Below are 69,415 nucleotides of genomic sequence, written 5' to 3' on the forward strand. Positions count from 1 at the left end.
TGCTGTGGGTCCTTGAGTGCACCCCTGGGCACACCCACGGAGCCTGCACATGCCCCAGGCCTGGGCACGCACACTTGCTTGGAGGCTGATGCACAGACGGACTCCAGGACACTGACCCATATGCCAATCCACACCTCTTCCATTTTTGTGCCCATTCTCTTTCATGCACATCCAATAGCTTCCATGCCCTCTGGGCACCAATACACAGGTGGTGCACACGCACACACACACGTTCAACTCTCTGGGGCACAGGGGTCAGAGCTAATGCTTACTGAGCACTTAGGTTTTATACATTTATCCCAGTTGCCAAGAACCCTACAAGGCAGGTGCTAGCATGACCCGGTTTCACAGGCGAGGAAACGGATGTGCTGAGGGGTGGCCTCCCTGCCCAAGGTCCGGGAAGGATGTGTGGCAGAGCTGGGATTTGAAGCCAGGTTGCCTGGCTCTGGGGTCTGGTGTTTGTGGTGCCCCACAAAACCACCAGGTATTGGGGACACCTGTTTCCAGGGTGTCCTGCCCACCTCTAAGTTTACAGAGCTCTCTCCCACCCTGCGACGGGAGTAGGGCAGGTGGATTACGCTCATTTCACAGGTGAGGACACCAAAGGAGAACAGTTGGTCATGGGTCTTGTTCAAGATCCCACAGGCTGGAGGGCGGAACCCGGACTAGACCCACGCCCCCAACTCCTGGTCATTGGCTCTTGCCCCTCTGGGAGCACAGACCACCCACCACGTGGTCCCCTGGGTGCATGGTCCAGAGCCTGCTGCATGGACTCAGGAATCTTCTGGAGAACAAGGGGAGGCGTGGGTAGGTGCTGGTGCCTCAAGGGTGCTGGGTGGGACGGTAGTTGTCTGAAGAGGCAGCGTGTCCAGCCTGGTCCTGGTAGGGGCTGTGGGAGGTGGTGGTCTGAGCCCAGCCCCTCTCATGGGGCCACATGACCCTGGGCCCAGCACCACTCTTGGGGCAGGCCCCCCTGGGGACCCAAGGACACAGGTGTCTACCCATGCCTGTCTGATGGGGGCAGCCTGTCCCATGCCCAACTGACAGGGGCGGCCCGTCCCATGCCTGTCTGACGGGGGTGGCCTGTCCCAGCTGGAGGCAGGGACCCCTGAGGGAGAGAAGGGCTGAGACTGGGGCGGGAGGAACCTGAGAAGGCCCTGTGCCCCGTCAGAGAGTGGTGAAGGATGCTGGCTCAGGAAGTGGGGCTCCCAACACACCCCCCTCTGTCCTCTGCGGAGAGGCTGTGCTGGGCCAGGCATTGTTCGAAGGTTTAAAAATAAAGGCATCTTGGACTGGGCCCTGCTGGCAGAGGTGGGGAGGGAGCGCCCTGCCCCGGGCCCCAAGGGCAGCTGACTGGAAAGGGAGGCCTCCTGGGTCCACCGCCAACACGGCTGGAAGCGTGGTGGGTCCCAAGAGTCGCCTGCACCCCGAGCTTCTCCCGCTGTGAGGGGCTTGGGTGGCTGGGCATCCAGGATGCCGTGGCCTTCTCCTCACTCAAGCTGCTCAAGGCTGATCCGCACCCTCACCAGAAGCTTCCAGTAACCTGGGGTCACTGGGGGGCACAAGCTCCCCCAACACCCACTTTTACCCACCAGCTGAGAGGTGGGTGAAAGCTACCTCCCAACTACCCCGATGGGGCATACACTGTTGTTATTATCATGAGAGAGATGAGGAAACCAAGTCTCAGAGAGGTTTTGTAACCAGCCTAAGGCCACACAGCTGGTCAGGAGAGGAGCCACGGTGCAAACCGAGGTCTGATAGCCCCTTAAGTCAGGCTGCTAACTGTGCCCATGCCCATACCCCTTGACAGCCAAACGCCCCATCACCCCCCCCCCAACCCCAGGCCCCCTTTCCAGGGCTCCCTCTGAGCAGCAGAGTGAAGAAGTTCTGTTCCCCCTGAGGCCAGGGATTCCTGGAGGCTAGTGGGGCAGGGGAGGAAACCAGCAGACAAGGAACGCTGGTGCATGCCAGGGCCTGGGGTGGGGGGTGGAGAGGTGTTGACAACACTGCCTTATTAAATTCTCACACCCTGCCTTTGTAGCAGGGGTATGCCCTCATTTTGCAGATGAGGAAACTGAGGCCCAGAGAGGCAGTCACTTGCCAAGATGAGATTTGAATGCAGATCAACCTTGGTCCAAAGCCCTTTTCCTCATCCCCAGTGTCTGAAGGGTCAATAGGAATCCCCAGTACAGAGCACCAGCCCATCTCAAATAGAGGTCAAGTGTAAAGCAAAAGATACTGAAGGGCCCAGTGCAGCTGGGAGTGTGGATGTGGGGGGCACCGTGGGTAGGGAACCAGCTCCCCCACCCCTAGAGGGATGGTAAGCAGGCAGAGCAGGCCAGTAGGTCAGGGGGCAAGGGTCAGCATCAATTTGGGGATGCAATTCAGCATCAGTTCAGGGTGTAAGGTGTGGCGGGCAGGGCGTTGCCCCTCCCCCGGTGGCACACGGCTGCCAGGCTCCCCAGTCCAGACAAGATCCGGTGATCCCCCTTCCGCCCCCAAGGCCTCTGCTGAGGATGGCACGCTGGTGCTGGCACCAGAAGGCGACATTCCAGACAACCCCCCTCCCTGACCCCCTTGCCAACTGAATTCTTGCCAGGGCGGGAGAGTGGGGGCTTTGGGAGATACAGGGCAGGAACGGTGGGGGGAGGGGTTGCGGTTGGGGAGGATTGTGGGAGGGGCCAAGCCGGAACCCCTGGGTGCAGGATGCAGGAGAGCCAGGTGGGAGTCAGCACAGACCCTCTTATCACCCTCACCTGGATCCCAACACTAGCCCGGGTTTGGGCGATGGAGCAGGATTGTGGGGTCCCTACGACAGGCTGAGGCCAGTATCTCATATATGGTGTCTCTAAGAGGTGACAAGGAACCTCGGACTCCCACTTAGAAAAGGGCATCCAGGGCAGGCTGGACGCCAGGCTCTGACTTAGCTGTGTGACCTTGGGCAAGACTTGTCCCCTCTCTGAGCTGCTTTCTCATTAGGTAATCCTGAAGGTGTCTTCTAGCAAACCGGGTAGGGTGTTCAGCTTTTATTATTCAAGATGCTGTGACAAACTTCATCCCCAGTCTCCCTGTGTCCTGTCTCTCCAGCAGCCAGCCAGAGGCTTTTAAAGTTGTGTCAGGCTCATGGCTCCCCTGCCCAGCACGCTTGGGGCTGCCTCTTACTCCAGGGATGCTACCCGGCTCTTCTCACCTGCCCTCTCCCTCCCCGACTCCCCCCCCACCTGCCCTCTCCCTCCCCGACTCCCCCCCACCTGCCCTCTCCCTCCCCGACTCCCCCCACCTGCCCTCTCCCTCCCCGACTCCCCCCCACCTGCCCTCTCCCTCCCCGACTCCCCCCACCTGCCCTCCCCCTCCCCGACTCCCCCCTACCTGCCCTCTCCCTCCCCCACTCCCCCCACCTGCCCTCTCCCTCCCCGACTCCCCCCACCTGCCCTCCCCCTCCCCGACTCCCCCCTACCTGCCCTCTCCCTCCCCCACTCCCCCCCACCTGCCCTCTCCCTCCCTGACTCCCCCCCACCTGCCTTCTCCCTCCCCCACTCCCCCCCACCTGCCCTCTCCCTCCCCGACTCCCCCCCACCTGCCCTCTCCCTCCCCGACTCCCCCCCACCTGCCCTCTCCCTCCCTGACTCCCCCCCACCTGCCTTCTTCCTCCCCCACTCCCCCCCACCTGCCCTCTCCCTCCCCGACTCTGCCACCCCCATCTGCCTCTCCCTCTTGATATCCCGCCCTATTCCCTCCCTGACACCCCCTCCTCTGCTGACCTTCTGACTGTTCCTCAAACCAGACAAGTGTCTTCTCTCCATGGGGTGTCCTTTGGCCCGGAGGGCTCAACCCCACCCAGGCCTTCTAATAGTTCTCTCTGGTTGTCCAAGACTCAGCTCAAATGTCACCTCGCGGAGAGGCCTTCCCTAACCCCATTTCTACAGGGATGCCGTCCCCCTGCCCGGGATTCTTGAACACATTTCTCTGACTTATCTCCTTCACAACATTTGTTAAGAAGAAATTATCTCGTTCATTTGCTATTGACTGGTGTATTGTCCTTCCCTCCGGAGGGCAGGGACACTCCCCAGTGGTGTCCCGGGTTCGTGCCCCCTTCCCCGCGCTGGCACGCAACACGGCCCTTTTGAACGAATGACTGTGAGGCTTTGTGCTCTGTCTCTAAGGCCTGCAGGAACCCCAGCCCCCGGCTCTTCCCTGGGGGATCCCCCAACCCCAGCCCAGCTGACAAGTTCCTGGGGCCTCAGCTCGGGGCCAGGGGAGCAGAGGAGCACTGGCTGTCGGGCCCACAGGGATGGCGGGAAGGAGGGGAGACCCGAGGCCCCATCCCCATCCCAGACCCCGCAGCCCCGCTGCCTAAGAGCAGGGGAGCAGCTCGGGGCCTGGAAAGCCCCTGGGCCTGGCTGCTGGGGTGGGCGGTTCTGGGGTGACCTCATCCCCTTGAAAGGAGGGCAGCAGGGACAGGAAACGGAGGACAGGAGATGCATCAGAAGGGCTAAATTTAGAGCGTTTGATTCAGCAGCGGAACAATATTCCTGGAGTCCCCATTGTTTGCGAGGGGCCAGAGGGCAGGCTGCCCGCTGAATGGCTGGGCCTGCGCCATGCCAAGCAGTCTGGGCGCGTGGGGAGGGGACAGCGGGTGGGGTGGCCCCCTCCCTGTGGAGGAAGGAGCTGGGCCAAGGTCAGGGCAGAGCTGGGGGAGTGGGGGTGGGCTCTGGGGGGGCTGCCTCGCAGGTGAGGTGAGGGGCTCCGGGGGGTCCTGCTCACGGTAGCAGGCACAGCCACAAGTCCTCCACCCCACCCGCCATCTTACAGGCCGGGAGCCTGAGGCCGAGACCTGGAAGGAGTTGCCGGGGGCCACATGGATGGACGCCCAGGCGTCCTGGCTCCCAGCCTGACGCCCTCCTGCCAGGAAGGGCACCGTGGGCTCCCACCCCAGACATAGCCCCGCTTCCCCCCACCAGGCCAGGCAGCCGCAGGCGGACAGGAGAGGGTGGCTTGGCCTGCGGGGCTCCAAGACCCGCTGCCATGGCAACCTGGGGTCTAGGCCACTGGCAAGGCTCTGGAGACAGCCTGGACCTCACCCCTGGCTGAGGAGGCAGGGGCTGGGGCTGGCCCCTGACCCCTGGCCTGCAGGGCAGCGACCGGGCCAGCAGCCAGGCCTAGCACCCTGGACTGTCCATGCCAGCTAGGCCGGCCTCGAGGGCATCCTGATCCTCTACCCACACTGCAGAAAGAACCCCATTCAGGCCCACCCCGGCAGGTCATGGCTCAGAAGGACAGGCAGCCCAGAAACACCTCCCACCGGGCAAGTCCCACGGAGGCCCCGGGACCTCATTGGGCCACCAGCCCTGGGAATGGGGTCGAGGCCCAGGAGTTCCTTAGCTCTTGGCACTGACATGAATGGGGCCCAGGGAGAGGGCTCCACGGTGCTCAGAGTGTGGCCCCTGCCCTCATTCCTCCTTCCCAGCTCAGGGGCCGCCTGGGAAAAAAACCCCGGCCCCCTCACCATTCAGATGAGTAAACTGAGTCTGAGCGAGGAGGAGGCTTGTCTGAGACCAGGGATGGAGGTGGCCACTTTGCCTGTGTCCCGGGCCCTGCCCACTGAGGATCTCTGGGCGCTGGGTCCCCTCTCCCCGTAGCCTCGCTGCCCTGCCCAGGTGGTGGCCCAAGGCTGTTCCCTGCTCCTCTTGATTTCACATCATGACTCATGTTATCATGTTCTCAGGAGCTGAGTAACCACCTGAGTTATTTATACCCTGCTCAGCAGGCTTCCTTCCCTCCTCCCAGCGCTCGGGGAGGACGGGGTGGGGGTGGGGAGGGACTGGGGAGTGGGGGATGCGGACTGGAAGAAGGCAGCCGAGGCCCCCCCCATCCCCTGGGGCACCACCCCCGTAAAGCACCCAAAAATAACCCACACAACAGGATGGGGCCCCGGTACTGCATCAATGTATAGGTGTTGTGATGAGGTGGGGAGGGGGGAATTCCTTTCCCGAGCGAGTCACCCGTCTGGAAAAATAAAGAAGGAAAAAGCCGAAAATTTTTCCTTCCATCAAAACAGGAAGGAGCTGGGGGCGGTGGGATGGACGGGGAGATGAGAGGTGGAGTCACCCGCCACCCCGCGGGGGTCTTCAGGGAGGGGGGTCCCGGGCGCCCGCCTGCAGGGGCCGCCGCCCCAGGTGTCACCCAGGCCAGTGGACACTCCTGTGCACACACCGATGCCCACATGTACACAAATCTGTTTGCCCCACGGTCCCCACTCATACACAATGACAAGCTCACTCATCCCCCCACACCCCCACCAGTCCCACATGAGAAAATATCTCACTGCACCGGGCCGGGCTGGGGCTGTCTGCTGGCCTGACTTAGCCCCCCGCCCCCTGAGCACTGGCCTGGGGGTCTTGTGGCTTAAGTTCAAATCCAGCTCCACCTCTAACCAGCAGAGTGAGCTCAGACCAGCCCCTCTCCCTCTCTGGGCCTCTGTCTCCTCATCCGTACCAGGGTTTGGACAGCCCGAGCCTGCTTGCCTCTCAGGGAACGTTTTGGCAGCTATGGACCAGCTCTGTAAGCTGCCAGCCCCCCCCCCCCAGGACAGCAGGATGATCACCACTGCCACCGGATGCTGAACACATTTGCCCATTCGCTGGCTGGACCCATCACCAGGTGTGGCAGGTTCCAGGATCATCCCTACCTGCAGCCCGGAAGGCAGGGACTCACCCAGGGTCACCTGGACGTGGTGGCTGCAGGCTGTCCTCATCCGAGGAAGGATGAAGTGGGTGCCCATCAGAGTCTCCAGAGAAGAAGGGGATGAGGGAGAGGGGCAGAAGGAGGAGGATGGGGGAGAGGGAGGTCCAGCTCCCTTTGGCCTCTGGGTCCCACCTGGGACCATGGATGGCAGTGTGGTGGCCTCGGCAGGGATGTGCCCAATGGCCCGGGGCGCCGTCTGCACCCAGCAAGCTTCATGCCCGTGCCCATGGCGGCTGCTGGTGCAGTGATTAGTCACCCCATCAGGGTGCCCTGTTTGCTTACATGATCGCCGCCCTTGTTGGGTATTTGTACAGTTGTCTGTCTGTCTGTCTGTCTGTCTACCGCCTGCCTGCCTCGGCCTGTAAGTCCTCCAGGGGCAGGGGACTACGAGAGAAGAGCTGGCAATGTAATGTCTGAATGTTTGTGAGGACAACACCTGGGGACCCGGGCAGGGCACACACGCCCCACAATCAAATCGTGTAGGGACCCCCATTCTACAGATGAGGACGCTGAAGCCTTGGGCTTCGAGACCAGGGCTAACCCATAGCACCTCACATCTAGCCCTGGGCCTGCCTGGGGCGGCCATGCAAGGAGGCGTGACTCTGAAGTCCAGGGCACTGGTTCAAATCTCAGCTCAGCAACTTCCAGACCATGTGACCTTGGGGAAGTCACGTGGCCTCCCCAAGCCTCAGTTTTCCGGTTTGTCCATTTTCAACCTGCCCTTTAAGCCAGTGTGTCTCAAACTGTACTGTGGACACAGGTCACCTGGGCATCATTTTCTCTTTTACTTTTACAATCCAGAAATCTTTCATTATTATTTTTTTAACACCAATTAGGCCAGGAATTCATAGGGAATAGGTTCTGACAGCTCAGGCCCCTTTCCTGTTCTCACACGGTGCTCCAGGTGAACCCAGGTGTCTTTCTCTTTGGCTTCCTTCTCTTTCTGATCATTTTCCTTCACACGTTGCGGGATGTGATCTTGGCTCTGAGAGTGCTTGCTACGCTCAACACCTACAGTAAATCTCTTGGCAAGAGCCTTGCCCTCTGCTTTTCTGTTTACAACACCAACAGCTTGTTGGGAAGCACTGCAGACTGTTCTGGCTTTGCTGTGGTCATGCTGGCGGGCGTGGTTCTTCAAACAGGGCCCATTCCCTTGCCATCCACAGAGTCACCTTTCTTGCAGATTCGCATGTATGTGGCCAAAGGAACAACTCCAGGATTCCTAAAAGGCCTAGAAAAGATACAGTGGACGCCGCTCCTCTTTCCCTTTGCATCTGTCACTTTGGCGAATCACTGCAAGATGGTGGTTCCAGCTAAAACATGACGCTCTCCCTAGACACAGCTTCTGATTCAGCGGGCTGAGGCAGGCCTGGGATCGTGCATCTCTGACAAGCCCCCACGTGAAGGGATGGCTGCTGGGCCGCGGACCGTACTCTGGGAGGTGACGCAGAGATCACAGATAATGATAAAAAGGTACCAGCTGCTGCCGTGTGCCGAGCAGCTGGGCTGGACCAGGCATTGGGCTGGTGCCTGCTACATCCTCCCTCACATCCGCTCCTCTAAGCAACCCTGCAAGGCTTATCCCGTTTACAGAGGAGGAGACCGAGGCTCAGAGAGGACACACGGCCAGTAACAGGCATGGCTGGGTCTTAAAGCCAGGCCAGAGGGACTCACTGCCAGGGTCTTTGGCCATTGATCCAAAGCCCAGCTCAGGTTTGGGGTCTCTGCCGTCGAGAAGCTCACAACTCTAGAGGGGAGCTAAGACACATGGCGGGAGAGGGCAGCCGGCAGGGAGCGGGGGGAGGCGACAGCTGGCTACTTCTGGGAACTGAGCCCAGCTCCCCACTGGGCAGGTGGGACAGCAAGGAAGTGGGTCAGACCTGGGCTGGTGGGGGCAGGGGCGGGGGCAGCACAAACACAGGTGTGAGTAGGGGTAAAAATAAGCCGTCGCTTCTGGCAACAGAGAAGTCACTTGGAGTTCCATATTCAAGACAGGAAGAGGGAGTTCAAGTCTAGTGGACAAACATTGGAGATGTTGCAGGTTTAGTTCCAGAACATCGCGATGAAGGAAGTCACATGAATTTTTCGGTATCCCAATGCGTATAAATGTTACGTTAACGCTAAAAAAAAAAAAAGCCACCACTCCCCCTCGTGAGCCCCTCCCTTCTCCCCCACTCCGCTGGTCGCTTCTCAATCCCACTAAACACACTTCCTCACTGCCTTGGGGGCCTGCCCCAGCAGAGGGCAGGGGTGCCCTGAAGCTGGCAGGACTGCGTCACCCCGTTTCTGTCCGTGACTCACTGTGGGATCTTGAGCAAGTCACCTGCCATCTCTGACCTTCAGGTGTCCTATGAATGAAAAGGCCAGTAACACACCCTCTGCCGGGGCTGAGGGGACAGGGCCTTGGGCCCCAAGGCAGGGGCAGAACTTCGACCAAAGGGGAGCCTTCCAAAGGTGGAAGGGGGTAGATGGGGACTCGGGGGCGGAGAGACGAGGAGAGGAAAGGGAGACGGGAGGCCGAGAAAGAGCTGTAAGACTCGTCACTGCCACACCTCCCAGCTGCTTTTCCTTTTCACCAGCTCTTGGTGCAATGGGGCATCACCCATGCCGGGAGAGGGCAGCTGCTTGAGCCGGAGTCCACCCAACGCCCACCTGAATACCCTCCCCAGTGTGGGCAGGGCTTGGCCCAAATCTGTGGGTGAGGGAAGGGCAGGGCCCAGGCGAACCGGGCAGGTGGGCAGGTGGGCAGGTGTAGGGGACCACAGCTGCGAGGCTGGCACCTGGCTCCCTGGGTTCCAGTCCCAGCTCTGCCCTCACTCTTCCCTGACCTTGAGCAAGCTGCTCTGGATCTCGGTTTCCCTCGTGGGTTAAAATGGGGGCGTCAACAGCTCCTCTCTCGTAGGCACTTTGCGAGGCTCAACAGAGTTCACACACCTAGGGGACTCGGAGCAAGCTGCCTGGCACTCGGTGAGTTCCACATAAGCATTTGCCATTATGAATATTGACGAAAATCTTTGACTTGTACACTATGCTGACTTCCCATTCTTTTGACAGGCCTTTCATGTTTCCTGCAGTTACAAGCAGTTTCTTCTGGAAAGCTCTGCATGCTGCCCCAGCCAAACTCCCACTGTGGGTGGCTGCCTGCTACCTGCCTGTTCTCTCTTTCCCAGAATCCTCTGTCGAATCCTCAGAGCATGGTAGAAAGGACACCTGGGTTGGAAAGGGCTGGCTAATCCATATTCCAGCACAGAGCTCCCCACCTGGCGGCAAGCAAATGGCTTCTGGGCCTTGGGCGGGGGGGTCTGGGGGCCTGAACACCCAGGCCTACCAACTCCGCCCTGCACAGCCTCCTCCCTCTTGCCCTTATCATTTTTTTGCATGCACCATGGCACAAGAAAGTCTGGCCCATTCTGGTCCAGGCCACACAGGGAGATGCTAAAAGTGGGGGCGGCCACATCACAGTCCTGGATTCAAATCCCAGCACTGCCACTTCCTGGCTGGGTAATGCCAGGCAAGCTGGTAGACCCCTGAGCCTTGCCCACCCCCGCCATTTCTTCCCTCTCTCTCTCCAGGTAGGGACATGAGAAGAGAACCAACCTTACAGGAAGGCAGGAGGCACTCAGCTCGCCTCCTTCCCTCCCTGGTAAATGGCAATGACTGCGGGGCAGCCCCTTGGCCTGTCTGGGCAGGTAAAGCACTGAGCCCAGGGCCAAGGCTCCATGAGGCTGTCAGGAGCAGCAAAGGGTGCAGTTGGGATGGTCCCTCCCTGGGGAGAGCTGACCTTTGCGATCCAGGTTGGGGGAGGCCCAGAGCCGGACCCCGGGGAGGGGGCGTCTCCAGCCCAACTCCCCTCACCCCAGGAGGGCCGAGCTCCACTTCCAGCCAGCGTCCAGGGCAGGTAGGTCCGGGCTGCCCCGTCCAAACATCCTCTTCCTTGTCTGGAGTCTGGAGGAGCTAAAACTGCTTCAGCTTAGCTCCGGGAAAACAAACCCTGAGCTTCCCTTGCCTTTGTGTACAGGACACGAGATCCAAGCTGCAGAGGCGGGTGGGGGGCTCAGCCGGGCTGGCCTAGGCTGGGGCCCGTCTGCCTGCCATCCTGGGGGTCCCTTCTGCCTCCCTGGTTCTCATGGTTGCCGTGGCCAGAGCCTCACCAGTGGGGGGGGGGTGTCTCTGATAGAAGGGGGGGGGACTTTAGGGGAGGACAATTCCCCCCATCTCCCTCAGTGACATGCCTGCGGCTCTTCCCAGACTTGGGCCCCTCCCCTGGCCCTGACTCTGGGGCTCAGAAGGGGGTGGGTGGCTTGGGTTGAGAATTGGCACTGGTGGGGAGCTCACTCTGGACCACTGCTTTCCATACTTTGGATGTATTAACCCAATGAACCCCATGAGGTAGGGCCTGTTGTTACCCACACTTTACAGATGAGGAAACTGAGGCTCAGAAAGGTTAAGAAATTTACTCAAGGTCAGAGAGCTAGTAACTAGTGGAGTGGGGCTTTGAACCCAGGCATTCTCCGATGGGAGGTCTAGCCCCTTGCTCTCTCTGAGCCTCAGTTTTCTCATCTGTAAAATGGACATACAAGATGGCACCATCTCCCTCCCCAGCAGACAGTGAGGGGGTCTGGGGGAGGCTGGTGAGGGGTGGAGCCTAGGCTTTGCCATCACAAAGCTGGGGTCTCAGGCCCACCTTACTTGTGCCATGATCTTGGAGGTCCCAGTTTGGAGCCCCACCCTGTTCTCCATCAAGTGGGAAAAAGCAGACTTGTCTGGCAGGGCAGTTGCCAGTGCCCTCCCAGCAGAGCAAGGGGACCCAGAATGTCATTCCCACCTTCTGGCCTTGTGAGTCTGGGTGCCTCCCCTGGGAGGGAACCCAGCTCCTCCTTGCTGTTTTCTAGCCCCACAAAGGGCCCCAGGTCCTTACTCCTAGGCAGGGTAAGACGCTTTTAATGGCTGAGGCCTTGGCTTGCTCTAAGCACACAGTCTCAAAAGCCCAGCCTTGGGCAGACCCTGCCCCAGCACTGGGCCAACAGCTATGGCCTCCTGGCTTTCTCCTGGGCTCCGACCTGCCAGGGGTGTGGCAGCCTGCAGAGTTCTGGGGTGTGGCCCCTTCCCCATGGCGCATAACCTGCTCCAAGCCCTACTGGAAAACTTGATACCTCAGTGGCCCCAGTGCCAAAGATGGGCTCAAGTCTTTCCAGCTCTGACACCCCAAGATTCTTCATCTCGAGGCTGTGAGGGATGCCCCTCAGGTGCCCTGCGCTTCGAGTTCCGAGGTTCAGACTCCACCTCTCTCCAGCCCTCAGGCAGGGTCTGGCATCTTCGCACCCACAGGCCCACACTCAGAGGGAGAAACAAGCAAGATGTTTATGCATTTATCCCTTTCTTCAGCAGACACTTACTGAGCGACTACTGTATGCCACCGGGAGCTGGGATAAGGCCCTTGCCCACATGGAGCTCCGACTGGTGCTGATGACCAATGTGTAAAGAGGCAGTGCCACGAACATGGGGTACATGCTGGGGGAACCCGGAGCAAGCCCCCACTCCAGCCTGGGGGGCTTCCTGGAGGAGGTGCTGGCTAAGCCCAGCCTGGGAAGAGGAAGAGGAGGAGGTTTTCTTCACAGAGTTGCTTGTGTGGAAAGACTCACCCCTCTGAACGGCACCTACAAGGAGGGTGTGGGAAAGGGGCTCTCCTCAGCACGGCGTCCAAGGCTCACGTGCCATGGGCCCTGTGGCCTCTGCTGGCCCCTGTCCTGCCACTTCTGACCCTGGTACAAAGACGTCTGGATCCTAATGACCTGGGTTTGTCTCACTGAAGAGGCTGGGGGCTCAGGCCCAGTCCTGAGAGCCTGGACGGGGTCTCCTTTCCTGTTCCAATGCCCAGTGCTTCCCACAGGGTCTGCGCACAGTAGGTGCTCAATGTTGCTGCTCTGATGGCCTTCTCTGCCCCCCATCCCCACATCACTCCTCGAGGCCCAGCTGTGCGCTCTCTCCTCTGTGCTCCTACGCAGCTCATGTTTTACAGCATTTTTCAGTTAGAAAAGCAATTTGTCATATATGAATGCATTTGATGCTCACAAAAGCCCTGGGTAAAAAGTGTCAGTGTCAACATCATCGACACCGTCATCTGCCAGGAAGCAGCACGGCACGCTGGTATAAGCACAGCAGCTAGATGGCTTGGGTTCAAGAACACAGGCTCTACCACTTACTAGCTGTGACCTTGGGCTTATCCTCTGTGCTTCATTTCCCCACCAGTAAGGCAGGAGCATCATCCAGAGGCTTCCGGTAGAGAACCAGGACCTATAATCAGGCAGCTATTATCATCCCAATTACAGATAAGGTCACAGAAGGTCAAGGTCATGTAGCTGTCAGATGGAACACGGTTTTGTCTCTGACTTCAAATCTTGTGTTTCGGGATTCTCTCTCCATAGCTCCCTTACTACCCAGCCTCCTAATTTGCCTGTTTGTGCATCTGTCTGTCCTTCTGGATGGAGGGCTCCTTGGGACAAGGGTAAGGGGCTACTCATCTAATTTGCGTTATGCCTGGCACCTGCAGGCTCCCCAGTGCTTGGAACAGAGGCTGCCCACTGGCGAGTGCTCCAGAGCTGGACTGAAGGGATGAGCCGTTCTGTGTGCATCCTGCTAAGGGCTTCCACGTGGACTAGCTCATCTAAGCCCCAGGACCACCCCAGGAGATGACTACAACTTCTTGTACAATAAACTGCACGTATCCTATTGGATATGCGTATACATCTGTGACTGGATATACATGTATACACTGTGGGGTGGGGACTCCCACCATCAAGATAACAATCCTTTCCAACGCCCCCCAAATTTTCCTGTCTCTTTGAGATTCCTCCCTCCCTCCAATTTATAAAGGAGGAGACTGAGGCATAAGCAACCTTTCCAGACACACTCAGCCAGCAAGTGGCAATGCCAAGATTTGAACCAAGGCAACCTGCCCCCAGCCTGCCCCTAGGCCTGAGCCAGGCCACCCAGGGGGTGATAGGAAGATAGTGGGTGCCTGGGGTTGTCTTAAAAAGGCAACCTGTGAAGTCCTCCCACCTCCACCCTGCCCTGTGCAGGTTCAAGAAGACAGTTTGTGAAGAGATGGCGGGTGTGACCGTCTCAGTGCATGAGGAGGGGCCTGACACCCCAAAGGGATGTGTTTGGGTACAAAGGGCGGATGAAGGAGAGGGGTCAAGGGGACAGAATAAGGGCACCCTAAAGCCAGGAGGCCAGGTGGGTGCTGTGTCCAGCGGGCGGGCGTGTGACTCTGAGACTGTGACAGTGCGACTGCTGAAAGCGGGGACATAGCAGCTCCCCGAGCTGGGGGCGGATGGTGTTAACTATGTGAAAGCTGGCGTGGGTGTGTGGGTCCTTGGGCCTCGGAGCCGGGGGCCGCGGGATGTAGTAAACATCAGGGTGACTGTAGGCTCGTGATGGCGCCCCGCAAGGATGCTGCAGGGCTGTGGGGGTTTGTGTGACTTTGCAGTCTGACAAATTCAAATTCAGCCAACGCCGGCAGCGCCTGGCAAGTGCCAAGAAACCAGCGAGGAGACGACGACGCAGACCTGCAGCCTGACAGTACTGCCGGCAGGTTTTGGGTGTTCAACTTGTGGCTGGCCTGGGGCTGGGTGCTTTTTGCCCCTTACCGCATATAATCCTCACCACAGCCCTGCCCCACTTTGAGGTTAGATGTTAGCTCACAGAAGGGAAGTGACTTGCCTAAGGTGACCCAGCTCGGCACCAGGATTTGAACCCAAGCCATTGGGCTGCAGAGCCTGAGCCCTTTGCCATCATGCCAGTGCCAGGGTGCAAATATCTGATCCTGAAGCTGCCTGGCCAGAGGTGAGGGCCTGGACTGCAGGCCACGGCTCCGGAGACACCCCCAAACACGTGGGTTCGGACCCAGTCCAAGGTTACTGTGCTCTGGGGTGGGGTGGTTGGTCACCCCTAGCTCTCCCTTCCCTGGGATCAGATCACTGACAGCAGGGCTGCCGGGCTCTAAGAGACCCCACGGGTGCCCCGCCCTTGCCCCAGGCCCTCCTCAGCTCCCGTCCCTCCCCTCCCCTCCCTCCTGGTGCTGATTCCCGGCCAGAAGAGGAAAGGCTGTCTCCACCCACCTCTCGCACTCTCCCTTCTCCTTTAAAAAGGCCGGAACAGCTGAAAGGGTGGCAACTTCTCCTTCTGCCGCCCGGAGCGGCCGCCTGCTCTCCCTCGCCGCCTCCCTGTGGGCTCCCCTCCGGCCGCCAGCGCCCATCTTTCATCCCCGAGATAAGAGATATTTTGCGCACACACGCATCCACACACGCGCAAAAAGGAAAGAAGAAAAAAAGCCCACCCGCCAGCCTCGTTGCAAAAAGAAAGCCGGAGCAGCCGCAGCCGCAGCCGCAGCTCGCAGCCCGCAGCCCGCAGAGGACGCCCAGAGCGGTGCGCTGGCAGACGGATCGACGGACTCGCGCCGCGTCCACCTGTCGGCTGGGCCCGGCCGAGCGCGCCGCGCGCACGTAGCGCGCGAGGAACAGCCGTGCCCGTCGCCGGGGCCCCGCGCCAGGGCGCACACGCTCCGGCCCCCCCACCCGGCCGGGGCGGGAGTTTGCACCTCTCCCTGCCCGGGTGCTCGGGCCGCCGCTGCAAAGCCAACTTTGGAAAAAGTTTTTTTGGGGAGACTCGAGCTTTGAGGTGCCCAGCCCTGCGCCTTCCGAATTGGGGAGGCCTTTCCAGAATATGTTGCAAAAATCCTAGCCGGCAGGCAGAGGAAAACGCCTTTAGCCGGCGAGTGAAGACGAACCATCGGCTGCTGTGCTCCTGTTCCTCTTGGAGATTGGAGTCCCCTGGGCGCCCCCACACGGCTAGACGCCTCGGCTGGTTCGCGACGCAGCCCCCTGGCCTTGGATGCTCGCTCGGGCTCGGGATCCGCCCAGGTAGCAGCTTCGGACCCTGGTCCTGCACCCAGGCCCATCCCAGCCCCCCAACGACGGAGCCCGGGCCGGGGGCGGCGGCACCCGGGGGCCATGCGGGTGAGCCGCGGCGGCGGCTGCAGCGGCCTGAGCGCTTGATCGCCGCGGACCCGCGCGGAGCCCACCACCCTCCCCTGCCCCCGCCCTCCGCCCTGGCCGCGGGGGCGGCGCGCTCGGTCCACGCGTCCGGGGCCCCGCGGGGCCGGGCCCGGAGTCGGCATGAATCGCTGCTGGGCGCTCTTTCTGTCGCTCTGCTGCTACCTGCGTCTGGTCAGCGCCGAGGTGAGTTGCGACGGCGGCTGGGGCTTGTTCGCTTCCTTCATTTCCCCCACCCCCACCCCGACTGCCCCCTCCTCTGCCTGCAGTGAACTTTGGACCCTTGCAGTTCGTGGGCCTGGTGCTGGGTGCCCTCCGAGGGCTGGGACGTGAGATCCGGGTGTGCGTGTGTGCCAGGCTCTAAGGGGAGGGGGCAGCGGCGGCTTTCTTTCCCACGGATGAGTCCAGATGTCTGGGGAGGGTGTCTGAGACGGGTGTGTGTGGCCCTGCCCCCTACGCCTCAGGAACCCGAGAATAAGCACCCTCGCGGCTGGGGGAGAAGCGGTGCGGTGGTGCCAAGGGGGCCTGAAGGCATCGCGTCCCCCTGAGCCCACTTAGGCTCCAGCCGCGGCTTAGGGTCTGCTTAGGACCCGGTTTGCTCAGGAGATGACAGCTTGTCCACTCTTGGCGGCCATGCCGACCTTCGGCGGCGGTTCGGGTCTTACTCCGGCTACAGTTCCCGGTTGGGGTGGGCGCCTTCGGGCCCGCGCGGGGCATTCCGGGCCCCGGAGCGCGGTGCAGGAGCAGCTCCTGTCTTAGGCGCGGGGAGTCGAGAGACAGGAAGAGCAAGGTTTTGCGGGCACGCGGGCGCTGGAAGCAGGGGGAGGAGTGAGGGGCTCTTAAGAAATACAGCCCCCGGGGCGGTGTGTGCTCTCCCCCGCACACAGGGTGCTGAGCGCGTCTCCTGCAAAAGCCTGGTTGCAGAGGAAGTCGGTATAAAAACGTTTGCGGGAGCAGTCAGGCCGGATCGCCCCCCACCCCTCCAGGCCTCTCCTGGCAGTGAGTTGGCAAGTCAATCTGGAATCCAGGTGGGAAAGGGGGCGGGGCAGGGAGGAGGCGCGAGGTGGAGCTGAGGAGAGGGCAGGCGGGAGTGCGGCCTGCCTGGGTCGCGTCCCGCCTCCTTGGGGTTGCGGCCGAGAGCCCGCACCTTGCCCGGCCCCAGGGAACGCCGGCCCCTCTCGGCCTCCAGCGAGGGGCACGAAGGAGGCGGCGGCGAAGGGGTTAAGGTTCCGAGGCCGCGCCGGGTCTTGGGCTGCTGCCAGCGCAGGTTGTTTTGACCACGGAGGAGCCGTCGCCGTCTCCTTTTGTTCTCGGGGCTCCTCGGGCCGCCGGCCGCCCGCCCCGGGGCCCCGCCCTTCCGCGGCCGCCCCCCCCCCCCCAACCAGCGTCCTGCACCCGGGACGGAAGGCGCGGGGCTCGGCCTGGCGGGTCTGCAGGCTCCTCCCGATGCCCCTTCCCCTCCTCTCCCGCAGCCTCCCGGGCCGCAGCCAGCTGTTGGGGCGGGGGGCGCCGGCCGGCCCCAGCTGCCGCCTCGCCTCGTCGCGGGGCCCGAGTGCTGGGCCGGGTGCCAGGGCGTCCTGGGAACGGCGGGCGCCCCCACCCAGCTCTCCGCAGCCCACCCCGCCCGGCCCCCCGACGCGCTCACTCACCCCACGCATGCACACTCCTGGCCGGAGGCAATGCCGCGCTCCGGCGGGCGGGCGCGCAGAGCGGCGGGCACGCACTACCGCGGCCAGGTCGCGCGCCCGCCGCCGCCACGCCCGTGCATACGCGGGGCACACGCGCACGCACCGCACACAGACGTACGCACGGCCCCGGCACACGCCGCCTGAGCACACGTGCACGCACACCCACGCACGTACACAGGCACGCAGGCCCATGCACCCCCAGCCCAGGTGCCCGGCCCCGCGTAACAGGTTGGCGCACCGTGGACCCTGGAACGTCCCACCGCGGTAGCGACCCCATTTCCTTCCTGGGGTCCTGTGAGGGAGGGGGAAGGGGGACCCTTCCATCAGGTCCCAGCTTCACAGTACTCACTTTTTCAGCAGGGCTTGTCGATGGCTCTCAGTCCCTACCCTGTGTGATTGCTTTTTATCGACCACCCAGTGTGGCTGAAAGTGGTGTTGATGTGACTCCCAGGGCCGCTGCGGGGTCCAGAGCTATTTCAAACGAGCCCTTATTTAAACCTCCAAGACTGGAGGATCCTGCACACTGAGAAGGGCTTGGGCGGCTCCTTGGGCTCCCCCCTTGCCTTCCTTGCTTCTCTCCATTATTTTCTCATGTTCGCTGATCCCAACATGCTCTTGAGAGGCCATGTGACAGCTGGATGAGGTTTTCCCAGGCCTCCCCTTACCATTTCCAGCTTCATCCAGTACCTCTGCTTCCTTTCCCACAACTCCATGGGAATGTGTGCTGGGATGGGGGCAGGCAGGGGAGAGGCGAGGCGATGGCACAAAATACCTGCCTTTTTCCTCACTTTAATCACGGGTGCCCTTGACCACGTGGCTCGCAGGACCCCACAATGGTGTGTGGTGCTGGGCAGCTGAGCAAGGCCTGCTCTGGGGGAGGACTCCTAAAAGGGGAGGGCAGGAGTCTCTGGGAGGGCTTGCTGGTGGAGGTGGCCTTGGGTTGGCCTTATCCCCAGGCCTGCTTGGGCCAAGCCTTAGGAGGAGGTCCAGGTTGCAGAGAAGGAGGGGCAGGCGACTCTGAGGCTGGGCCGAGGGTCTGCCAGGCCTAGGGGAGGCCCATGAGGCCCCATATCCACCAGCTGAGCTGGCTTCCGGGCGGGTGACTTCTGCTGTCATGTGACGGCTCTGGCCTTGGCACCTTCTACCAGGAGGGAGGGAAGGAAGCCCACAGCCTTGGCTCCCCAGCTTCCTCCTGGCCCGCTAATAGCCTTAGGTGGTGGAAGAAGGGCTTGTTGAAATGCCCAGCCTTCCAAACAGAATTTGGAGACTGGTGCAGGAGTTAGGAACAATGTGGGGGGGGAATGGGGAGATATTGGGGTGAGGCGGTGCTTACTGTGGGCCTTGGAAGACCTTTATGAGCTGTCACTGGAAGCCTCAACCCCCACTGAGATGCCCCTTCCGTAAGTACCATTTTCATTCTTTGGTTTTCTGGCATGTTTACTTGTTTCTTATCTGCTTCCCCCCTGGAGTGTAAATGCCACAAGAGGAGCTTTTGTATCCTCACCCAGTGTCTCTGTGCTTAGACGGGTGCCCAGTGTGCGGTGGGTATTCAGTCAATGTTTGTGGACAGGACAGTGAGTCCTGGGGGGAGGGATGGATCAGACACAGGTGCAGCGCTTGCCAGGTGGTCTGTGAACATGGCCTCTGTGCCCCCTCCCCCCATCTCTGGGGGTTGGGATTGCCAGGACTGTGCAGGACCGAGAGGATGACACTGGAGGAAGAGAGTAGGAGGAAAATCAAAGGGCAGTGGTCTTGGGTATCTTCAGCAAATCTCTTTCCCTTGCTGGGCCTATTTCTCCACTTTAAAAAACGAGGTTGGATTTCCCCAAGTGCAGCAGAATTTGTTGTCCTCTTGAAAATGCTGGTTCCCAGGCCCTGCCCGGAATTGGTATCAGGGGCAGTGGTTCCAATGGGCGGTCAGGCTTGTAAATTGCTGGACCAGCCCCTCACTTCCTACTCATGTTGTCTCTGCTTCAATAAGGAGGAGTGGGGAGTGGGGAGCTGGGCCAATGTGAAGAAGTGGGAGGATCCCAGGGGCAAGACCGGAAGAGAAGTGCTCGGTAGGAGAGGCTGATTCTAAGTGGCTTCTGTGGTCTGCCCGGAGAGGTTCCTTCCAAGAGCTTGGCTTTGGCATCCAATCTAAATAAGGCCTGAGACTCCCAGGCCGGCGGGCGCTAGGAGGAGGCCTTGTCAGCGTCTCTCTCTGCCAGCTGCAGACAACGCCCCTGGTTGCTTGGCCCCAGCCTGTGTCTCCCTCAGCGGGAAGGGCAGTGGGCGGGGCGGGAAGTGTGTCTCTGTGTGTGTGCCGGGGCCCAGGTGAGGAGCCCCTTTGATCTGTCAGCCTGGTTGGGAGCGGGCAACTCACCTGGCCGCAGGCTCGTGCCCGTCCTGCCTTCTGCAGCTGGCGCTGGGGGTGGGGCGGAGAGGAGGCTGTTTGCCTGGGCCCCACAGCCCGGCTTGGCCCCAGCTGCCTCCTTGCCACGCCCTCACTCTGCCAAGAGCCCTGGGTCTGGGATCTGGGTCAGCTTTGGCAGGGAGCTGTCTCCTCTCCCCACCTCTGAGGGCTGGGAACTGGGCCTTGGGGAAAGGGAAGCCACTCACCTAAGGAGACTTCCAGAACCTGTGCCCAGGAAAACAGGGCTCTGGACTTCTCACCCTCCCACGCCAGGCAAGGCTGAATCCTTCCCCACCCCCAGCCCCGGAAGGTACCACCGGCCCACGGGCCCCAGGCCACGGCAGTGTGGGGCTGCAGTGCCATTTCCTGTGGCTCCACACGGGATAGCACAGAGGCTCGTTCCCTCACCCAGGGCAGGCGGCTCTCCACCCACCCATTGTCATCGTTAGAGATGTCCTGCACCTGCACCCATGCTGCTTGCCGCTGCCCCTGAAGCAGCCGCAGAGAGAGAATGAATGGTGATGGAAGTGACAGCCCGTGAAGGGGCATGATCGGGCCACCCAGCAACCCTGGTGAGGTGGTGTCAGCCCCATTAAAAGACTGAGGTTTTGGGTTGTTCAAAGATGTGTGCAAGGCTGTGCAAGGCTCAGTGACAAAGCCGGCATCTCTTTCCTCTATTCTGGGTTTCTTGACCTCGGCACTCTTGACATTTGGGAAGGGGGACTCTTGGTTGTGGGGGGCTGCCCTGTGCCCTGTAGGATGATGAGCAGCATTCCTGGCCTCCACCTAGTTGTGACAATCAGAAATGTCTCCAGACATTGCCATGGTCCCCTTGGGACCAGATTGCCCCCATTTGAGCTAGTGGCTCCATGACATGCCTCGGGGGTAAAGAGCCAATGGTGCTGGGGGCCAGCAGCCTCCAAAGGGAAGGAAGGGGAGGCTGAGAAGCCCCAAGGTGGGCAGGGGTGGGGTGGGCATTCTGGAGCCTGGGGGGCAGCCAGCTGCCGCTTACTGGTCAGGTAGACCTCTAGTGGTTTCCTTAATTTTTCTGTCTTGGTTTACTCATCTGGAAGATGGGGGATAAAAACAGCCCAGTCTCTTGGCGCTGGGTGTTTGTAAAGCCTTTTGCTCATTGCCCAGCTCATGGTCAGCATGTAAGTGTTAGCTGGAGTGATTTATCAAATTCAAGGCTTGTAGTGAGCTCTGGGCATCCAGCAGCCAAATTCCCAGAAGCACGTGCAGGAATGACCCCTCCTTAAGATAAAATAGACTCTTCAGAAGGCAGATTGCTCATGGGGTAGGGGGGAGATCCCAACTAGGCCTCCAGGTGGGGTGGTGGGAGAATCCTACCTCAGAGGACCCCAGAGAGGAGGAGGTTCCTTCATGTGTTTGCTGGTATTTATTGAGCACCTACAGCGTGCTCCCCCCACCTCTCTGGTCTCTATCCTGGGCTTTTCTCTGCCTGGCCTTGGAGGGTCTGCGTTTGTTTCCGTAAGACATCATCCCCTTTGCATCATGGCCCTGGGTCTGAGGCACCCAGGAGGGCTGATAGGGGTTTGCCTACACTGCCACGGCTGGCAGCTGCAGGCCAGCTCCCCGGTGGGCACAGGAGAACTTGGCACAAGCATTGAGTGTCAGCTTGGTCCTCAGCCTCTGGCCCCTTACTGGGGGCTCAGCAAATCATTACTTCACGTGCATTCCTTTCTCCCCTTCTGCGAGTGAGCTCGGAGGCCTGACCAGGCACCCTCACCCCTGGCTTTCCTCCACTGCTTCCTCTGCCACCCCCAGGCAGGATTAGAATGGAGTCAAGCATTCTTCAACCCTTCCATTCCCAGATGTGAGCCAGGCCCAGAGAGGGCAAGCGACCAGCCTGGGGCCGCACAGCGGCTGGTAGCCGTGTGAGGGGTAGACCCGGCACTCCTGTCCACCGGACCCTGACTGGAGACCAGTGCCAGTGCTCCGTCTGTGGGTTATGTACTGTGTTCTCTCCCCCACGGTTGGAGATGCCAACTCGCTTGAAGATGGGAGGAAGCAGAAGCATGTGGAGCTGGGGGAGGAGAGCGAGGGGCAGCTAAAGCTGAGGACCTCCCTCTTCCCCCTTGCACATGCAGCCTCGGGCAGGTGCCTGCCTAGATGTGCAACCGCCATGGCTACTGAAAGCTGCCCATCTCTCAGCCAACCTCATTGCTAGCCCCTAACCCAATCTTTCCTCCTTCGAACCCCGCCAACACCGTAAGACACTAGGTGGGGTTGCAGGCTCCATGTTCAGTTGAAGAAAGGGAGACTAGGGTTTCAAGGGGCCATCTTTAAAAGCCGTCGTGCCTAGCTCCAAGGCTGACTTGGGTGGCCAGAACTGGACATGGCGGAACCCTTTGAGGGGTGTCCCCAGACACCATGATAAGCATAGAGGAAACAGAACTTTTGGGGAGCTGGCCCAGGTGGCCTCCCCTCCTGGCATCAGGCCATGAAAGAGCAGTCTGGGCTCAGCCTCTCAGAACTCCAGCCCCTGCAGTATTCCTCCCTTCTTAATTAAGGGGAAACCGAGGCACCAAGTCATTCACCCCATGGTTTGACAGTGAGTAAAGCCAGGTCTGCTGATGCCCTGGCCGGGGCTCTTTGCACCACCCTGCCTGGTCCTGCATGACACACGTGCATGTGTGTGTGTGTTTGAACACCTGTGAGTCTGGTTCGTCTTTTCTTGGCCCCTCAGTGGCTGGCTGTTTGGATTGTGCATCTCTGTTTCTCTTTTGCCCTCGCTGCTTTCCTGAGACCTCTGGCATCAGGCCCTTGGGTCTCCCAGGATCGCGGGGGACGTGGCAGGGACCGCCCTATCAGGCCGTCATTGTGGGACCTGCGGTTTCCCTGGGGAAAGCCAGGCTCCACGTGGGGCCAGTTCAAGCTCTTACTGAGTTTCAAGTGTTTTTGGTAATTAGCCAGAGGGGCTTTAAAAATAGGGCCTGGTTGGGCATGGGGAAGCTGTCCGGCTTCCCGGCTGCATCTAAGGATTCCCTGCTCTCCTCTTTCATGCAAGACACTAAGTATGTATTGCTCGTATATGTGGCTTCCTGAGATCAGCTGACTCTGCAGACATTTTTTAAGCACCTGTTGCACCCAGGGAACTGGGAGTACAGGCTCTACGGTTAGAAAGATGTTTGAGTAGAGCTTTGGCTGATAATCAGTTGTCGGACTGAGGGCAAATCGTGTCACCTGTTTCAGCCTCTGTTTTCTCATCTGTATAATGGGGATTACAAAATCTCCCTTGGTAACCGTTGTCTGTCCTTGGCTGTCAGGAGAAGAGAGGGAAGCAGGGAGAAAGGCTGTCAGAGCCTTCTGGGAACCTGTAGTGAATCAAGCAAGCCGGGATTTCTGCTTGCAGGTGGAAGCGCCGCGTCCGAGCTGGGTCTTAAAGGCTGCGCTGGGGTCTGGTGCCTGAGGCTTTGTGCGGCTGGTTGTCGGGCCTGGATTCTGCCCCCTCCCCCCCTCCCCCACCTGCCTGGCCATTTGCCTATGGCCGAGGGGCCTTTGGGACAGACAGGAGAGCGTGTGTGTCGGGGTGGGGGGCGTGGCTGGAGAGCCCCCACTCCTGGCTCACCCGGCCCCCGTGTCTGCCTGGCAGGGGGATCCCATTCCCGAGGAGCTCTACGAGATGCTGAGTGACCACTCCATCCACTCCTTCGAGGACCTCCAGCGCCTGCTGCAGGGAGACTCCGTAGGTAAATTGAATCCCCATCCAAGTCTCCGCCCTCCGCCGATCCCTCAGGTCAGGAGGCGCAGGGCAAGGCCGTCCCCTCTTCGTTGACATCCAGAGAGCAAGAGGCCCACGTGTCCAGGGCAGGGCCGAGGAGGGGGACGGGCTGGGGCGTGGCAGGAGCAACACCCAGATGTGGCTCTGGCTTGGTGCAGGAGGTGGAATGAGTGTCCGGGAGGAGGGCGGGCGGGGAGGAGGTGCCCAGCGCACCTGCCGAGTGTGCATCCAGGTGGGTCCCAGCCGTGGAGGGCGGAGCCAGGGGAGCCATCTCCCTGCTGGGCTGGCTGAGGGCCCGCTCTCCGAGGTCTCTCAGGGACACCTGGCCCGGCCGCCCTGCCTGTGCCCGAGAGCAGGCCCAGCGAAGGGGCACGTGCTCGGTGGCACACACGTGGCAGGGCTGGCGGGCTGGGTGGGGAATGTATTTATAAACGCTGCCTTCAGAGCAGATTCCATTCTATTCTAACCTCTGGCCTGTTCCCTGGAGCCCTGGTCAGCACCCTCCCCTGCCCACCCTGCACCCCCAGCTCCCCTTCCCTCTGGGGTTTTGTCTCTTTGTCGCTTTGTAATCCTTGCCCAGACGCTATCTACCGGGGAACAGCATTTCCTGCCTTTGTCTCCTCTCCCCGTTGGGCCCCTGGCTCCCTCTCAAAAGCATTCCCGGGCCCTTTCAAACCCTCCCGAGCTGGGGGACCGCAAGGCAGGCGGGAGGGGGCCCCATCAAGGCCCACCCATTGTTCACCAGGCCCCCACCCGACGTCTCCTGCACCCCCACCCTATGGCCTACCGGCCCTGGCCACACAATGGGGCAGCTTCCAAATTTAGCCCTTTTGCTGTTTCTTTCCAAGGCCCCCACTCCCACCCTCCGACAGCCTTCCACACCCTGGGTGGGGGTCGGGATTTTGGAGACGAGGCTTTCAATAGCAGGCCTGTTTTGAGGCAACCATGTGGCTATTTTTCCTAATCAACTTAACCTTTCCACAAAGCACATCTTTTCCCGGTCTCCTCCCCACCAGGGACATTCCAGAGGTGGCAGGGAGAAAGGAAGGGTACCAGAGGGACAGACAGACGCACTGACGGGGGAGCAGCTAGGCTAGATGGAAAGGCATCTGTCGCCAGACTCCCAACAGGACGGTCTCCTCTGGATGGGATCCCCTGGGGCCCTGGACAGTCGGAGGGCTGGGCAAGGCACATGAGTCCCTAGGGACCTAGGGGAGGGTGGCGGGCAGCTTGTCCCCCAGCACCCCTTCATTTATTTGCTGGTTCTTCACACGTCAGAGAGATGGAAGGGTCTGCCCCTGGATTCAAGTTAAGCCCCAGTTCCGCTGCAGCCAGCTCAGGCCACTGCCTCTCAGGGGCCAAGTCTCCAAGGAGAGCTAAGCAAGACGCGGAGCCGCCCAGGCGGGAGAAGGGAGCACTAGTTTGGAACCTTAGGAATAAGTGGACAGCTTGGGTTGGAGCTGGTGCAAAGAGAGAAGGAGGAAGATGGAAATACACACGTTGAGAAGTGGGGAGATAGACCAAGATCTAGAAGGAGCAGGGCCAGGGTGCCCACAGAGCAGTCCCCTGGCTCCCCACCCCTCTTCTCCCCCATCAGCTGACCACCCCCTGCCTCCCCTCCCTCCCAGCAGGGCCATTGTCCTGGGCTCCAAGGGGCTGCGGCCAGGGCACGCTGGTCCCCCCTGGGGATTCTGGGAATTTCTCCATTCAGCACTTCCTATGGGAAAGCTGGGTGGAGGGGCTCTGGAAACTGGCCCTGAGCCTCTGGGTCCTCGCCCCGCCCTGAGGCCGAGGGGGGCTCTCTTACAGTAGCAAAGGGGAAGGGCTATTTTTGACTCCATTGACATGGGTTCTGGCCAAAAATGTGGCTGGAGAGCCCAGAGGGGCTTGCTGTCCCAGATGCAGTCAGGCCCCACCCTCAAACCCCCCTCCACCTCGTGGTTGCCCGAGGGTTGAAGAGAGGACCCCTCCTCAGAGCTGGGGCCCATGGGTGCACAGAGGTCTCTGGAGCAGGGTACCGGGTGGGGGTGCAGACGGAGGTGCATCTGACTGGGACTTCTTTTGCAGATGAAGATGGGGCTGAGTTGGACCTGAACTTGACCCGGTCCCATCCCGGTAGCGAGCCGGAGAGCCTGTCTCGGGGGAGAAGGAGTGTGGGTAAGACTGGGGTTAGAATGGAGGCCCCTCAAAGGCTGGGAGCAGAGGAGGGGAGCAGGGGCGTGCAGCCAGCCCTAGGGCTCGGAGGCCAGCTTGGTGGGTCACCCCAAACCCCCTTCTTCCCATGCCGAGGGTGGAGTTGGGCTAAGCGAGTCTTAACTGTCCTTGCATAGCCCAAGAGGAGTTGAGTCCCGTGCCCCACCCCTGACACCTGCTCTCTGCCTTCTAAATATAGTGCATTTAAACTCATCCTTTCCTTACGGTAACCCTGGCAGTAGTTATTATTAACCCCATTTTTACAGAGTTGGAAACTGGGGCCCAGAGAGGATAAAGGACCAACCCAGGGTCACACAGCCAGGAAGCCAGCCCCAGATACAGTCTCACCCGAACCCAGGGCTGTACCTGGCAGTTGTGTGGCTCTGCTTATGCCTGAGAGCAGGTGCAGAACGAAACTGGGGACTTGCCTCCTGCTCCACTGCAGGGAGACTGAAAGGGGAAGCCATTATCACCGAGTCCCAGGGACACCATCCCGGGCAAGGCAAGGGTCCACCGAACCCCTCCTCTTTAGGCAGCTGCAGTCCCCAGAACACTGCGGACAAAGTGGTGTGGGGTGGAGGGGGCCCCAGGTAAGGGTCAGACGGCCTGAGTTCCACGCCTGCTCTGGCAGCAGCCCAGCCGTTACCGGGCCTCAGTCGATTATTCCTTAGAGCTGCACACACCTGAACTGCAGACACCGTTGTTACCCCATTTCACAGATGAGGAAGCTGAGGCTTTGAAAGATGCAGCAGTATATGAATAAATTACAGTGTAAGATGGCAACGGGAGGGTGCAAGCGTGTTTACAGGATAATACATGACTGAGGGCCACATATGGGGCAAACCCTTGTATTCCTAAGATCACAGAATAAAGTGATTGTGGACTTGCAGGGAGAAACTAACATTTACTGAGATTTTACAACACGCTGGCGCTCTTGGAATCATCTCGCTTGATCTTGACTGCTGTTCTGGAGTGTAGAGCTCATCATCCCCGCTTTGTAGATAGGGAAACTGAGGCTCAGAGCAGCTCAGCCACCTGAGTGCTACAGGTGATAGAACCTCCTCCCTGGGGTTGAAGGAAGCAGTCTTCCGGCCAGCCACTTATGAGGAGGAGCAGTCCCACGGTGGCCCTGCTGGTGGGGGTCTCAGGGCAGGCCCCGCCCTCCTAACGGAGGTCCCCCACTCCCTCCAGGCTCCCTCGCCAACATCGAGCCGGCCGTGATCGCCGAGTGCAAGATCCGCACCGAGGTGTTTACGATCTCCCGGCACCTTGTAGACGGCTCCAATGCCAACTATATGGTGTGGCCGCCCTGCGTGGAGGTCCAGCGCTGCTCCGGCTGCTGCAACAACCAGCATGTGAAGTGCCGTCCCACGCAGGTGCAGCTGCGGCATGTCCAGGTACGCAGGCCCCGCAGCCACCCTGGGGTTGGGCTTGACTGTGGGCAGGGGCCGCCCTTCTGGAGTGTGTAATTCCCTGACCGTGCATCCATTGGGGGTGGGGGGTGGGTGTCTGAAGGCATTTGTGGCAGGCTCCTGGGCTCTGTTCAGAGAGGACCCCTCCTGAGAAGCCTGCTCCATGGACAGGTGTGCTGAGGCCAACCAGGAGTCCTGTAAGACCCCCCAGGCTGCTGGAACCAAAAGCCACAGAAAGAAATAAGTCAAGTGTGCTGTGTCCTCCTTTGCAGGGATAAAATTCCAGTATCCCTTGAAGAGCCAAGTCTACAAACATTTATTTGACACTTAGAATGTTCTGGGCAGCTGCTTGGGTTCCCCCAAACCTCTCTCCTATTTAGGCTCTTAAGTTTCCTCCCTGTTCCATCAAAGAAAAAGGCTCAGGTGCCAAGGAGTCTCTAACACCTGCTCCTTTCCCTCTGGCAAGTTGTATCTTTAACCAGGAGGGTGCAGGGATTTAGATACTGCAAGAGATGAGGGCACCTCTCTAGCAAATAATCAGAATGCTGAATCCTCATCTTTTCTAGAGGGATTGGGGACATACTGTGATGAAAGAAAAACTTTTAGGGTAGAGGCTGTCCTAGGGGGCCACCTGGTCTCACACCGGGCAAGGCAGGGCCAGAAAAGTGCCAGCTGGCTTCTGATTCCCGTGGGAAGGTTTCTGTACTCCTTGGGCTAGCCTCACCCACACGCCCCCTTAGGACGGGCCCCGAGCTGCGGGGCAGGTGGCTCGGCCCTGGCGGGTGAGGCTGGCCCTTGGTTGGTGGACGCTCTGCACATTGGCCTCACTGCCCCCCACCTCGGTCAGCCCGTGGCCTTTCTCCCTGCCCGTTTCCCACATCCCAGCCCACCTGCCCTGCCAGGCTGGGCCTGAGCCCGAGATTACAAGCACCCACCCCCATCCTGGTGTCTCCTGTCCCCCACGCTGCCAGCTCTTACGGACGGACACCTGACAGCTGACCTCACCCTTCCCGCCTCCCTGCTAGGCAGTGCCTCCCCCGCTTCCCTCCAGACAACCATCTCCCGCCTCTGCGCGGCCCCTGACCTTGGCTGGCACTCCGGGAATGAGGACACTGCAGGCTCCACTTTCCACCCGGAAATGCCTTTCTCGCCACTGGGGGCACCGAGGGGGGCAGTAGCCAAGCGGGAGGTTAGGTCGGGAGGGCTTGTTTTGTTGGGAACACAAAGAGCAGGGCAGAGGGCAAAGTCCTGCTATTGTTTGGGCCACCGCGTGTGCCCGGCTTGCAGGCTGCTCCCTGGGCTTTCGAGGAAAGATCAACGTGGGAGACTGCGGAGCTGGGAGAGCAGGCGGGACAGGCTACCCTGCAGCCCTGTGTGTCTTCTACAGCGGCCTTGTGATGGTTTTGCCCTCCAGGTGAGAAAGATCCAGATAGTGAGGAATAAGCCAGTCTCCAGGAAGATCACGGTGACCTTGGAGGACCATTTGGCATGCAAGTGTGAGACGGTGGCAGCTGCCCGGTCCGGGACCCGGAGCCCGGGGAGTCCCCAGGAGAAGCGAGGTAACTGCCTTTGGAGGGTCCCTCGGGATTGCTCAGTGGGCAGGTCCCCTCTGCTGTGGCAGCCTGGGGGACGAGGGAGGGGGTCTCTTAAAAAGTGGAAATTGGTTCAGGAAGCTCCCCGGGTGGAACTCGTCTGAGGTTCTCCATCTCACTGAGAACAGTCACCAAGGAATCCGGATTCCCCAGCCTGCAGGGCTCCACGTGATGGTGTGGCCCCTGGCTGGCCATCTGTCCCCGGCACCAGCCAGTCCCCTAGCTTATGCCGCTCCAGCCAGGCTGACCTCCTCGAGTGGTCGAACACGCGACTGCCTCAGGGCCTTTGCACGTGCCCTCCCTTCTATCTGGAACCCACTTCCCCCAGCTCTACACAATCCCAGCGCCTTTTCGTCTGGGTCTCAACTCAGACGTGTCACCTCCTCCAAGAGGTCTGCCTTGACCACCTTGTTCAGGCAGCCCCTGTTCTGTCTTGGTACCACACCCCCTACGGTGTTGAGTTAGTGCGTAAAATGGTGGGAGGAACCAGGCCTGGGCAAGAGGAGAGCCCATGCACAAGGTCTTTACATATTTAAAACCTGTCCTGAGGGTGAGAAATCAAACTATTCTTGTGGAACCAATGAGGGAAAAGCCACTGGAGAGAGATTTTAGCTCCATTGACAGAAGAGCTGGCAATCAGGGATCCACAATGCAATTGCAGCTTTGTGAAGTAGTGAGGTCCCTGTCACTAGAAGTGTGCAATTAAAGCCTAGGCAGCCCTGCAGCAGAAATGAGGCAGATGGGGTCAAGCATCAGATGGATGAATGAAACTGGAGTTCAGTTTCTGCCCTGAGATTTCATGAATTTGTAGTCTCAGGGGTATAGTTAGACTTAGAGTTGGAAGACACCTAAAAAATAATCTTGTCCAACTGCCTCCCTGTCATTTTACAGAGGAGTTACCTGAGGTCCAGAGAGGCTGAGAGTCTTGCCCAAGGTCACACAGCCAATCCCAGACAGAGGTGTGGCTAGACTCCAGGTGTCCTGAAGTTTTATTCGCAGTTCTTCCCTTACTTGGGCAGCTGTCTCTGGCTCTCTGCCTTGTCTGTTTTTTTTCTTTTTTTTTTTTTCACAGCAGGGTGGTGTAAGGAATTTTTAAATTTTAGAGCTAGGATGGACCAGAGATGACCTTGCAACTAAGCCCTTAATGGAACTGCTATTGCACAGAGAGGTTAGGTGGCTTAAAGAAGATTGCCCAGCAGTGAAGCCTTGCCTGGGACCTAGTGTTGTAACATCCAGTTCTGGTTCTTTGGGCTACATCCTGCTTTTTCCCCTTGAATATCTGTAGAGAGGATCAAATGAGGGTCATTAAGTCAATATGATTAGGTGATCATTAAAAAACCACACCAGTGACAGTTTTGCTTTTCACTGACTTTCTATTGACCGGGCGCAAGCCCATTTTTATCATTGTCATTTCTTATTAACGGGCCCCCTGGAGGCCGTTTCTTAGACTCTTTGTCCCGTTCTCAAGGCACTGCCTGGCCCTGGATGCCGTGGGAGGGCTGACAATTTAACAGTTTCCAGCTGATACTTTGTAAATTATTTATAGAGTATTAATATGGATAATGATTTTTCTCTTGAGGAAAAATTGTGTTCTTCTTTCTTTTTTTATTATAGAAGTTGTAGGTTTATACAACAATCATGCATAAAATGCAGAATTCCCATATATTGTCCTATTATTAACACCTTACCTTAGTGGACATCTGTTAACAATTGATGAGAGGGCATTTTTATAATTGTGCTATTAACTATAGTCCGTGGTTTACATTAGGGCTCGCTGTTTGTTGTCTTCATGTTTGGAATAGGTCTATTTTACATGCATTTGTTCAGTTTTTGGGCCCAGTGTGTTGGGACCTCCGGCAGCCGTCCCTGGCCGGGCTAAGGCCTGGAGTGGCCCAGTGTCAGGCTACCTGGGCTCCCATCTCTGCCCTGTCACCCATGGGCCAGGAGACCTTGAGCTTGCTTGGGCTTTGCCCAGCCCAGCGTCCAGCTGGTGGCCGGGTTCTGGGGTGGAAGCTCCCCGGGCGGACTCCCCCGAGGAGGGTCTAAGATCCCCCCCCACATGCTCAGTCCCTGAACTGCTAGGGAACCAGCCCATTGGCAGAGATGGGACCATTGCCCCCTGGGAGCTTGTATCTGTGAGGTCAAGTGTCGGCCCCCGAGAACCAGGGAGAGGGTCAGGGGCTCCCAGGAAGGCACTGGGCGTGGGCTCGGCAGAGGCAGCTCTAACCACCAGGACTGCCTGGGAGCCCAGCAGGGAGAAAAGGTTAAGAGCTCACCTTGACCGAGCCTTCCTGGACCCCTAATTTACAGCAGATTGGTTGCAAGTGTGGACTCTAGAGGCAGATCCCTGGGTTCAGATCCCAGCCTCTCTGCCTCAGTTTCCTCCTCTGTAAAAATGGCTGGGAGCATCTGCCATGAGGATAAATGAACTTAGAGGAGCTCTAGGCACGTGGGAAGAGCTAGCTAAGGGTTTCTGACTTATTTCCAGGTCTTCATCTGGGCTGCTATTGTCTCTTTTTTAAAGAAGAGGAAATTGAGAAATTTCAGGGGAAATAACTTGCCCCAAATAACAGAGCTAATGAGTGGGAGGGCCGAGATTTGAACCCAGCTGGTCTGTCCATGGCCTGAGCCCTGACCTGCCCCGTGCTGCTTCTCGGAGCCGTGGGGGGCAGCAGGCAGCAGGCACAGCCGATGGGGGGCTCAGCCTCCCTGGGCAAGAGGCCTGGACCGCCGGTGGACTTCCGCATGCTGACAAGACCTTCCTTTCTCTTGAGCAGCCAAGATGCAAACTCGGGTGACCATTCGGACGGTGCGAGTCCGCCGGCCCCCCAAGGGGAAGCACCGGAAGTTCAAGCACACGCACGACCAGATGGAACTGAAGGAGACCCTGGTTGCTTAGGGGCGTCTGCAGGAGAGTGTGGGCAGGTGAGGACCACGCAGGGAAACCGACGCCTACAGCCCTGTGATTCCTTCTTCCTGGTCTGTGGCTTCGGCTACAGTGGGGTTCGGGGAGGGGTCTTTTCACGTGGGACATCTAAGTTCAAAACTCCATCCAGTTATAAGCTGAGTTCCTCTATAGGGCGGGCGGGGTGGGGGGGCTTTGGAATCCAGCCCCACAGGCCTTAATAGAGCAGGAGGTCTAAACCCGAAGTCTTGCCAGCCCACCCTCAGCTCCCCCAGCCCTAAATGCTGCTGGGAATTGGGGACGGCTGGTTGACCCCAGTTCCCCACCCCTGGCATGGGGGCATCCCCAGGACATGGGCCTCCTCAGCCGACTCTGACCCCGTCTTTCTGTTCGGCCCACAGGGTTATTTAATATGGAATTTGCTGTATCGCCCCCATGGGGTCCTTGGAGTGATAATATTGTCCCCCTCGTCCGTCTGTCTCGATGCCTGATTCGGACGGCCAATGGTGCTTCCCCTGCCCCTCCACGCGTCTGTTCTCCCCTCCACCAGCGGCCTCCGTGGCTGGCGCAGCGGCTCGAGAAGAAAACAAGGGACCTGAACTCCGTCTCCATCATCCTCCTTTATCCCAGGGATTGGGATGAGAGTGCAAGAGAGACGGATGGGGCTGCTGTTTGGGGAAAGGGGCTCCCTTCCCTCAGGCCACATCCAAGCACAGTGGCCTGGCCCGAAAAGCCCTGCCCATGGCCCGAAGGACTTCTCTGGGGGGGTCCGCCTGGGCCCTGGACCCCTGGCCTACTTGCAGGGGAAACACCCCCAGACAGGCAGGTGGTACCTCTGGCCTTGTGCTCCCATGGCTCAGACCATGTCGGGGAGCATAGACGAGGAAACCCCTTTCTGTGGGGCCCAGGCCCAGTCACCCCCTCTCCCTGGTCACCTCTGCGCACAGTGGCTTCTTTTCATTTACACGAACCTTTGAAGACATGGACTCTACAAGGTGGACGCGGCTGGAGCGCCAGTGGCCGAGTGCCCTCTCAGATGGATTAGAGATGAAGCTGGTTCTTGGGGTGGATGTAGATGGTGACCTGGGCATCTTCTTGACTTCTCCTGCCGCGTGCCTCACTCCTTCACTTCCTCTGCTGTTTCATCTCATCTCTACCTCCAGTCTACACCCCCCCCTTGCCCCAGCCTGTCAGACCAGCCCCTTACTGAGGCTCCAAATGACCCCAGTCACTGTTCCCTAAGGCAGAAGACCAGGGGTCAGGCCGGCAAGGGGCCTGCCCATTATATTCCAGCCCAGCCAAGACTGCCGTGTAAGGTTGGGCAGGATGTGCACTGCACAAAGGCACCCCCATGCAGAGGGCACCACTCATAATACTGCAGACCTGGTCGATTGGTTTATTTATTATGACAGTATTCTGGCAGATGGAAGTAAAGTGTCTTGAGGAAGGAGATCCTTTTCCTAATTCACACAAAGGCTCTGTGTGGACCGGCTGGAGTGGTCTGGCAAGAGCAAGCCCATGGTGGTGGGGGGGAGGCAACACTGTTGTCCGTCTGGCCTCCGTTTCCCAGAGTCCTCAGCTCCAACAGTGCCCCTTCCAGACAGGTGTGAGAAACCCAAGAGAAGGTCTGTAAGGGAGGGAGCAGCCCCTCACTCTCCAGTCTGCACCCCCTTCCCTCCCAACTTAGACCCTTTCAAGTTCCACCTTTGGCAGCTCCTCCCAGGAAACCGGCTCCCAGGCTGGGAGTGGGGGAGACAAGGGGAAGGGTTCCCAGTACTTCCTGGGGCAGGGGTCTGAGCACCCACCCCCCTTCTCCTCTCCCACTGCATTCCCTCCCTTCTCCAAAATCTGCTTCCTTCAGTTTGTAAGGTCGGTGATTATATTTTTGGGGGCTTTCCTTTTATTTTTTAAATGTAAAATTTATTTATATTCCGTATTTAAAGTTGTAAAAAAAAAAAAAGTAACCACAAAACCAAACCAAACGAATCCGCTGGAGGTCTGTCTGTTGGCATCGCGCGGGACAATTAACCTTTCCACATTGGCAGGATTTGCTGACAGCTTGCTACATGTTCCTCACTCTCCGGGAAGCTCAGGCACGATCGCACACACTCAGACACACGCTCTCACACATGCGTGTGCACACACAGGCCCACTGCTCTGAGGGACCGTGGTGGGGGTGGGGGAGGATGGGAGAGAGCCAGGCAGCCTTGATCCTGCAGCAGCGCCTGACACGGGGACCCCAGTTCCCAGCCTGCAGCTGTCACTGGTGGTGACAAGAGATGGGTTTCTCCTGCCTGAGGGTCTCCATAAGGGGAACGGATCCCCAGCACTGTGGGGTGGGACTGGCTGCAGGAAGGGGAGCCCCCTATGGGAAGGCTGGCTGGAGGGGGTCCTGAAGGGGCTGTGGGATTTAGAAGGATGCACAGCTGGAAGTCGGATCTGGGATGGTCCAGTCTTGGCATGGCCCTTAGCCAACTATGCAACCTTGGGATGACACATTCCTTCTCTGAACCGCATCTGAAACATGAAAAGACAACCAGGAGACTTCTGGACTTCAAGGGCCAGGTTAGGGTTCTGTGCTTTCCATGTCATGCGAAGACTTGGGTGCTGTCCCATAGAAAAGACATTAAATGTGTTCTGGACTGGGACTGATAGTGGGGAATTTGATTTATCAGGACAATGTTCTAAAACTAAAACCACTTGGCTTTGGGGGATACTGAGCTCCCTGTTGCTGGAAGTGGGTAAGGGGAAATTGGGTGTCAAGTCGGCTGAGGTTAGACTGAATAACATTTGGGTTTCCCGTTGATATTGATTGATTCAGTCAGTCAGTCAGTCATTCAACTTCATAAGTCCCTTCCATGTTTTTGTCACTGTCAGGGGCTTTTACAGCAATTTGATTTAAATTCATTCCGGAGTCTCTAGCCCTGCACTTGAGGAAGTGGAGACTGTCTGTAGTGGTGCTGGGGGTGAGGATGGGGGTTTGTAGATCAGAGGGATTTGCCTGGAAACTCCTGCCCCTGCCTGCCCAACCCTCCCCTCCTCAACCCCGCAGTGCCCTGGGTTCCCAGGGTGCCAGGGAAGGCTTTGGCTGGGGAAGGACAGTACAGCTCTACTAGGAGATGGGAATTAGAGGGTGGCAGGGGGCCCAGCATATATGGGACCATGGCAGCTGCCAACAGCTGGGCTATTCCGTAGACTGCTGCAGGGACTTCCCAGGGGAAACAGAGGCAGAGCTGCCCACATTACCCCCTTCCTTGGGGGTACTGCAGTGCCAGCCTGCAGGCCTTCCAGGGCCTGGTGGGCTTTCTGGGTCTTAGAACCCCCAGTCTAAAATAGCATTCTCCCCCAGAAACCCCTTTGCTGGGGAGAAGGCACCCTCTTCATCCCTTTCTTTGACCTGTTGGCTGTAATATAGACTTGATGTCTGGAGCTCAAGCAGCCATATTGAACCACGAGGAGAAAGCCAAATGCTGAGGTTGGAGTGAAAAGGAAATGGCCATTCTGTTTGAGTTACTCTTATTATGGGTCTTCAGTCACTCACAATAGCCTAATCCTAATAGATCTGGTCACTGGCCACTCCGAGGTGGCCTCCGGGCCGGTCTCTTTGTGCTCGCCCAGTGCTTCGGTGCAGAGCTCAGATGGCATTTCCTCCAAGGAACCTTCGCCGTCCCAGCCCAAAGCTCCATTCCTCCTCCCTCAACTAGAGCATGGAACTGTAGCTCTCTTGGGAGGCCCAGCATTTGTCCCTTCCATAAAATAACATAACTGAATGTTTACAGCTTATAAAGTAAACTACCTGTGGACTCAGTACTTGCAAGATTGCTTTAAGGCAAGAGGGAAATAATGGCAAAGTGATGGCGAACAGGCTTGGAAAGATTAAATGACCAGCCTAAGGTCATACAGCTGCTGAGTGACTGGATCCCAACTTGCAGGTTTCCACTATTTCATAGCTTCAGGCCAGGAACCCCAGAACCGCAACGTCTCATCTGTATATAAACCCAGCTATAGTCCCGACACAGCCGTGGAGTTACTGTGGGAACCTAGGAAGGTCCCTTTTCCTCCCAGATCTGCCTGACTCGCCCCCGCCCTTCCTTTAGGTCCCCGTTCTCATGTCCACCCACCAGCAAGGCCTGTCCTGATCAGCTCTTCCAAAAGAGCAGAGCCTGCCCCCCTGGAGCCCCTTCTTTTTACCCTGGTCTGTTTATCTCCATGGCGCTTGTCCCCCTCTGACGCTCTCTGCAGGTACACCTTTCCTTGTCTTCCCTCCCCTTCCCCACGATGGAATCCCCACGTGGAGTTATTTTGTTCACCCACTTCTGTCCCCAGAACCTACAGCAGTGCCTGCTGCATTGTAGGAGCTCAATAAATGCTGCTGAATGAATGAATGAACATAAAGTCTTGTTATCGGTCATTGCATCTTGCTCAGCTGATCATCACACATACTATGGTGTCGCTGAAAATCGCTACAGTGTCACTGTAGTGTCACTAACTACAGACAAAGTATTTCAGCTCAGCTTGCTCCTTGCTCGGTACAGCATCTTCCTTGATCGTAAAGCTCCTCAAGGATTGGGATCATGTGGGATCCAACCTCTAAGTCTAACCAGCAGTCATCTCTCTTCATATCGCCCCCTCTCCATCCTCCATGCATCCTCCCATGCGTCATCCATCTATCCATACATGCATCCATCAAGCCATGCATGCATCCATCTGTGCATGCATCCATGCATCCTCCCATGCATCATCCATCCATCCATGCATCCACCATCCACCCATCTGTGCATCCACCCATCCATGTATCCAGCCCCCTCCTTCTTTCCTCTCTATTTGTCACTCTCTCCATGTCCCAGGCCCTGTGTCATCACTTCATTTATTAACCTTTGAAGAGCCTGGTGCTATGGTGGAAAAAACACGGGTCCCTATCCAGCATCACTCCCCCTGCTGCAGGTCCTTAAGGAGCTGTTGCTTAGGTTAGCGACGGTGGCTGTGAGGGCCCAAACCTGTGCCTGGACCATACTCGACCCTTGATCAGTGGTGGGGGTTATCTCCCCCCCCTCACCCAGTCCCCAGCTAATGGCTGATCCCAGTATAATGGAGTGAAGATGGAAACCAATGGAAGAATGAACACAAAAATCACAGAGGGATTAAAAATTCAGCGACTGCGAAGGTGTGCCTTCATACTGAGGGCACCGGCCCATTATTCTACAGCAGTCCTTTCAGGCGGATGCTATTGTCCTCGCATTACAGAGGAGGAGACAGGGGCTCAGCAAGGTTCAGTCCCCTCCTTCCGGCTCCCTCAGTGCATTGGCCCCGTAAATGGCCACATGTCCCTTGGGGGAGTGTCTGGGGCAGGCTCGGGATGAGTGCTGGGTCCTTCTTCATTTCGGAAGCTCCGGGTCTGGAACTGACTCGAGTCCGGGGCTGGGAAGGGACATGTATCCCCATCCGGGGCGCCCAAGCCAGGCCTCCGTTCACCAGGTCCAGGCCTTTCTGGTTGTAAAAGCCACAGGCCCCTGTGGGTCACTGCTCCATTGTGTCCTGGGGGCCTTGTGGCCCGTTGGACCCCCCCCAGTCACTGGTCCTGCTGCCTGTTATGACAACACGCCCGCCCCACTCTGGCATTCTTTGCTGCCCCTCAGTCTCTGCCAGCCTGGGATCTCGGTTTGCACCCCAGAAATCCCTGGCAGGACTCCCCACCGGACTCCGAGCCTTTCTAAAGCTGTCGGACTCCCCCAAGAGGGTGTTTGCAATGTCTTTGTGAAGCAACAGCATTTGGGGCTGTCCCCAAGCTTGTGGATGGGTGGATGATTGAGTCACCGTGGCCAACCCACTCCTGTGCCTCTAGATCACACAGTGTCACCTCTGTCATCTCCCCTTCGGTTAACAGGGCCACCGCTGAGCTCACCCACCACCCGGCAAACCAGCCACGGAAACGATTCAAGCCACCTCCAGCTGGGGCAGCTAGCACACTGGTACAACCATGCAAATAGTTCAGCCCCATCAGATATCATGTTCTCTCCTCCTTGGTGAGAACCCTCAGAACACATTCCTTTTTTCCAGATTTCTCAGGATAAGAAATAGAAAACTTTTGCAGAAACTTTGGTTTGGAGTTGATGTTTATTCCCCACCCCCACCCCTACCCCCAGGCATCCTGGGTCCTGGGCTCTGGTCTGCGGACAGTGGGGGGTGGGGGCATGGGGGAGGGGCAATTACAAGGTCCTTATCAAGGCAATATCAGCCTCATCACACCACCAGGAGACGCTCCTTCAGCTGGAAAGGGGGGCTCAATGGGGATTGAGGGTTCCAGGGGTTCAGAGTCACCCCCAAGTCCTCCCACGCAGCTCCAGGCCATTGCTAAGGGGTCCACCCTTTCCCAGTCAGTGGTCCAACTTCCACAAAGGAGAGCTGGCGGCATCAGCTATCAACAGAATTTGCCATTCCTCTGGCTCAAAATTTGAGTTTAACTTTTGGCTCTCTCAGCCTTGTGGCTGCAAGTGTGAAGAGATGCTTTCAGCACAGCATAGCAGTTCATTGAGCCAAATGTTTAGGGATTTAGGAGATTGTTTTCTCTTTCTTTAACTGTCCGGTGCTGTCAGAGCCAAAGGCCCACCCCCACAGTCTTTCCTTCCATTCTCTTGGAGGGCCATGCGTTCTCAGTCCCAAAGCCTTGCCTTCAATGGGCTCTTCTTTCCAGCTGGTTCCAGGTGGCAAATCTGACTTCCTGTTTCCTCCTGCATGCCACAACCTTCCAGAATCTCATCCCTTATTATGTGTTGAAATTTTATTGCCTCCAGCCCCAAGCAGTCCGGTAACCAATCCCAGCTTCTCTGAATTTCCTCAAACACTCATTGCCTGCAACCACTCTTGGCACCAGTTTCTATAGAAGGCAACGTTCTTAGTTGCAGGCAACAGGAACCAACTCTGGTTAACTTAAGCAGAAAACGGATTGACTCAATGAATGTTGGATGACTCACCAAACCGACAAGCAGCCAGGAGACCTGGGCTTGGGTAGGAGCCACACGCCCAGATGTGGCCTGTGAGGGCAGCTCTCGGGCCACCTGCTGGAACCCTGGCACTGGTCACTGCTGCCCAGGGGCTCAGGGAGACACCTGCTTTTTGCAGCTCTAGCTTTTGTTTTTATGTCTTGGGCTGGTGCAATCAGATTGGTTAAGACTGATGTCCCAGCTGCAAAGGAGGCTGAGAAGGTCAGTGGCTGGTATTTTTAGCTTCTATAGGGGGGAGCATGGGCAGCTCCCACCTTCTTCTAGAACCCATAAGGTGGGGTTCAGAGAATGGGCAGTCAAAACAATGAAAGGAAACAAAAAGCCAATTGTCGATGTCATTCTGTACCATGCTTTTTTCATCACTCCCAGGCTAGCACAAGTTGAGGCCGCCTGCCCAATTATCTGTCCCTTCTAATTTGTCATCTCTACTTGCCTCTGAACTTGAGGATGTAAACTATAAACTTGAGGATGGAGAACTATGACTATTTCACCTACCGTTGGGTGCTCAGCTGCTAGCATAACTGAGGGCACATAGTGGGCACACAGCACATGGTGCAGATGCTTGAATAAATCTATCCTGCCAGCCTGGGCCTAGGGTGAGGCAGGTGAAACAACTTACCGCAGGTGCACAACTCAAGGGGTCACCAAAAACAAACAAACAAACCTCAGTGATCAAGAGAAATCACATTTTAATACAATATTTTATAGTTAAATTCAGTTTTTACTGAGATATATTCACATACCATATAATCATTCATGGTGTACAATCAACTGTTCACAGTACCATCATATAGTTATACATTCATTACTCCAATCTATTTTTGAACATTTTCCTTACACCAGAAAGAATAAGAATTAAAAAAAAAAGTAAAAAAGAACACCCAAATCATTCCCCTATCCCACCCTATTTTTCATTTAGTTTTTGTCCCCATTTTTCTACTCATCCATCCATACACTGGATAAAGGAAATGTGATCCACAAGGTTTTCACAATCATACTGTCACCCCTTGTAAGCTACATAGTTATACAATCGTCTTCAAGAGTCAAGGCTACTGGGTTGCAGCTCAATAGTTCCAGGTATTTACTTCTAGCTATTCAAAACACTAAAACCTAAAAAGGGTTATCTATATAGTGTGTAAGAATGTCCACCAGAGTGACCCCTCAACTCCATTTGGAATCTCTCAGCCACTGAAACTTTATTTTGTTTCATTCTTATACTCCTTTTGGTCAAGAAGATGTTCTCAATCCCATGATGTCGAGTTCAGGTTCATCCCTGGGAGTCATATCCTGTGTTGCCAGGGAGATTTACACCCCTGGGAGTCAGGTCCCACGTAGTGGGGAGGGCAGTGAGTTCACCTGCCGAGGTGGCTTAGTTAGAGAGAGAGAGAGGCAACATCTGAGCAACAAAGAGGTACTCGGGGAGACTCTTAGGCACAATTATAAGCAGGTTTAGCCTCTCCTTTGCAGTAATGAGCTTCATAAGGGCAAGCCCCAAGACTGAGGGTTTGGCATACCAAGCCGTCAGTCCTCAATGTGAGAACATCAGCAACAATCCAGCTGAGGAAGTCCAACACTTCCACATTTCTCCCTAGCTCCTCAGGGAGGCCCTGCATGTATATTTTTATTCTCTGCCCAAATTACTTTGGGATGTTAACACAATATTTTTAAAAAATCAAAATGAATGCAAAAAATCCATGGTGAACCGAGTATCAAAGTATCAAAATTGTAAATAAAGACAGGATCCAACCCTGCACTGGTGACTCACCTCACTCACCTCACCCTGATTTCAGTCCTGTTGGATCCTGCCTTTATTGAAAAGTTTGTGCCCCAGGCGAGTGCCTCGCTCGCCTCACCCTATCCCAGCCCTGTGACCCATCTCCGTTTCCACTGTTGATTTTCATTGCATGGCCGTGGTTTCAGGTCTTTACTCTCTCTTGCCTGGACCATCAGGAATCTCCCCCTGCATCCCCCTAGCATCCCCCCACAGTCCTCCTCACTCTCAGCTGCTCCGTCGGGCTTCCTGGAGGCAGAGTGTCAAGTCACTTCCTCGTTCTGAACCTTTCATGGCTCCTGTGGCCAAATGAGGCTCAGGCACACCAGCGCCAAGCCCTCTGTGCTCTGCCCTGATCTGCCTTCCAGCCCCTTCCTCCCCACTGCCCCTGGAGCTCTCCTGGCTGGAAGTGAGATTTTCCTTCTCTGAACCCCCTCCTTGACCTGGGACGGAGGACAGGGTCTCTGCCTGAGCCACCGATCTGTGTCCTCAAGGCAGGCTTGATGCCTGGCTCCAGCAGATGTGGATGGATGGAGGCAGAAGTGGCAGGGGCTCTGCCCACGGCGCCGGCCCAGGCTCCTGGGCACACAGTGGCCGCAGTGAGCCCTGCAGGCACACAGGCACCGGGGCAGTCAGCTGTCTGTACCTGGGCACTCAGGTACCCTGACCCTGCTCTCTCAGAGATAGGTGCATGGTGAGGTTGATGGTGAGCAGGGACTGACGATGGTCCTGGTGGACAGCCTCCCGCTTTCCTGGCATTCGAGGCCCTCCCTGGCCTGACAGTCTAGAGAGAGTTTAAGAACATGGGTCTTGGGTGAGGCCCCAGCACTGTCGCTCAGTAGTGTTGTCTCATCTGTTAAATGAACATAAAATAGTCCTGGCTCAGATGAGATGATGTCTGCACACCACTTAGTGGTGTCTTGGGGAGCAGGCCCTACCTTTGCCTTGCCGGTGACCATCCCTCCCTTCTCCTGCTAAACAGAACCCAGACCAGTTTATGGAGACAGAAGAAAGCCAGTGAGCTCAGCACCAGGGTGAACTTGTGATTGGTCCAACCCAATCATGGACATCCAGTTCCCAGACCAGTGTCAGGTCTAATGGTGGCCATGGGACTTTACTCTGGCTAATGAGATGTAAGAGGAAGTCTCTGGGTGTGGAGGGAGGGGATGGTGGGGGATCGTCCTCAATAAAAAGACAGAGCCTTATAAGGAGATAGCACTTTCCTCTTCTCTCTTCTTCCTGCTGTGGAATGCAGATATGATGCTTGGAGGATCAGCAGCCATTTTGCAGTAATGAGGCGATAAGGAAGACAATGAGGTCAAGAGAAGAGCAGGAACTCCAGCTCTGACACTGTCAAGTCACTGAGTCATGCCACAAATATTACCTCCTGATTTCTTGTTATGAAAGAAAAATAAACCCTATTTGTTTAAGCCACTAAAAGGTTTCTCTTTTACTTGCAGCTGGATGCATTTCTATAGGATATGCTGTCACAGACGCCCAGCAAATGTTAGCTGTTATCTGACCTCATATTCTTTTCTGCCCTGGGCGATACACAGCCTCTCTGAACTTCCCTATGGTCTGTAAGATGGAGGTGGAGACACTTGTCTCTCTAGGCTGCCGTGAAGATTAAATGAGACACAGACTATGAAATTACTCTGTGGCCTGTGAAGTCTTTAGCCAGGAAGGAGGATTCTTATGGGTCCCTCACCTGGAGGCCAGGGATCCCCCGGGTGGGGAACAAGTTACAAGAGAGCAGGCGTTGGAGCCGAGCTTGAGCCTGGCTGGTGGGAATGTGGTTTGACTACGGAGGGGCAGTGTGACGTCCTGGCTGAGCACTGGTGCCCTGGAGCATCTTCCCAGACATGCTATAGCCTCTCTGTGCCTTGGTGACCTCATTTGAAAAATGGGGATAATGATAATACATAAAGTTGGTGGACCAAATGAGAAAATGCATGTAAGTGCTCAGCAAACATCAGCCGTTTTAGTCAGAGATTGCCATGCTAATGCAACGTAACAAACCACCTGTAAACTTACGACATAGAGCAATGGGCACACATTTCTCCTCCAGGGGTCTGAGGATGGATTGGACTTGTTTCCAAGCTGCGGGATGGGTCCAGGTGTTCTCCACACTTCTCTCATCCCCTTTGGGCTAGCCGCCACCTGGTCTTCTCTTGGCAAAAGGCAGGAGCACAAGAGGACAAGCCCAACTGGGCAAGCATGTTTTGAACCTTTGCTCGTGTCCCGTCTGCTAGCATCCCATTGGCCAGAGCCAGTCCCTTGGCCGAGCCCACAGCCAAGGGGTGGGGAAGCTGTGGTGAGGGTGCAGACGTGCAGCCCTACTGTAGGGCAGTGAGAATCGAGGCCTGTACTCAGGCTGGCACATTGGATGAGCAATCCAAGGCCTGGCACCTAGTGGGCATTTGAATAGTGCACCAGTTTGAATGGATTATGTCCCCAAAATGCCATTATCTTTGATGCAATCTTGTGTGGGCAGACACATTAGTGTTGATTAGTTTGTAATTCTTTGAATGTGTCCATAGAGATGGGACCCACCCAACTGTAGGTGATAACTCCGATTAGGTAATTTCCATGGAGGTGTGGCCCCACCCATTCAGCCTGGGCCTTGATTAGTTTACTGGAGCACCATATAAGCTCAGACAGAAGGGGTGAGCTTGCTATAGCCAAGAGGGACACTTTGAAGAATGCACAGGAGCTGAGAAAGGAGCTGCAGCTTGCAGAGTAACATTTTGGAAATGGCCTTTGAAAGCAGACTTTTGCTCTGGAGAAGCCAAGAAAGGACAAACTCCCCAAGAGCAACTAAGAGTGACATTTTTGAGGAGCCTAGAGAGGAATGTCCTGGGAGAACGCAATTTTGAAACCAGAACTCTGGAGCAGGTGCCAGCCATGTGCCTTCCCAGCTATGGTGTTTTCCGGACACCATTGGCCATCCTCCAGTGAAGGTACCCGGTTGTTGTTGACTTACCTTGGACACTTTATGGCCTTAAGACTGTAACTTTGTAACCAAATAAACCCCCTTCATAATAGCTGATCCATTTCTGGTATTTTGCATCCCGGCAGCATTAGAAAGCCAAAACAGATTTTGGTACCAGAGAAGTAGGGTGCTGCTGCATTTGCAAATACCAAACATGTTGTAACAGCTTTTTAAATGGATAAGGGTAAGATTCTGGAAGAATCGTGAGGAGCTTGATAGAAAAGGCCTAGACTGCTTTGAAGAGATTATTTGTGGAAATAAAAACTCTAAAGATACTTCTGATGAGGCCTTGAGCAGAAATGATGAATCTGTCATTGCCAACTGGAAGAAAGGCGATCCTTGTTCTAAAGTGGCAGAGAATTTGCCAAAATTGAGTCCTGGTATCAGATGGAAGGAAGAATTTGAGAGCGACGAGCTGGGATACTTTGCTGATGAGATTTCAAAACTAAAAGTTGTGGATATAGCATGGCTTCTCCTTGCAGCTTATAATAAAACGCAAGCGGAGAGAGACAAACTTAGAACTGAACTCTTGGGTTCAAAGAAACCAGAAACTGATGGTTTGGAAAATTGTGGGCTTCCAGCGGGTGGAACCCCCAGAAACTACAGCCCAACTTGAGGATTTAACCAAAATGGAACCCGACTGCCATTTCAATACAAGCCAAGATTGGAGATGGAGTTATCCAGAAAGGATTTGTAGAAAGTCCTATTGCCTGATGGCTCTGACCCCTGTGTGCTTCATGCGAAGCCAACAGAATTTTTGCGAGATCTTTTTAGACAGAGATGCTGCCGGTCTGGACTGGAGGAGACAGACAAGGAACAAATTGAAGGAAAAATTTCTTCAAAGATGGAGCCATGGAGGTTGAGGTCTGGAGTCAAGAGGTCTCGGGCTGGGACAGCGGAGTAGCCCACACGCATGGAAAGGGTGAGGTTGCCCCAAGGTCGAGGGTGGGCCTTCCGTCTTGATGTTCAGGAAGAATGCTGTTACCCTAGGCCTCAGGAGGCTGGAGCACATTCCCAGGGAACGGGGGAGAGCCTGGCCGCCACCCCACTGTTCTGAAGGGGTTGAGCGTGTGACCCGGAGATGGAAGAGAATCTGGGTGTTGCCCCAATGTTTGAGGAGGGTGGGGTGGAGAAGGTGGTCTCCCCAGTGTGTGGATATGTTGGAGCACTCACCCCAGCATTTGGAGAGAAAAGAGCTGCCACGAAAGCCTTTGGCAAGGGTTGGACTCCTGTTCTCTCAAGCCCCAAGGATGCAATGTCGTTCTGTTAATGACTCTCAGACTTCGAAATCTAATGGAGTTTGCCCTGCAGGTTTTAGGAACTGTTTTTGGTCCTGTTAACCCTGTTTTCCTTCCAGTTTCTCCTTATGGCAGTGGGAATATTTACCCCATGACTGTCCCTCCTTTGTATATTGGAAGCAGATAATTTGTTCTAAGTTTCACAGGTACAGAGCCAGAGGGGAATTCTGCTTTAGGACAGACCATGCTTGTAACTGATTTTGATGGGATCTTGTACTTACCTATTGTTACTGAAATGATTTACATTTTTGTGATATTGTGATGGGATGAATGTATTTTGTATATGGAAAGATCATGTCATTTTGGGGTCCAGGGGGTGGAATGTGTCAGTTTGAATGTATTATATTCCCCAAAGCGCCATTATCTTTGATGCAATCTTGTGTGGGCAGACATATTAGTGTTGATTAGACTGTAATTCTTTGATTCAGTGTTTCCATGGAGATGCAACCCACCAAACTGTAGGTGATAAACTCTGATTAGACAATTTCCATGGAGATGTGGCCCCGCCCATTCAGCGTGGGCCTTGATTAGTTTACTGGAGCACTATATCAGCTCAGACAGAAGGAATGAGCTTGCTTCAGCCAAGAGGGACACTTTGAAGAACTCACAGGGGCTCAGCTTGCAGAGCAACATTTTGGAGACGGCCTTTGAAAGCAGACTTTTGCTCTGGAGAAGCCAAGAAAGGACAAACTCCCCAAGAGCAACTAAGAGTGACATTTTTGAGGAGCCTAGAGAGGAATGTCCTGGGAGTACGCGATTTTGAAACCAGAACTCTGGAGCAGATGCCAGCCACGTGCCTTCCCAGCTAACAGAGGTTTTCCGGACACCATTGGCCATCCTCCAGTGAAGGTACCCGGTTGTTGATGACTTACCTTGGACACTTTATGGCCTTAAGACTGTAACCAAATAAACCCCCTTCATAATAGCTGATCCGTTTCTGGTATTTTGCATCTCGGCAGCATTAGCAAACCAGAACAAATAGCAAGGAAGCTTCTGGTTACCACTGAGGCACTGCAGGGGGAACAAGGTTAAGTAAGTACACTATCGCCCTGCCCACCCCTGAAGGCAAGACAACCCCACTCTGTGCTGGGCACGGGGAGATCAACAAGACCAGGTCCCTGCCCACAGGGAGCTCAGGGAAACTGGGACAGACGGCAGGCCCACGATCAAAGCCGGGGTAACAAGGAGGTCATGGGAGGTTGTGGGAACATCAGGGAGAAAGGTCCCCAACTTTGCTGAAGGAGTGTGTGTGTGTGTGTGTGTGTGTGTGTGTGTGTGTGTGTGTGTGGCGGGGGGGGCTTGGAAAGAAGACGTCTGGGCCAAGCTTGAGGGGGCGGTGGATGTTCAGCAAAGTGGATGAGGAAGGGGGGATGGGACTGCAGGAGCAAAGGCAGCGAGAGTGAGAGGAGGGGTGGGGGCGTGCCCCAGGAGCTCGGGTAGCACCCAGTTCTGCATGGCTGCAGGGCAGGACGCGGGAGAAGCCATGGGAGAGTGCCATGGGCGGTGCCAACAAGGGGCTCGGCAGCGCAGCCCCCACAAAGAGCCAAAATAAATAACTGGCGGAATCTCCTCTCCTAGGTTTCACCACCCCTGGGAAGCCTTCCAGGTGGGACCCCCTTGATCCCCCACAGTCCTGTGCGCCCCCCCAGAATGGCTGCACCTCTCTGTGTTGTCACTGCCTGTTTGCCCTGGGCTCCCTGAGACAGGGACAGGGGGTGCCCTCCTCACCTGCTCACCCAGCACAGGTCCTGGGGGATTCTGGGGGCTGGAGAGGGAGACTAGCATGGCCCCAGGTAATTGCAGGGGAGTGGGGGTTGATGCCTTGAAGGAGGGGGGTGTGAACCTGACCTTGAGGGCTGGCCAGCCTGCAGCAGCTGCATCTGCCCACAGGGGAATCAAGCACGACCAGAGGCAGGGCTATCTGGGGAGATGAGGGTGGAGGGGTCAGAGGGCAGCACCTCCCAGCTAGGCTGAGAGCAGAGACCTGGGCGTCAGGGGGGTTGGTCAGTTCACATCTGAGCTTGCCTGGGGGTGAGGGCGGTGGCCGCAGGGCTGCAGTGAGGCCGGGGCCCAGGGCCCCAGGAGGGGCTGCCCAGCCATTCACACAACACACAAATGTTTATTGAGCACCTACCATGTGTCGGTCTGGGGATAAAATCGTGAACCAGACAAAGATCCCGTCCATGTGGAGCTCATATCCCAGTGTGGGGAGATGGCAATGGAAGTGGATGGAAGAAATAAGTACATCACCCAGTGGGTTCAAGGTCAAGGAGGGCTGAAGGACAGTCACTGGGTACCTACTCTGTGCTGATTCAGAGAGCTGCCTCTGCCTTCCAGAAAATCAGCTCAGGATAAAGTTGTGTGTGTGTGCATATGCACACCCTTCTCTGCCGGTGCCCCTGTGTGTGTGCACAGCTGCCTGCAGGCGTGGCTGTGAGTCTCTGCATGCTGAGTACATTGTGCTTTCCTGTGTGTGTGTTGTGTGTGTGTGTGTGAGCTTGTGTGTGTAAGGAGGGAGGCAAGGGGGTGAGAGCTGTGAGTCAGATCTCCCCACTGCAGCAGAAGCTGAGGTCTGGTGGGGGGGGCTTCTCCCACGCACCTGCCCCTTGCCTCTGGGGTGGGGTGGGGCACCCCGGGAACGGCCACGATGTTGTGAGAGGAAAGCCCCAGGGCAGCTGGGATGTGTTTGCGTTTCCTGGGTGATTGAGGACCAGGAGCAGGCTGTCTTCCCATGACAGATGTAGGAATGTTTCTGCTAATCAAGGCAGGAAGCAGGGGCGTGGGGGCCACCTGAGGCCTCCCCCAGGCCGGCTCCACAGCCACCTGTCCTGGGCAGTGCTAGGGAGACACCCTCAGACCCAGGGCCCCCTCTGCTCCCCACCATCTGCTTCCCCAGGGTCAGGCCCAGCTCATCTGCCCCCTCCCAGGGTTGGTGAGCTCAGCAGGATCTGGGGTCCGGGATTCGGTCCAGAGGATGATCGTGGATGTGGAGGGCACCTTGAGTGGGAGACGGGAGGTTGGGAGTCTTTCCCCAGCAGTTGTGGGGGGTGCAGGGAGGGGAAGTGTTCCCCATGAGAGCCCCCACCCCCAACCCTGTCTCCCACCAGCCCTGCCAAGAGCTGCCTCAGAGTAGTCAGTCATGGCAGGACACTACCAAAGTGGAGAAACTGAGGCATGGCGAGGAGCTGACTGCCCCAGGTGTGGCCTGGCGGTCCCAGCCCTGGTGGCCCTGCCCCTAGGCTCTCAGCTCTCCCAGCTCTGTCCTTGCCTGGGCCAGTCACTCCGCGGACACTGGTGGGCCGCTGGGTGCCAGGCTCTGGGGGCACGCACAGGGAGGGACATGGGGGGAGGGGCAGATAGTAAACACATAAGTGCCCAAACCAGTGTGGGGTTCCCTGCTGGGGCCCATCTGCAGCTTCTTGAACCAGCTCCCCAGAGCCCCAGCCTCTCCCAGGGGTTCCAGTCCTGTCCCAGCCTCTGCCCTGCCTGGACTCTGCCCTGCCCAGGCCCCCCTCCTGCCCTGTCTCCATACAGATCGCGGAGGTGGAGAGCGCCACGTGAGGCCCCGAATAAGGAGGACTTTGTGGCTGAGAAGGACTTGCAGGTCAGGGTGGGGTGGGGCCCAGGGGGCCCTTGGTCATTGATGGCTCCAGTGTGTGGCTCCCACCCCCCACGATGCCCTGGGCGGCTGTGTGTGGGGAGTGGTGGGTGTCCCAAGGGCCTGGGGCCGCAGCTCTCTTACCCATCATGGCCCTCCCCACGCTGCCCCCCATTTAGGAAGCTGGCTGGGCCCAGTCTGAAGGTCAACCAGATCCGGGCGGGGCCTGGGTTGGAGCCAGGGCCGGGTGGGCCGGCAGCTGCAGGGAGGGGAGGAGCTGGGAGCGGAGGGGCGGAGGATACAGGCTTCGGAGGGAAGGAGGCTTGGTGACTTGGTGACTTGCCTTATTTCCCAGGCCAGTGCGGGCAGGACACCCTGGACTCACCCCGCCCCCCACCCAGGCCCTGCCCCTGGCTGTCCTCGGGCTCCCGCGGGGTCCAGTTCCTTCTTAGAGTCACTGACACCACCTCTCCCTCTCCGTCCCCAGGCTCTCTGCTTGAGGATCAGGGAAGGAGGGATGAGCCTGTGAGTCACCCTGTGACTCATGGGAGATGTAGCCAAAGCCTGGTGTGTGTGTGTGTGTGCACAGATGAGTGTGCATGTGTGTGCAGCCCGGACAAGCATACATGTGTGCACTCAGATGAGTGTGTGTATGCATTTGGAATAGTATGCGTGTTTTTTGTGTACTCGGATGAGTGTGCAGGTGCATGTGTGTGCACTCAGGATAGCGTGCATATGTGTGTGCACCCAGGTGAGTATGCTTGTGTTTGTGTGTGTGTATTTGGGTGAATGTACGTGTGTGTGTGTGTGAGCATGTTAGCAGGAGGAAGCTGAGCTGGGGGTTTAGGGGACACGCCTTGGCTTTCTTGCCTTTAACACAGATGAGCTCATCACAGCCAGACCCCCACTGAGGGGCCACGTGGCCACGGCCAGGAAGTGCTGTCTTATAGCTGACGAGTGGGCCTCATGAAGCCAAGAAGATGGCCAGAGTTGCTGGGGAAGACAGCATGTCCCACACAGGCCCCGACAGCCAGGGGGTCTGTGACTTGAGAACACTGTGTCTTCCCCATGCTTCCTGAAGACCTACTGTGTGTGCCCGAGGGGCATGAATTGGCAGGGGGCACAGACCTGGTCCTCAGGGAGCTGAAGCCCAGGGGGAAATCAAGGAATCTTAATGTTGAAAAGGACCCTTCAGGCCACCACCTTGCTCCCACTTCACAGATGGGGAAACTGAGGCCATAAGGGGGAAGAGAACTGACTCAGAGCCTCAGAGGTAATTGGCAGGGTCAGGGCTTGGACCCTGGAGCTGGTGATCTCAGGGTAGGATTCTCTCCTCCCCACCCTAGAAGAGAACACGTGGGAGGAACAGGGGGCCATGGGAGAGCAGGCTGGGAAGGCAGGGTCCAGATTAGGTGGGGTCTGAGACCCCTCATCCAGGTCCAGAGAGGCATGAAAACTTTTTCTTTTTTTTTTTTTTTAGGCTTTTGGTTATCTCTAAAGCAAGAAAAAATATTCACACAGGGTTAGCAAAGTTATGCTATATTTTAAATTTTGTACATCAATCAGTAATGCTTAGTACACAGCATGGCATGCAATGACTGTATGTAGATCCTCAGTTGGAAATGACCTCAAAAGTCAAACTAGGTCTTCCTTGAATATGAGGCCCAAGCCCCCCAGCCCCCATCCGCCACCCAGTGACAGGACCTGCTCTATGTGACCTGAAGCCTCAGGTGGCTGCAGAGCAGGATGGGGACCTGGGGGAGGGAGACCCCAGCCGCAGGCGTGAACATGAGCTCCATGAGGGCAGGGAAGATCGTGTCTGTTTTGTTCGCTGCTCATTTCTCAGAGTCTAGAATAGTGCCTGGCACACAGTAGGCTCTCAAGACATTTTGTTGAATGACTGATGAACAACTGGTGCCTGTATGAGATGCTGAGGGGCTGAACCAGGGGGTGCAGGGGTGGAGAGAGGGCGCTGGGGCAGGGGACACTGGTTATGCTCTCCTCCAGGTGAGGTGTGAGGTTCCTCTCTCCTCCAATGCTGACCAACTGAAGCTGGGTGAGGTGCCAGATGCCTGGGTTCTACTCCTGGTCTGCTGGGTGACCAGGAGTGGTCACTTCCCTTCTCTGGGGTCAGCAGCCTTGTCTGTTAAAGGGGTGTAATGGTTAAGTTCATGTGTCAACTTGGTGAGGTTATGGGGTCCACTTGCTTGGTCAAGCAAGCCCTGGCCTGATTGTTACTGTGAAGGAATTTCGAGGATTTAAATCATTAGTCAGCTGATTGCGTCTATGGTTGATTGCATCTACAACCAACAAAGGAGACTGCCTTCAGCAATGAGAGAAGTCCCACCCAATCAGATGAATGCCTTAAAGAAAGAACTGATGATTTCAACAGTCAGAAAGAATTTCTATCTCTACTTCAGTCAGCCAGGGTCTCCTGAGGAATTCGTTGACATCTTCATCAGAGTTCCCAACTTGTAGTCTGCCCTACGGAATTCTGACTTGCCAATCCCCACAGTCACATGAGCCAATTCTCAGGAGAACCCTGACTAATACAAAGGGGATACACCATGTCACACCTTTGTTGAAACAAGGCAGCCTCAGACAATTCTTTGAGGGAAGATTTGGGAAAGGGGAATTTTCAAGGTTGGGGTGGTGGTGGTGGTGGGGTGCTCAGGGATAAAGGGAGCAGAGGAACAGCTTGTGCCAAAAAGCAGCAGCTCACAGATGCAGGAGTTGTACAGCAATAACCGATGGGGAGCTTTTATGAGGCCCCGCATTGATCAGTACACATTGTGCATCACCCATCAGGCATTTTGTCAGTTATAACTGCCCCCTCACCTGGGCTGTGGGTCAGCTCCAAATCTTTTTCTTACCCACAAGGACATCTGAGAGTGACGTTCAGATGCTGCACAAAATCTGCACACACACGGTCCCTTGTGTGCTCGGATGGCCCAGCCAGGTGGCCCTGTACAGACCCATGGCCTGCCACCATGACCGTTTCTTGGAGACCCCACCTGAATCCTGGTGATCTAGGTGATGCCCCCAGAACTCTCAAAATGTCAGTGTCATCAGCCCTGGGAGTCTGCCAGGGCCCGACATCCAGCTCCGGGTTTATTTTCTGGAATCAGCGAATCTCCTCTTTTCAACACTCGAAACCGTGGTTGCCGGCCTTTAGCATCTGGTTTTAGCCCCATTGTCTGTGTTTTCTCAAAGGTGGTGGCCGTGGTTCCCGGCCCTGGGCTTCCTGTCACAGCTGGACTTCCTTCGCGACAGCTCGGCCCCTGGAAGCTGGGATCAACCCCAGCTTTCATCGTGGCAGGGAGGGAATGGGAGGGGAAGAGGGAGACGATAAAGGGTAAATTTCTTTATAACTGAATTTTTACTTTGAGATCATTGTAGATTCATATGCAGTTGTAAGAAATAAAAGAGGGCTCTTCATGTACCCTCTACCCAGTTTTTCCTGGTGGCAATATCTTGCAAAGCAATAATACAACATCCCAACCACAAGGATCTCCCACGCCGCCCTTTTATAGCCACCCTCTCTTCTCTCTGAGCCCTACCTCCACCTTTACCCTCAGCAACCACTAATCTGTTCTCCGTCTCTGTATTTTCTGTAATCTTGCCTTTTCAAGCATGTTACATAATGGAGTCATACAATATGCAATCTTTCGGGGTTGGCTTTTCTCGCACAGCATAATTCCATAGAGGTTGTTGCACACATTGATAGTTGGTTGCTTTTTATTGCTGAGTGGGATACCACAGATTCTTTAACCGTGCATTCCTTGAAGGACATCTGGGTTGTTTCCAGTTTTCAGCTATTATGACTAAAGCTGCTATAAACATTCGTGCGCAGGTTTTTGTGTGAACATAAGTTTTCCTTTCTCTGGGACAGATGCCCGGGAGTGCAATTTCCGGTGATATGGTAGTTTCATGTTTGATACCTTTTTTTTTTTTTTTTTTTTTTTTAGGAAGCTGCCGAAAAGTATTCTGGAATGGCTGTAACCTTTTATGTTCCCACCAGCACATCCTTGCCAGCATTTGGTGTTGTCACTATTTTATTTTAGCCATTCTGGTAGATGTGTGGTGATACCTCCTTGTGGTTTTAATTTGCATTTCCCTGATGGCTAACGATGTCAAACATTTGTTCATGTGCTTATTTGCCATCCATGGATCCTCTTCAGTGAAATGTCTCTTTGTGTCTTTGCCTGTTTTTCTGATTGGATTGTTTGTCTTTTTACTGTTGAGATTTGAGAATACTAGTCCTTCATTGGATATGTGGTTTGTAAACATTTTCTCCCAGACTGTAGCTTGTCTTTTCATCCTCTAAACAGTTTCCTTCATGGAGCAAACTATTTTATCAATTTTGCCTTTAATGGATCAGGCTCTTGCTGTCAAGTCTAAGAATTCTTTGCCTAGCCCTAGATCCCAAAGATATTTTTCTGAAAGTTTTATAGTTTTACATTTAAGTCCACAATCCATTTTAAGTAAACTTTTCTATAAGATGTAAGACAGGTCAAAATTCTTTTCTTTTCTTTTCTTTTTGCCCATGGATGTCCAATTGCTCCAGCACCATTTGTTGAAAAGTCTATCTCTCCTCCAATGAATTGCTTTTGCACTGTTGTCAAAAATCGATTTGACATAACGTGTGGGTCTGTCCTTCGGCCAGCACCACACTTCTTGAGTGCGGCAGCTCTATGGTAAGTCTTAAAATTGGGTGGACTGAGTCCTCCCATTTTATTCTTATTTCTCAAAATTATTTTGAAAATATTTTGGGGATTTTGGTCAGTAATGCACTAAACCTGCATGTCAATATGGGGAGAATTGACCTCTTTACTATGCTGTCTTCTGATCCATGAACATAGCTTGTCTCTATTTATTGTTCTTCTTTGATTTCTTTCATTAGCATTTTGTAGTTTTCAGCACGCAAGTCCATACACATTTTATTAGATTTACTCTTAAGTCTTTTGTTTTTTTTTTTTTTGTAGTGATTGTAAATGGCGTTGGATTTTAATTTTGATGTCCATATGTTCATTGCTAGTAAATAGAAATACAACTGATTTTTGAGTTTCTCTTGTATCATGTGATCTTGCTAAACTCACTTATTAGTTCTAGGAATTTGTTTTATTTTGCAGATTCCATGGGATTTTCTGCACACTCATGTTATCTGCAAATAGGGTCAGTTTCATTTCTTCCTTTCTAATCAATATGCCTTTTATTTCCTTTCCTTGTGTTTTTGCACTGGCTAGAACTTCCAGCACTATGTTGAATAAGAATGTGATGGTAGATATCCTTCTTTGTTCCTGATAATAGGGGAAAAGAATTTTGTTTTCATCAATAAGTGTAAAGTTAGCTATAGGTCTTTTGTAGATACTTGTTATTAAGTTGAGAAAGTCCACCTCTATTCTTTCTTTTTCCTTAGAGTTTTTATCATGAATGAATGTCGAGTTTTGTCAAATGCTTTTTCTGCATCGATCAATATGATTGTGTGATTTTTCTTCCAACCTGTTAATATAAGGTATTATGTTGATTGCTTTTTGGACATTGAACCAGCTTTGCATCCCTGGAAAAAATCCCACTTGGTAATGGTATATTATTCTTTTTATATTTCTGAATTTGCTGATATTTTGTTAAGGAATTTTGCGTCTATATTTATTTTAAAGGATATAAGTCTGTAGTTTTCTTTTATTGTACTGTCTTTGTTTGGGTTTGGTATCTGTGTAATATTAGCTTTTCTGGAAGAGATTGTGTAGAATTGGTGTTAATGATTCTATAAATATTTGCTAGAATTCTATGGTAAAGCCTTCTGGGCCTGAAGATTTCTTTTGGGGGAGTTTTTAAATTATAAATTCAATATCCTTAATAGTTATAGGGCTATTCAATTATCTATTTCACATCAGGTGAGTTGTGGTAGTTTGAGTTTATCTGGAAATTGGTCCTTTTCATCTAAGTGGTTAAATTTATGTGTGTAGAGTTATTTATAATATTTCCTTATAATCATTCTGATGTCTGCAGGATCTGCAGTGATATCCCCCATTTCATTCCTGATATTGGTAATTTGTGTCCTTTTTCTTTTTCCTTTGTCACTCTTGCTAGACTTTCATCAATTTTATTGATTTTTTTTCAAGAAAACATCTCCGTTTCATTGATTTTCTCTGTTGTTTTTTCTGTTTTCAATTTAATTAATTTCTGCTCTTATCTTTATTATTTCCTTCCTTCTGCTTGCTTTGATTTTATTTTTCTATTCTTTTTCTAGTTTCTGAGATGGGAGACTTTTCCTCTGTTCTAAAGTGTACATTAAATGCTATAAATTTCCCTCTAGGCACTGTTCCAGCTATGCCCCACGTATTTTGATATGTTGTATTTTTATTTTCATTCAGTTCATTGTAATTTTGGATTTACCTTGAGACCTCTTCTTTGACTTATGGATTATTTAGAAGTGCATTGTTTAATTTCCAAGTGTTTGGAGATTTTCCCATTACCTTCCTTTTATTGATTTCTAGGTTAATTCCACTGTGGTTGGAGAACATACTGTATATGATTTTAATTCCTTTGAATTTGCTGAGGTTTGTTTTATGACCCTGGATGTGGTCTATCTTGGCAGATATTCCTTGGGCACTTGAAAAGAACATGTATTCTGCTTTTGTGTATAGTGTTCTATAAATGTTGATCAATCCTGTTGGTTGGTGGTGCTGTTGAATTCTTCTATATTCTTGCTGATTTTCTAATTGTTCTATCACTTGTTGAGAGAGGGTATTGAAGTCTCCAACTATAATTGGGAATTTGACTATTTTTCCTTTTCGTTCTATCAGTTTTTTGCTTCCTATATTTGCAGTTCTGTTGTTTGGTGCATACATGTTTAAGATTGCTATTTCTTCTTGGTGGGTTGATCATTTTATCATTACATATTATTTTTCTCTGTCTCTGATAATTTTCTTTGCTCTGAAGTCCAGTTTATCTGACATTAATATAGCCACTCCTGCTTTCTTTTTCCATGTAAATTCAAATTTTAAGTTTACTTTTATGGAGTAAAACAGATTCTTCATTGTTTACAAGGCTATTTCTGCGTGGCAAAAATTATCTTCTCCCCATGTTTTTAGTACTTCCTGTTATTCCCAAAAAAAAACCTTGGTTGCCACCATTAGACAGACAGAAAGTGCAAAGATCTTTTCCTTGCATCTTTAGCAGAAACCTTATAAGGAGAGATTAACTGCCCTGGGTCTGTCAAATAGATACATCCCTGCTTTCTTTTGATTAATGTTTGCATGATGTATCTTTTTCCATCCTTTTACTTTCAACCTGCTTATGTGGCTATATTTGAAATAAATGTAGAGTTGGGTCATGTTTTTTTTAAGCCACTCTGCCAATCTCTGTCTTTTATTTAGTGTATTTAGGCTATTTGCATTTAATGTAATTACTGATACATTAGGGCCTAAGTCTGTAATTTTATTTTTTTGTTTTCTGCTCATTCTTTGTTTCTCTGCTATCTTTTTCTTACACCTTCCTATGGGTTACTTGAACATTATTTAGAATTTCATTTTGCTTCATCTATAGTGCTTTTAAGTATGTCTCTCCATGTAGCTTGTTTAGTGGTTGCTGTAGATATTTCATTATATATGTACATAATATATCACAGCCTATTAATGTCATCATTTTACCAGTGAGAGTGAAGTATAGAAATCTTACCTTCTTTTATGTCCCTTTACCCCCCCCCATTTAAAATATAGTTGTCTTAAATATTTCTTCTATATACATTTGGAACCAGGAGAGACAGTGTTATAGTTTTTGCTTCAACCTTCAAAATAATTTAGGAAACTCGAGAGAAGGAAGTCCGATCTATTTACTCATATTTTAAACTTACCATGTTCTTTCTTCCTTCCTGACATTTGACCTTTAACCTTTAACCACTCTTTTAGAACAGTTCTGCTGATGACAAATTCTCTTCATTTTCCCTCAGCCAAGAATGTCTTAGTTTCCCTTTCATTCCTGAATGATATTTCCACTGGAAACAGGATTCTGGGGTGACCAGTCTCTTCTTTCCATGCTCAAAAAATGTTGGGCCACTTCCTTCTGGCCTCCATGGTTTCAGATTAGAAATCCTCTTTCTAATTGATTTTCCCCTAAAGGTAAGGTTTCCTTTCTCTCTTGCCGCCTTCAAGACTTTTTCTTTGTCTTTAGTTTTTAGAAGTTTGCCTACGATGAGTTTCAGTGTGTATTTCTTCAGGTTTATTCCATTTAGAGTTCACTCACCTTCTCAAATCTGTAGGCTCATTCATTTTTGCTGAATGTGGGAAATTTTCTCTAAGTACTTTTGTAGACCTGCCCTATTTTTTCTCTCCATCTATACATGAATATTATATATTTTTTATATTCCCACAGGTCCCTGAGGTTTGTTATTTTTTTTTCCCTTTCCAGTCTATTTTCTCTCTGCTATTTGGGTTGGATAATTTCTATTACTCCATGTTTCAGTTCACTGATTCTTTCCTCTGTCTCCCCTACTTTGTAGTTGAGCCCATACACTGAGTTTTTTATTTCAGTTATTACATTTTTCAGCACTAAAATTTCCATTTGGTTCTTCTTTAAATCTTCCATTCCTTTGCTGAGACTTTTAATTTTTTCATTTGTTTGACATGTGTTTGTGATTGCTCACTGAAGCATTCTTATGATGGCTATTTAAAAATCTTTGTCAGATAATTTTAACACTTCTGTTATCTGAGTTGGCATCTGTTGTCTTTTTTTTCATTGAGTGTGAGATCTTCCTGTTTCTTGGTATGATAAGGGCTTTTGGGTTGAAATTTGGACTTTTGGGGTATTATGTTATGAGACTCTGGATCATATTGAACCTACTGCTTTTGTTGGCTTTTTCTGACACTGCCTCAACAGGTGAAGTAGTAGTGCTGCCTCTTTACTGCCAGGTAGAGGTAGAAGCCCAAGTTCCCCACTTGACCTCTGCTGACACTTGAGGTGATGGGGCTTCTCAGTGGTGGTGGGTTATGGAATTCCTGGCTCCCCCCACCCCAGCCTTCTCTGATGGGCCCTGGTTGGGGCTGGGGACCCTCCTTACAGCCTGATGAGAGTAGAAGTCTAGGTTTTCCACTTGGACTTTGCTGGCATGGGTAGGGCCACAGATTTTTTCTGTGGTGTTTGGCTGGAATAGAGTGATTTGGCTGGAATAGAGTGGCTGCATGTTTCAAATTTACTGGGCTAGTTAGGCTTGTCATCTAAAAGGTTGTTGGTTTTGTTTGGTTTTGTTTTGTCTTGCTGGACTGCCCCTCTCCTGGTTCTTCAGCTACAGAAGGGGTTTTTGTTGGGGCTTTTTTGGTCTATGCCCCTTGGTGTTTCTGGGTTGTTGGCTTCCCCAGTTCCAAATCTGGGATATATGAGGCAAAAAGAAAACTCAGGGAACTCACCGCCATATTTTCCCTCAGGTCCTAAGGCCCCCAGCTGATCTGCCTTCTTCTGTCCACCGTTTAGAGTCTTCTTATGTTTGTTTTATATACAGTGTCCAGGGTTTTTAGTTGTACTTAGCAGGAGGCATAGGGTAGAGTACATCTACTACATTTTCCCTGAAGTAGTAAACTTTTAAAATTTAAATTTTATTTTACTTTTTATCTCAAGTGGATCATTGAGTTAATTATATGCCTCAATTTTTAACACATTTTCATTGCCCACAATAAGACTTCTCTCGTATTTTACAATAGTATATATGTATGTGTGTACGTGTATTAAAATAAAAATTTCCCCCTCATCCTTGAACTCCATCCCTGTTTTCCTTCCCCCAAAGGCTCTCTCTGTATGTGATATATGCCCTTAAATATTCATGCATCCTTAACAAGTATGTAGGATTGCTTTGTTTGTTTGTTTGTTTGGTGTGTGTATCATAACAGACATCCCATTTTGTTTCTTTCCTTGTTAACTCAAAACTGGGCCTCTTTGGTTCCATCCATGTTGCCCTATGTATGTCTGGGCTGATTCTTCTAATCCCCATGCACAGCCACCATTTTTTACTTACCTATTTCTCTGTGAGGAGCATTTGAGTTGCCTCCAACTCGCAGCCCCAGAAACAGTGCTGCCTGGAACATCTTGGGCTTGTCCCTCTGTGCACCCCTGTACCTGGGTGCAGCACGCTCTGGAGTTTACACACAGGAATGGGGTTGCTGGGTCCCAGGCACATGATTTCATAATTGCTCCAGTTGCTGGCATATTGCTTTCTGGAATTGCAATACCAGTTTATGCTCCTGCCAGGAGTGTATGGGTGATCCTTTTGGAAAGACTAAATAAAAGAACTTTGGGAATTTCTCTGGTAAAGCAGAGATTATTTTGGCAAAGTGAACAACTGTTCCTGAAGTCATGTTTGATATTGTGAGTAACGAGTGGGAGTAGCCTAAGTTTCTCCTGAATTTCCCAATAATCAGGAGAGAGTGCAGCTGGTCCAACAGAGGAGAACTGAGTCACGAGGTGAGGAATCATCTGGAAGTGGAGGGTGTGAGAATGAAATTAAGTTTAGCTTTCACACAGAATAGGTGTGCTTTGCAGTCTGGGGCAGTTGAGAAATTGGCAAAAAGTTAAAAAGACAAACTGTAATCCACATTCAGTCCCCCTGCTTATCTGCCCACTACCTACTACCCTTGCAAGGTGGAGACTCAGGGTAGAGTTTCCAAGAATAGCCTCATAACTTATTACCAAACTAGCCCAGACTGGCTGTAAAGAAGCCTGGGCATAACCATTATAGTCAGGGGTGAAGATTTGTTCCAAGGGTTCCTAATGTTGCAAATTTGCACAGGAAACATATTTCAAATGTTTCCAATTTGGGCAGGCTGCATGTTTCAAATTTACTGGGCTAGTTAGGCTTGTCAAATAGAATGTAACCTCTGGAGTATCCAGCCAATGGGGAAACAGGGGAGGGACTTGCGGTTAGGTGTAGGAAATAAATACTGCTGAGTCTATTGTTCTGCGCACCAACCCCCACATTTGGTTGGGCGCCCGTTCTTGCAAGACCGTGAATAAATTCTTTTCTTCTCCACAATCGGGTGAGCGTTTATTCCTTTTTAAGAATAGTGCTTGTTTCTCACAAGGGGAGACTTGGGCCCCAGGGAGGCCAGAGGAGAAGCAGCCTGCTGGAGATGTGGCAGGAATGCGACAGCCTCTATGTAGGGTCTGGAGCATGGTAGGTGCTCAATAAGCTTCTGTAGAAGGAAGGAAGGAAGGCTTGGCCTGCGCTTCTGAAGTTTCTGGCGGTCTGTCTGCTGGGGACCCCAACCTCTGATTCCTGCACTGGCCTTGCCAGCTGGAGGTACACACCAGTGAAGGGCAACCTGTGTGCTTGAGGCCCCAACCCCTGTCTGTGATCACCTTGCCCTTCTCTTTCAACCAAACTACCTTCCTTCCTTCCTTCCTTCCTTCCTTCCTTCCTTCCTTCCTCTCTCCCTCCCTCCCTTCCTTCCTTCCTCCCTCCCTTCCTCCCTTCCTCCCTTCTCCCTTCTCCCTTCCTTCCATACTTCCAGACTCTTAAACTGGCCAGACCCTGTGCTAAGCCTCCGGGGATTGAGAAATGAATGACACAGTCTCTGACCCCAGAAAGTTCACAGTTTAGTGTCCTCAGTCCAGCGAGGGTCTCTCAGCCTGGGGAGCTCCCCCACCTGGCCTGGCCCCTACTTTTTCCCAGGTCTGTGCATGGGAGACCCTTCCCTGATCTCCTAGTGTAAACCGGCTCCTCTCAGTCCCCCACTCCCTGCGTTAGTCTCTATCTGATCACCTGAAGTTTCCTTTTGCAACATTTATCACAATTTGTCAGTCTATTTAGTTATGTGGTTATTTAAAAATGTTTTATCTAGCTTATAAACCAATACCCGTTTTATCCACAGCTGTATGTGCCCAGCACATAACAAGCACTCAGTAAATAGTTGTGGAGTGACTGTCAGGTGAATGAGGGCCCAAATGAAGGTGCAAAGGGACCTCCCAGGAGGGATGACCATCCCTGTCCGGGGCCAGGAGGGAGGGCTTCCTGGTGGCAGTGACCCTGGGCAGACTGCTTGCCAGAGGGACAGAGGAGTTCTGGGCAGAGGGACCTGCATGGCATGTCCAGAGAACTGGCAGGGATTCTGGAAGACAGAGGACAAGCTGCCAGGGACCCAAGAAGGACTTTGCACTGCACCCTGGAAACAGAGATCTTAAAAGAAAACCTTTTTATTGAAGAGTAAGATATGTAAAGGAAAGTGCTCCTTTCCTAAGCGTGAGGCTCGATGAATTTTCACAAGCTAAGCACACCTGTGCCCTGATTAAGAGACAGGACATCACCTTCTCCTCCCGAAACCCCCTCGGGCCTCCCCAGGCCCTGTCCTCCGGGACTCAGCACAGGATAGTTGTGTCTGTTTTTGAGGTTCACACAAATGAAATGACACATGTCCCCCCAACACTATGGGAGACAGCTGTCCTGGGTGTCCATTGCCCCTCATTCAGTCTCACTCCATTCTCTTGCTGAGGGACGTTCGGGCTGTTTCTGGCTTTGCCTGGCGTCTACAGACACTCTCACCTGTGTCTCCTGGAGGCTGTTTGCAATCATTTCCGCTGGCCATATGCTCAGGAGTGGAGCTGTTGGAGAGCGGGGAGGCGAATGTCCGGCTTTAGGAGCAAGACCGATCAGTTTCCAAAGCGGCAGAACCAGCAGCACCCCCAGTTCCAGCTGCTCCGTGTCCTCGCCAACACTCACTATTTTCTGTCATTTTCATTTTAGCAATTCTGGCGGGTGTGCAGTGGCATCTCACTGTGGTTTTATTCTGCATTTTCCCGATGACTAATAATGTTTCCATGTATTCATAGGCCATTTGGAGGGCTTCTTTTGTGAAGGGCCTGTTCAAAGTCTTGCCCTTTTACTACCAGTTGCCTCTTTCCCTTATTGATTTGTAGGAATTCTTTATATATTGTGGCTATGACTCCTTTGTCAGATATATGCTTGGCGAACATTTATTGAAGGATTCTAAGCTGGAGACTGATGTGGTGGTCGGACTGCACTTCTGAAAGCCCCCTCTGGCCGCAGAGCACAGGACAGACTGATGGTGAGGGTTGGGAGGAAGGTGTGCTGGTGGTGAGCAGGTGGACTGGGGGGAGATAGGGGCAGCTGGGTCTAAAGTCGCTGCAGTAACAGAATTGATGAGGTGTGCTCAGCGACAGAGAGAGGGGGTGACGGGACTGACTTCCCAGTCTCTGGCTGGCTGAGGAGCTGACGCACGCTTGGCCTGCCTGGCCTGGGAAACCCAAAGGCCGCTTTGTCCTCCCAGGCCCCACCCAGGCCTGCTGGTTGGAGATGCTCTGGGGTCATGGTCAGGACACTGGAGAGAGCACCCAGTGTAGAGTCTGGGTCTCCCGTGGCAACTGGGGGACAAATGTCCACCACTCTCCATGCAGCCAGGGACGGTCTGTGCCCCAGATGGTTTGGCAGCTGCGAGGTCTGGGCCCAGGCAGGCTGGACAATGACCCCCTGTCTTCATCTCCTTGCCCCTATTGTGTCTGGGCTCAGGGATTGCAAGACCTGCTCTGATCCCCATGGAAAGCAGGGCAACTGGCCCTGCAGTACTGAGTTCCTCCCAGAAAGCAAGGACCCCTCCACATTTGTACAAATGCCCCCCCCACTCTGTTTTTCAGTGTTTACTTGGAGGAGCCCCCCAAACCCCTGGATCTCACAGCACTGGGTTCAGAACTGTATTATTGCATTTCTGCCATGGTAACGTATGCAAACTTTGAAAACTGCTTTCCTCCCATTACATGAGGAATGCAGCATTTATCACATGCTGCAGTGACCTAGTTGCTTAACATATGTGATGCCAATTCCTGCTCCCAAAGACCTTTGATAGAAGTATTAGTTTCTCCATTTTGCAAATGAGGAAGCAGAGGCTCAGAGAGGTTAAGTAACTTGCCTGAGCTCACACAACCAGAGCAGTGGAGGCAGGATTTGAACTGGGGCCAATCGGACCCTCACACCCCTTTCCTCTGTACTCCCCTGCCTCTCAGACAGTGGGGACTGCGGGGAGATTTCACAGCCCTCCCCGCAGGTGGCAATGGGGGCGGTGCTGGTGAAGGGGGGGACCCGAGAGCTCAGAGCTCAGGGCTATGCCCTGGCTTTGCCCTAACTCTCTGGGTGACTTTGGGTGAGTCACATCTCTCAAGGCCTCAGCCCCTCCGTCCGAGTGATGGGGTGCATTTCACCCATCCTTCCTCCTGGGGTTCTGTGGAAGCCCCTGGCCCAGCCCACAGGGAAGCCGTGATGCTCTCTGCCATGTGCCACTTGCTCGGATCCTGCCTGCAGCCTAAGCTGGGACTAGCCCTTTCTATTCCCTTTTTTGGTGCTGGGAAGAGTCAGATGTCTTTCCCACTGGGTCCTGTTCCCAGCGTAATCAGTCTCCAGCTGCCCAAGCGTCCCAGGCAGGCCCTGGGCTCCGGCCAAGGCTGTGGCTGTCCCCACCCTGTGGCTCCAGGGCTGACCAGATGGGCAGCCAGCACCGGGGTCTGGAAATAGCCCTGATGGGAGATGTCCCCTCCTTCCGGAGCTCAACCACTTCCTCCCTGACGGAGCACGCAGTCTCCAGAAGGTTCAGTCGGGTGGACTTAGGGAGTCAGTGGCCTTGGGAGGGATGGGGGTGGGGGCGTGCAGGGAGACCCTCCAAGGGCAGGTCCTTGCCTGTTGTTCTCCGGGGTGTCCTGCTATAACAGACATTGGGGGGCTGCCTCCCTGGCGTCCATGCCCTTTCTTCCCTCCTAACAGGACCCCATGTTTCCCAGCCCATGGTTGGGTTACAGCAGACGCCACCCCGACTCCAGGGAGGGCCCTGACTGGTTTAAACCGGTTACTGTACCCCATCCCTCTGCCACTGGGACAGGTTCCGGGACGGGCACAGGCCCGAGTCAGGCCAATTGGGGCCAAGGCTTCTCAGTTCTCAGGCCTCTGGGCCCTCAGGGAGGGACACCTTCTCCCCCTTGGGGATTGCAGAGAGAAGCACCCAGGTCCCCAGACCCAGGAACAGCCGGGAGCAGCCTGGGAAAGGGGCAAAGGCCAGGCCATAAGGCCGAGACCTGGAGGCTGAAACACTGGACCCTGTCACCTGCTGTGCAGCTGGATCAAGCTCCTCTTGAAACCCCAAATACCCCTGCCCTTTTCTCTTACTACAAAGCCCATACATTTCTGTTTTAAAGCCACTTTGAGTTTGGTTTCCTGTTACTTGGAACCAAGGAAATCCTAAGCAGGCCCTGCCATGTAACGGGGACCAGGCCTCCCTGTCCTCCTGCATCGCCTACCAGCCGTCCGGAGCCCCTGAGTCTTCCCTCTCGGGAAGGCCTTGCCCAGCGTCCATCCTGACCCCACAGGCGATGCTCGTCTGTGGACGTGACCAAGGACACCCTTTCCTGCCCTGAGTCTCAGAGTCAGAAGGCCACTTAGGGGTCTTAGGTTTGATGCCCCATTTTTCAGATGGGGTCACCGAGGCTCACCATCCTCTCCCCTTTCCCAGTCCACTGGCTGCATACTTAGGGGCACAGGGAGATGGAGAAGGGGCTGAGGACCCAGTGGGGCTCAGGACCCAGACCTTAGACCTGTGGCTACCCCAGTTCATCTGAGGATAGTAGCTGTACTGCTAAACCTTGAGTGGGCCTGGCATGTGTGTAGCAGTAGCTAGCTCTCATTGGGGCACCCTCAGTAGCTCCCCTACAGGGTCAAGTCCAAACACCTTAGCCTGACACCCAAGCCCAGCCCCCTCTACCTTTTCCCTTCATCGTCCAGCCTCTCCTGCAGCTGCTGTGCTCCACTCTCCGTTGTAGCTTGTTGGCTATTGCTGGGCCCAGTGCTGTGTTACTTTAAATTCATGACCACAAATCTCAAGTAGGCCTTCGGGGTTTGTTCCAATGAGCCGCTTCTGCTTAATAAATTAAAGTCTTAAAACAACAGTAATTTTTTTATCTCTCATGGGTCATAAACTGGAGAAGGGCTCAGCTGAAGGGTCTCTCCCAAGGTTGTGGTCAGATGGTGGCTGGGGCTGGTGCACCTGGGCTGGCTGGACATTTCTCTCTCCCCTGTTCTCTCAGGGTCTCTCCCCGTGGTCTCTCTGCTTGGGCTAGCTTGGCTTCCTCCCAACATGGCGGCTCAGGGCTCCAGCAGGAGAGCTCCTGCAGCCAAGTGGAGACTTCTATAACCTTCCGCTGTATTCCATGGGTAACAGGTGAGTCACAAGCCTGCCCAGATTCAAGGGGAGGGGAATTAAGCTCCGCCTTTTGACAGGGGAGTGGAAAGTTCTAGAAGAGCTTGTGGGGCGTGGCCATCTTTAGAAAATGCGAACTGCCAGAGTGCCGTTGGGCAACGCTGCCACATTTCCTTCGTCCACTTGCTCCCTCCCCATCTGAAAAGGCTCTTTTCCACCTTCTGCTGGCTCCCGAAACCTCTAGCACCTCCTTCTCTCACTTTCAGGCTGTGCTGTGCTTCTTTCTCACTGAGAAAGCAGCGGGGGTCATGGGAGTGTTTATCCCCTCGCCCCTTCCTAGGGCCTGCACCCCATGCTCTGCCTTTCCCCTATTGCCGAGGAGGGTCTGTGTGTCCTCCCAGGGCCAGCCCTTCACGGGTGCCCCGGACCCCACCCCCCCCAGCAATGTGGGCCTCCCCTCTTGCACCACCAGTCTCTCCTCTCCAGATCATTCCCCCTGAGCGAATGCCAGTTTTTCTCCCATCTTAAAAACAAAACAAAAAACACATCAAAAGGAAAATCCCTCTCTTCACCTCCCCACTCAGTCCCTGTCTCTGGGCCTGGGACAGGAGGACAGAGAGGGGCCCAGTGTTCTCAGGCATTGGCATGGGGTGGTATTTAACCCACGGGACAGGGTGAGCACACCCTGGGAATGTGTGTAGTCCAAGGATTGAGCCCTGGGCCCCCCAACATTGGGAGGTCGGGGGGAGGAGGAGGAGCCAGCTTCCCTGCTCCAGCAGCCAGCGAGCCTGTCCCAGCCTGGGTCAGATGGCGGCACTGAGTAAAAGCCAAAAGACTGCACCAGGGCCGAGAAGGCCTGTGTGGTCCAACCCCAGGCCGTCCCCCCTGCGCTCCCCTCCCCGGCTCCCTGGTTTCCAGGACTCGCCACGGCACTCCCGCCTCGGACTTGCTGTCCTCTCTGCCTGGAGCCTTCCTCTAGTCCGGGAGTCGCCACCGCACTTCCTTTAGTCTTTGATCAAATGTCACCCCCATGCCCTTTCCCATCCCACCCTCTCCCCGCCTCCTATTTCTTCATAACGCTTCTTCCCATCTGGCGTGCCATACATTTTATGCATTCATTGCTTTATTGTCTGTTTCCTTCCATTTGAATGGAAGCTCCAAGAGGGAAGAGATTTTTGTTTATTGCAGTCTCCCAAAATAGTGCATGGCACATTCTTACCCGCAGGTACTCAAGATATACTTGTTGAATGAATGAATGAATGAATTGCTAATCAATCCTTGCATTTGTTCCTAGTGAATCCCCATTTCTCTTCTGCAGTCCAGACTTCCTTGCAGTCAGCACCTCTTTGAATTCCTTTCCTGAAGAGTCCCCCCCACCCCAGGGTGCTCCCGAGGGGGATTCCATCCCACCTGCCTCTGTGTGATTTGTCACTGTCACTCTTCTGACGGGCAGTGTACTCAGCAGGTGCGATGCACCTTGTTGGTTTCTGTCATCCCAGCAGGACATGGGGCCGGCAGAAGGGACTCACTCCATGTGGCTAACTTGACTTGAACCTTTTGGCCTAGGGTTATGTTTAATCTTTTTCCATTAGTTCTTAATTTCCTTTATTTTTACGTATGTGTTTATTTGTTTTCTACTTAATCTTTAATTTGTTTTTATTACATTTATTCTCTTTCTGATTATAAAGCTAACAGGTGCTCAATGTAGAAAATGTAGAAAGTATGTAGAGAGTAAGGGAAGACGAAATCACTCATAATTACCCAACCCAGAGATAACCATCAGCGGCGTTTGGTGTATTCACTTGCAGTTTTTCTTCTGGGAGTACACTTTTTCCCGTTACTAAATCTTGTAGGGTGAACCGTTTCTTACATCATCACTATTCTCAAAGACATCATATTTATTGGCCACATAACATTCCATTGTATCATTTTATTGTAGTGTTTTTAACCCGGCATTCCACACATAGATGAACCTGGCACACACACACACACACACACACCCCATCCCCCCTGCACTCGCAGACACACTCACACCCTCCAGGGCCCCGATCTTGACAATGTAGGTGATTTCCCAGCAGGGGGTGAACAATGCACCGGACACGTGTCCAGCAGGGCGCGTCCCAGCCTTTTCCTCCTACTGTCTCTCAGGCAGACAGATGACGAGACAGACAGACAGACGATGAGACAGACAGACAGGGCCGGCAGATGGGGCAAGCAGGCAGGGGCAGGGGTCAGAAGGGCTCGGGGGAACATGGAGGCAATGGCTTTGGGGGTGTCCAGCCTTTGGTGGGGATCAGGTGGTGGGGACAGCAGGGGTTTGGGCCCTGGGCCCTGGATGGGAGCTGAGCTCCGGGGAGCCCAGACAAAGCAGCTGATGGAAGGGGCTTCCTCACTCAAGACTCCCAAGGCCGCTCCTGCCAAGGCAGAGAGGTGGACAGGACAGAACCGAGACCTTGAGTCACAGAATCCCGGGACCACACAGCAGGTCTGAGCTGGACTGGCCCCTAGAGACCATCTTGGCAAGTGGAGGTGCTGAGGTCCTGAGAAGAGAGACACACAGTCAAGCAGTGCCTGGGACTCTCGAGGCTCCTGAATCAAGTGGAAAAACTTATTCTGCCTCCCCTTGTGGCCTGGGCCAGGTTCTCCTGGTCTCTGTCCCCAGAGCCAACGGGAGCTACTGAACTTGGACATGGGGCATTCAGTGGAGACCACTCTAGAGGGGTAGAGGGTGGGGAAAGCCCAGGGCAGGGCTGGGCCGAGTGGGTGGGGGTGATCCTTGAGCCAGCGGGAGAGGAAAGAGGAAGTCCAGAGACGGGTGCCCCCAGCTTGGCCCCAGCCCCGTCTACCCCAAAGCAGCCCCTCCTGGCTCTGCTGCCCCTTGAGGTTCCCCAGCTGCTCCCAGGCCTCGTCCTTGCATCAGATCCCTGGGGAGCTGCCCTGGGCGGCTTTGTGGGGAGCAGCAAGTACATGGCTTCCGGGGTCAGCTCAACCTGGCTAACTGTGGGATCCTGGACAAATTATTGCCCTCCCAGGACCCCTAAGACACGCCCAGGAAGGGGGCCCCCAGAGCCCGAAAACCCCAGACCGTGCTGATACTAGCGTCAGAACCCATTATAGAGCTGGCCCTCAGTAAACCGTGGAAACCACCGTAACCAGAGCTACGCCAGGCCTACTTCAGAAAAGCTGGGTCCTGCCTGGGGCCCACAGCCCAGAGGGTGCTGCAGGAGCCCAAGGCGGGAGACACAGATGGAGAATCTGAGACCAGGGTGAAGCGACTGTCCTAGGCCCTGGAGACTAGAACCCGGGACTCCTCTGCCTCTTTCCTTCCATCCACCCACTCTCCAGAGCTTCCTTGGGGGCTGGTGTGCTAGGGAGCCCCACAAGGTTGACTTGAAAGCAGAAGCCACTCCCCTGTGGACTGACTGCCCCCAGAACCCCCAAATCTCTGCTTCCAGGGTCGGAGTTTGTCTGCTCCTGTAATAGCCTGGGCCGGATGGGATGGTACGAGAGGGGTCCTCTGACACCCCAAGTCCAAAGGGCACTGCAAGTGGGATGCCGCTGTGCCCTGCTGAGCCAGCTGGCCCCTGGCCAGTGCCCCCGGCAGCACGAGGCAGCTGGACTGGGCAGCTGCCAAGAATGCCAGGAATGCGGAGCGGCTGTGTTCTCCCCGCTCCTCTTCCTCCCCCCCCCCCAGCCCCCCTCAGAGAACAGGATATTCCCTGTTCAGGGAAGCCCAAGCCCAGCCCCCTTATGGGAAAACCACGTGGCATCTGGCAGGCAGGCTCCTGCCCTGGGGTCAGTGCTCCCGATGGGGGAACCTGGGGACCTGGGCCCTGCTGGGGAGGATGAGGGGGTGGGGGGGGCCGCAGGGGGGCAGGTTTGTGTGGGCTCGACACAAGCCGAGGGTCTACTCTGTGCTAAGTGAGTGCTTCATGTGTATGAACTCAATCCCACCACAGCCCTGGGAGATTCTATTTTACAGATCAGGAAACTGAGGCTCAGAGGAGCTAAGGAACTTGCCCAAGGGCACCAGCTAGCAAATAGAAGAGACAGACTTGAATCCAGGCCCTCTGATTCTGATGCCTGTGTTCTCAGCCACTAGACTAGTCGGCCTCAAACCAGCTGAGACAGCTGGGGTCATCTCTAGGTACCCCCATATGGCACCTGAGATGGGGGGGCGGGGTACAGAGACGCAGACCCCCATTCCCACACCATGTTGGCAGCTGATCTGCTGTGCGGTTGGCAAAGGGTCAACGTGGGAGGTTTGGGTCTGAGATCCTGGGACTGGAACCCCAGCTCCAGCTGTTCCTGCAGGCTCCAGAACCGTGGAATCAATCCCAGAGTCAGTCATGGTGCAGACTTCAGGATGGGCTAGTGAAAATGGCAGAGGGAGCCAGGAGGGGCTCCCCTAGACCCTCTCTGATGGGCAGGGAGGCTGTCACTCTGGGGGGCCCAGGGACAGGAGGTGGGAGATGGCCCTGGAAAGGCTGAAGGGAGATGCAGGGGTCAGGATGGGGGTGAGAGGAGGAGCTGCCCCCCCTGCAGCCCTGTGACTCCAGAGATGGCCCCAGCCCATCAGCCTGGCCCCGAGGCTGTGCACCCATCGACTCCCTCCTTCCGAGGCTGGCTCTCCCCTGGCCCTGGGGCTGCACTGGATGTCTGGGGCCAGCCCTAGACCAGCCTTGTTGGTGAGTGGGAAACAGAGAAGCCCAGAGCTGTGGGCTCTTCTTCAGGGGCTGCCCAGGCCCAGGCCCCAGGGAATGGAGGAAGGAGACCCAGGGAAGCCAGCTGACCAGCTCAAGGTCACAGAGCTGTCACCTACCAGAGCTGGGAGCTGAGCCTCTTGC

General features: G+C 54.6%; 2 protein-coding genes across 6 annotated transcripts in view; one reads left to right on the forward strand and one right to left on the reverse strand.

The window, feature by feature from the left end:
- The first annotated feature begins 14,942 nt into the window (after positions 1-14,942).
- PDGFB (platelet derived growth factor subunit B) lies at positions 14,943-33,704 on the forward strand. Of its 5 annotated transcripts, none has more exons than XM_037845701.1 (7): positions 14,943-15,983; positions 23,497-23,593; positions 25,693-25,782; positions 27,010-27,215; positions 28,645-28,789; positions 31,600-31,747; positions 32,129-33,704. In XM_037845701.1, exons 1-6 carry the CDS (start codon positions 15,921-15,923, stop codon positions 31,719-31,721), a joined length of 723 nt encoding a protein of 240 aa, XP_037701629.1. In that variant the 5' UTR covers positions 14,943-15,920; the 3' UTR covers positions 31,722-31,747; positions 32,129-33,704. The 5 variants fall into 5 exon arrangements, with proteins under 5 accessions (XP_037701629.1, XP_037701633.1, XP_037701631.1 ...); XM_037845705.1 differs by lacking the exon at positions 14,943-15,983 and adding an exon at positions 16,778-16,796; XM_037845703.1 differs by lacking the exon at positions 14,943-15,983 and adding an exon at positions 16,794-16,825.
- A 32,810-nt stretch (positions 33,705-66,514) lies between these two features.
- LOC119541758 overlaps positions 66,515-69,415 on the reverse strand; it is a 5,495-nt gene continuing 2,594 nt past the window's right edge. Inside the window, exon 3 of the mRNA XM_037845980.1 lies at positions 66,515-67,108. Coding sequence (XP_037701908.1) covers positions 66,597-67,108 — 512 coding nt within the window. The 3' untranslated portion in view covers positions 66,515-66,596. The remainder of the gene's footprint in view (positions 67,109-69,415) is intronic.

This window comes from Choloepus didactylus, chromosome 8 (assembly GCF_015220235.1).
Source record: "Choloepus didactylus isolate mChoDid1 chromosome 8, mChoDid1.pri, whole genome shotgun sequence".
NCBI lineage: Eukaryota > Metazoa > Chordata > Mammalia > Pilosa > Megalonychidae > Choloepus > Choloepus didactylus.

Coding starts and splice junctions, on each gene's coding strand:
- PDGFB (XM_037845701.1), top strand. CDS start 15,921: ATGAATCGCTGCTGGGCGCTCTTTCTGTCGCTCTGCTGCTACCTGCGT. Junction 25,783..27,009: donor TCGGGGGAGAAGGAGTGTGG/GTAAGACTGGGG, acceptor CACTCCCTCCAG/GCTCCCTCGCCAACATCGAG. Junction 28,790..31,599: donor GAGTCCCCAGGAGAAGCGAG/GTAACTGCCTTT, acceptor TCTCTTGAGCAG/CCAAGATGCAAACTCGGGTG.